Below are 71127 nucleotides of genomic sequence, written 5' to 3'. Positions count from 1 at the left end.
ATATAATTAAATTAAAATTTTAATTAATGTAATTTTTTTTTAAAAATAATTATCTACATTGATGAGACTGCAAAGGATCACATTAGAGAAAAAGGTGGAGAGATCTCATCCCTCTTATAAATAAATTCATTGTGTATCTGTAAATGTATGCTTAGCAAGAAACTAATATCATTATTTTATTCATTATTAATTATATTTTTCCTACAACTTATGACTAAAATGTCCTTGATACAGATGGCAAGCATTTCCAAACAATTTTATAAGAGCATCACAAAAACGTTGCCTTATATTTAATTTATATGGTTCCAAAGTCAGTGTAATACTAAATATTCACTTCTATTTTTTTTTGGTAATGTTGCTTTGTTTTTATTTTTATAATTAAGCTTGTACTAATTAAATAAAATATAATATGCTCTAAACAAAGTTGAATAGACTAATATATATATATAATAGGACAAAACTCCAATAATGAAGAAAAAAGATTCCATGGAACACATGGGATTAATCAGATACATAATTAATAATAGCAATGTATCAGCTGATTAATATATATAAGACAAAATAAATATTTTAATAATTCCTCTACTTCTTTTCCATCTATTTTATATAAATTAGTTGGTACAAGAAATATATGTAGTTTTTTCTAAATTAGCAATGTGTAACATTAGTTGGGATATTCAACGACTAAGTACAAAGCAAAAGCAATAGAAGATTATTAAGTGCTAATAATATATCGACATATAATTACTACAAACAAATGTATTTTTTAGTGATAACATTTTAGTCACTATATATGTTTTGTGTGACTAAATATCACTTTTAGTTACAACAAAAAATTACTTGCGACTAAAAATTCGTATTTTATTATAAGTTGTCGCTAATGTATTTTTAGTCACAACATATTATTTTTAGTGATAAATTTTGTTGTGACTAAAAATACATTTAGTGACAACAAATTATCATTTTTGTAATTAATATTTTTAGCCATGAACTTTTTAGTGATGACATAGGTAAGATAATTTTTTTTAGTCACAAATTTTTTACTTATAATCACAAATATTATTGTGAATAAAACTAAAATTTTGTGTAACGAGCATAAATAGTAATAATAGTTTAGTTAGATACATATAACAGAAATAATAACTAATAAACTTAAGGCAAAATCATGCATACAACATATATTATTATGAGAAATTGATGAAAATAATCTCTTTTTTTAAGTGGTTTTGCACTTTGATATACTTTTGATAATTTTTTGCAAAATGGTCTCTGTCTAAAATTCGACCAGTTGTCTAAATTTTTCGACCAACTGTCTAAATTATGAGAGACTATTTTGCAAAAAATTATTAAAACTAGGCTCGAGTGCAAAATAACTTTAAAAAATAAGTCATTTTGCCAAAAATCCTATTATTATTATTGTGAAATTTTATTCAAAGTTTCACATTCTAATCAATGACAGACCAGAACCACTAAATTTTTCCTTGATTATCTCGTTGACACGGTCTGCCATAGATGGAGTAAGATGGTTAACCCAATCACCCACTTGACCTTTTCTAAAGAAAAGTTTATTATCAAAGTTAGGCTTAAATTGGCCATGCTTATTCACATCCAAATCCTTGAGTTTACTAAAACTACACATCTCCAAAACTTGCTCAACAACTCCATCACTCTCTTCCTCTCGAGAGAAACGAAGCCCCACGAACTCTGCAACCCTTTTGGCCTGACCAACAGAGTCCTCTTTCAAGTCCTCATACTTCAAAAACAACACTTTCTCAGGCTTCTCCAAGCTCGCTTTCCAGTACCCCAAAACATGGTCCCAATAAGGCCCAAAGTTGATCTCTCCGCTGCAAAACATGTCCACAAAATCTCCAATAGTCAGCTCGTGCGAGTGACGAACCGGGTGACCGTTTGCATAGTGCCAGAAAGACACGATCACGTCGAGAGGGTTTCGGCAAACGTAGACTATACGAGGCTTAGAAGAACAATGGTTGGTAGAATGATCAGAAAGAGAGGCGTAGGGCATGTGTGTGGACACCAAACGAGGGCTCGGCATAGAACTCAGGTCATGGAACTTGGGATTGGAATAGATCGAGAACTCTAACGAAGGCACGAGGAGGTGAGGGTTGGCGGTGAGCAAGGGGTGTTGCTCGTACTGTTGGTTGCGGTTGAGAATGGAAAACAAAAGGGAGATGAGCCAAGTGGTGCCTGATTTGGGAAAGGAAGCCAGGATTATGTCTTGGTCTTTGGGTTTGAATTGGTTTTGGAAGGAGGTGATGTTGGGGATGATATTGGATGGGAACCAACAATTTTGGAACAAGCTTATACCATATTTGGACCAACCACTGGCTTTAGGTAGCTGAGATATGACCGATTCTAGTGAATATTCATCGTCGTCATTCTCATCGTTCCCTGTAGAAAAATATTGGGTGGCCAGCTCCTTCGCCATGTTTTTTTAGTGTGCAGTAGTGTTATACTGCAAGTAATTGAATATGGAAACAAATTAAGATCATATGTATTATTATATACGTACACATTTATCTATATATGAGATTGCCTTTGGAGAATCCAAAGCTATGAATTTTGGAAAAGATCAAGAATAAAAACATCTAATAATATACCTGCAGAAAGAAAGACACTTCTTTGCCGATGAAGTAGCTGATGTTTCAAAAAAATTCTGCAAAATTACATTATATAAGCAAAAGAGAATGCTAACGGGCACCACTGTTGCCCAACGCTACAAAGAGGTGTCATTAATCTAATATAGAGTTTCATAGATTTGAATTTAATAAGTATTACGAAGTATCACTAATCAACTATGAGTGTCACTTTATGTGGTATTGAACACCTTATAAAATGCCTAATAACAACACTCATCAGCTAAATGAAGTTTATGAAATGAATCACTAAAGAAGTATTTGAAGAAAATTAAAATGAAACTCGATTAATATACACATTTGCTAACTTCTATTTTTTATAATCATCCCTTAGATTTTTAATATTCCCAAAATGTCCTTATTTAAATATTTAATAAGATTATTATATTTATTTAATAATAATTTAAAATAAATTACAAAAATAATTTTAAATATTTTAATATTTTTTTTGTCTCTCTCTCCCCTCACACGAGCAGCCCCGGCAGTCCCCCCTCCGACCCCTGTAGTCCTCCTTTGACCATCTGCAGACAACACTCAATATAGTTATTTAAATATATATTTATGTTAATTTTTTATTTAAATATAATATAATACATAATATATGTATAAAATATTATTGAGATTAGATATGTATGATAATTTTTTTTATAGGAATTTTACTTTAAATACTATTAATACGGCTCTTAGTATTTTTGATATTTAAACAGTTTTTAAATCGAGCGAAAACACTAAAAAAAACCCACCAATAAAATTTAAGGTTGGCAAATTATTATATATATATATTTGGTAGCTTGTTCACATGAGAAAATAATATTTTTAAAACGTTGTCTCTGCAATTGGGAAACAGCGTACGAATTAACCTCTCTCATGATCATATATTTATATATACATTTGCTAACGTAAATCAGGCAAAATATATATATATATATTTTATTAAATTAGGTGGCTCCTTCACAATTTTGTCATATTGGGTCTGTTCAGATGCTTCATATACTAGGATATCAATAAAATAAACGTTTCTTGTAATCACTTTACATTAATTTGTTAATATAGATTAATTAATTAATAACAAATTGTATTACTCTATTTGTCTATATATATAAATATATATATATGGGTCAGGCAGAGAAAAATACACGAGGAGTGGGTGAGTGATGTGGAAATATTATATTTTTATAACACATTATTTTTAGACAAACTTGTGTCATTAGGAGCACGTTCATAAAATGTAGGGCGTTTTTTTGCTTGTATTGATCATATGATTATAATTTAAATTTAATTAAGGGTATTATTGGATTTTGCAAAATATCGTTCGGGTATCCTATGTTTGCAATAATTTTTATTTGATATTTTAAAATCATATATATTTAGTACTTTATATTTTGAAATCGTACATAATTAGTATCTTAAATTCAAATTTAATTAATAAAATTTAATTAATTTAATCAAACTACACTAATTACATGAGTTTCAAATTCAAATTTAATTACTTAATAATAATTACTGTTGACCCAGATTTTGGTCAACTGACACGGAGTCAGAATATGCTTGATGTGAATGAATGCGTTGAAAAGAATCAAATGACAAAAACAATAAGAACACGATATTTTATAGTGGTTCGGCCCCAGGATCTGGTAATGACCTACGTCCACTTAGATTGTTATTGATATGAGAATCAAAGGACTGATCAAATAACTAGGGTTCAATGAGTTTCACTAACCTCTGAAGAACAATACAATGTCTCAAGTAGAATTACTCTAGTATCAAATAATTCGAAAGCAAAAAGAAAAGAGTCTCTTCCTTGAGCTATCTCCCTCTATTTATAGGCTCAAGGGGGATTTACACAAGATTGTTACAGATATTCTCTCCTGAATAATCAGATACTCAGGAGATTGTGTGAGTTAATTTCGGGATTTACAAAGATCTTTATTGGAACACGATGCTATATGCAGAACCATCGACCAGACTGGTCGCAGGAAAGCTGGGTCCCCCCTGCTTATAATGTTCCTTCTGGTCGATACACTAGTAGAGTTCCTCCAGATGTCAGCCACGTATCCAGGGATCACTTGCCACGTCATCAATGCCAGTTTTTTGGATAACATTTGCCCCCCAAGTTTATTTATTACGAGCAATAAATAAACTTTTGAGCGAACGACCCTTCGGTGACCTCGCCATGCGTGTCAGAACCCTTCGTGTGTTCTTGGAAAAAGCAACCTACTCCTGTCTAATCATGACTTTTCGGTTCCCCAATAATAATTTGACCGCTATCTCGCTTCCCCATACTTCGAAAAAAGGGAAACTGATGATTACATCTTTTTAATGCCACAGACAAACTTATATAACATCTCTGAAGCTTTCCTTTTCTTTTTACACACGCCATTACTCACTCCAGAAACCCTAAAACCAGAGCTTTCGTCTTCTCCCAAAGACCATTCTTCCGCACTCTCAAGCTTCATCCCGAGAGCTCCTCAACTTCCGAAGACTCTTTATCATCCTCCACGATCTTCTTTCTGGTAAGTCTTTGAATCTTTATGTTTTGTATTTTTTTAATGCATGCTTCTGTTTGTCGACTGTTTGAGTTTATCTGCTTCTGGGTTGAGATGTTTGTTAATAGAGTGTCTTATAGGTGAAAAAGGTTACGAGTTAGTTTGATAGTTGGGATCGTACTTTTAGGACGTAAAATCGAAGTAAAGATTCGATTTTTAGGCCATTCGAAAAATAGGTTTTTCCCGCCCTAAGGGGAGTTGAAAAACTTTTTGCTTTCACCCTTTGATCCGTTTCTCAAACTGTTCGTGTGGAAAAACTTAGCTTTTTGTTAAAATGCTGCTGTATAAAAGTTTGACTTTTGTACTCGATCAGCGTTATTCTAAAAAGCCTTTTTAAATTCTCTGTCCCCATTCTTCTGTTTGCAGACTTTGATGCCAGATTTGTGGGGAGGTAAACGGCCCATCGACGACGATCTTCTCGCCCAGCTGTTCGAGGGCGAAGAACAACCGGCCGACCGAATTCACGAGATTCCCTTCTCACGATCTTCCTCCAGACCTCGTCCTTCTCCTCCTCAAATGGCACGCTCAAAATCCCAAGGCAAGAAAAGACCTGAATCCGACGATAATCCAAACCCTCATGCCCAGCCTGATTTGCAGGCTAGGGTTCCTTCGACTAGTGGCCGTGAAAATCCTGCTCCTGATCCTAACATCCAAACTAGAGCCCACCCTCGCCATCGGAATATGCCTGATGTCGAGTGGTATATCTCCCCGACCAGCCTAGTGACTCCTAGGATGCTTGCTAACTACCTTAGGAAGTATCCCCTCACAGGGGTTACTCTCAAAATTCCTGCTGCAGACCAAAGGGCGAACCTCCCCGGAGGTATATACAGTGCTTGGTCTCGGTACCACGTAGAGGCGGGGGCCGTCCTGCCTCTACATCCTTTTTATCAGGGGGTAGCTAATTATTTTGATGTTGCCCCCTTCCAGATTACTCCAAATGGATATAGAATGCTGGCCGCACTCTATATCCTGTACAAACTTAAAAAATGGCCAGAACCTACCCCCCATGAGGTCAATTATCTCTTTGACCTCAAGTCCAACCCTCAACAGTACGGGACAGGCTTCTTCCATCTTTGTCACTAGGAGACAAACCGATCGTTCCTGAGTGCCACCATGCATATATCCAACGTGGGGTAGTATAGCAAGGAGTACTTCCTTACTCCGGACATAACCAGCAACAACTTGGCCTTCGCTCGAGGAGGTAAGTGCTACTTTTACTGGTCAATACTTTTCATCAGCGAATTTCCCTTCATTTTCTTAAATTGTGTTTTGTCTTTCAGGTCCATGGTTACGTCCGACGCCAACACCAGACATGGTGTTGAGGTCCAATGCACTGGCCAGGATGACGGACGCAGAAAAAAGCGTCAAGTCCCTGGTCACTGATGATAATTTGAGGCTAGCTGGCCTCCTGGCTCCTCGCCATGAAACAAGAGGACCCGTGGTAGCCGATGCCACTGCCGAGGGGGTTCCCGAGCAGCAACCCCCTGCGTCCCATCCACGTAGGAGGCCGACGGGGGTTACAATCAGAGAGCCCACGGGCAATCCTTCCGCAGAAAGGCCTTCTGCTCCCCAAGGCAAGGGGAAACAGAAGGCAAAAGAGCCGGTTGTGGACTTGGGGGAATCCTCCGATGAGAACGGTAAAGTAAAGTTATTTCGCTTTTAAATAGCTTGCCAATTCCCTATCACTTGTTTGACGGGGAGGGCAACTTTACATATACTCCAAATCTAGGGCCAGAATTCTTCATGCCAGATAATGAATGTATGACTAATAGAGTCAATAGTGTAGCGACCAGTAGTTGTAGCTCGGGTATTAACTTTGTGACCTCTTTTCTGTTTTACCAAGAGTTTTTATCTACCTTTATCTTATCATTTGCATGTGTTTAATTGTATGCAGATATGGCTACTCCCAACGTTTTTGACTTATATCAGGCTGAGGAGGAAGTAGAAGTTCCTCTGGTTTGGCGGAAGTCGTCTAGGAGACACAACGGCGAAACAAGCCAGGGACCTGCCAAGAAGGGTCGAACAGAAGATCCTTCCAAGGACGTGCCAACGAGGCAAGCTTCTGCTCAGCCTTCGGCTCCTGCTGAAAAGGAAACTCCTCCTGCGATGACAACTCCTCAACCTGCGGCTGCCAAGGAACAGACTCAGCAGGACGAAGCCCTCGGGGCCAAATTCTCGAACCGCACTCTGCGAGCGACCAAGGATCGCCTTGCGCACATCGTGAAATACGACCGTTGCAAGGACATGATGGCTGAGGCGGAGACCATGGGGGTTGACCAGATTCTGAACAGGGCCCTAAATGAAATAGCCAGCGTAAGTGCTTCTTATCTCTTTGGCCTTAGTCTTTTATTCTTTGCAATAGGTTCTAATTTTATCTTCTGTCCCCAGGCTTTGCTGTCTGCAACTGCTACTCGTACCCGTACCCAAACCACCATCGAACAGGCTCGGGCTAAGGCTATCGAGAGGCACCAGGTGAAAGCAGCCGAGGAACTTTCGGCTGCAGAGGCCAGGCATGCAAAGGAGTTGGAGGCGATCCTTCAGCAGAGGGATGTTGCGGTGACAAAGCTATTGGAGGCTGAAGCTTCGAAGGCAGCTATAAGGAAGTAGAGGGAGGAGTATCAGGAGGCCAGCCGAGTCCAATTTCGAGAATGCAAGAGACTGGGCGAGGAGCTCAAGTCCAAGAACAAGGCTATCGCCACTCTTGAGAGCCAAGTGGAGCAGCTGAAGCTTGACAACTCCAAGAATCTGGAAAGGTATAAGAACGCGACGCTCCGGTGTTTTTACAACTTCTGGAAAAACAATCAGGGCGTCAACTTCGGCTATCTTTCAGAAGATGTCAGGACTGCTGAGCTGGCTCGCTGCACTGCTCAACTGGCTGAAGAGGAGGCAAGAGCAAGGACCCCTGCTTCTCCAAGCATTGCTGGCGCAGAGGAAGAAGGGGTCGTTGAAGATGCGCCCAACCAGAATGCTAATAAGGACTCTCCTGCTCCTAATGCCTCTTGAGCTTTTATCTTTATTTTTTTTTTCTTTCTTTTGATTACGTGACCCACGGGTCATGATGTAAAGACAATACCTTTTTTGAATTTGCTACATGGGCAGCAAACTTTTCCTTTTATTTGAACAGTTACATCCAAGTAGTGATGCTTGCGGTGTAAAAGATTGCTTTATAATGTTATAATATTTTCATCTACTATAACATCTGTCCGCATGACCGAACTTAGCATAGTACTTTGGATTGATCTAACAAAGTATAAACTTTGAAAAATACTCTAAGTACCTTAGCATGCTTTCACTCATTTTGTTCATGTATTTACATACCTCATGGTACGCTTTGCTATCGATGTGCCTTATATGCCCCCCAAGTGATCGAGGAGCTTTAGGTCCTTGGTCACTTGCCTTGACCATAACCTGTTCGAACATTTCTGCTCGGGTGGAAAAGTAATACTTGTAATACAACAAAACAACACACGTAATGAACAAATACTTGTAAATATAAATTTACAAAGGTTGGCAAGAATGACTGGCTGCGCACAGTCCCTTATAATCTCGTATTAAAAATGGACTAAACATGTCTTTACGAGTGATTCTAAAATAGAATCTTACATATACGAGCGATTAGCCATACAACGTGGCTAACCCTCTTTGCAAAACTTGTAAAAAGTAAAATTTAATACAAGCCAGTCCTTTAAGAAGGACTGCTCACTGATAATACTTGCGCAGGTGTTCTCTATTCCAATAACGTGGAATAAGATCTCCGTTTAGACGTGCAACTTTGTAGGTGCCCGGATGAAGGACTTCTTCAATCTGGTAAGGTCCTTCCCAATTAGGTCCGAGTACTCCAACAGTGGGGTCGCGGATGTTTAAGAAAACTCGTCGTAGTACCAAGTCATCGACGTTGAATTTTCTTTCTTTAACTTTGGAGTTAAAGTACCAGGCGACTTTTTGCTGGTACGCAGCAACTCGGAGCTAGGCCCTTTCCCGAATTTCGTCAATTGAGTCTAGGGATTCCATCATTAGTTGGCTGTTCTGGTCCTGGTCGTATGTTAGGCGTCGATGTGAGGGGGGATCCAATTCGACAGGTAACATAGCTTCATATCCGTAAGCTAGGGAAAATATGGTATGACCTGTCGCTGTTCGGTGAGATGTTCTATACGACCAAAGGACTTCAGGCAGCTGCTCCGGCCATGCTCCTTTAGCATCTTCAAGCCTCTTCTTCAGGGTGTTTTTAAGTGTTTTATTCACGGCTTCGACCTGCCCATTTGCTTGGGGATGCGCGACTGAAGAAAAGCTTTTAATAATTCCATGCCTTTCGCAGAAGTCGATGAATAAGTCGCTGTCAAATTGGGTTCCGTTGTCTGAAACGATCTTTCTAGGCAAGCCATACCGGCAAACAATGTTCTTGATGACAAAGTCAAAAACTTTCTTGGTCGTGATGGTAGCAAGTGGTTCAGCTTCGACCCACTTGGTAAAGTAGTCGACTGCCACAACGGCGTATTTTACTCCACCTTTCCCTGTGGGTAGGGACCCAATCAAATCTATCCCCCACACTGCAAAAGGCCACGGACTTTGCATCTGTTTTAATTCGTTTGGAGTTGTTCGTGGAATCTTGGAGAACCTTTGGCATTTATCGCATCTTCGTACAAACTCCATCGAATCCTCATTCATGGTTGGCCAGAAGTAGCCTTGCCTTAAAATTTTCTTTGCCAAACTTTGCCCCCCAGCGTGGTCCCCTCAGAAGCCTTCATGCACCTCTTTCATGAGTTCCTTAGCTTTTTCTGGTTTAATGCACCTGAGTAGCGGCATTGAATACCCTCTTCGGTACATAACACCATCGACCAGTATGTACCTAGCGGCCTGCCTTTGTAGATTTTTGGCTTTGTTTCTATCGTTTGGTAGCACACCATTCGTCAGATACTCCAAGTAAGGTGCCATCCATGTACCCTCCATTCGAATCTCCATATTGGTCTCGACTTCTTGTATGCTTGGCTCACTCAGTCTTTCTACTGGCACAATGTTCGAAGTGTCAGCATCCTTTGTGCTCGCGAGTTTTGCTAAGGCGTCTGCGTTCGAATTCTGATCCCGCGATATTTGCTGGAGGGTATACTCTGCGAACTGGGCTAGCAGGTCTTTTGTTTTATTCAAGTAGGCCACCATTTTTAAGCCTCGCGCTTGATATTCTCCTAGCACTTGATTCACCACCAGCTGTGAATCACTGTAAATATCAAGCGTCTTTATGCTCATGTCTTTCGCCATTCTCAACCCAGCGAGAAGTGCTTCATATTCGGCTTCATTGTTTGACGCGGTGAAGTCGAACCTAATAGCGCAGTGAAATCGATGCCCTTCCGGAATTATCAATATCACTCCTACTCCTGCGTGTGATTCGTTGGACGACCCATCCGTGAATAACTTCCACGAAGGAGCTTTCTCTTGAGGCTCAGGCGCATTCGGCGATTCGCACTGCTCCCTATCTGGGAGTTCGGTGAACTCTGCAATAAGATCGGCCAAGACTTGTCCTTTTACTGCTGCTCGCGGTGAATAAGTTATATCGAACTGCCCTAGTTTGACTGCCCATTTTAATAATCGTCCAGCCGCTTCTGGTTTTTGGAGGACTTGCCGAAGGGGCTGATCCGTTAAAACTGTGATAGGATGGGCTTGAAAGTAAGGGCGCAACTTCCTAGAGGCCAGGATTAAGCAATATGCTAACCTTTTAATGGGCGGATATCCCCGATCAGCCTTTTGCTTACATAGTAGATCGCTTTATGTATGCCTTATTCTTCTCGTACTAGCATCGCGCTCGCAGCAACTTCTGTAATCGCCAGGTAAATAAACAAAGTTTCTCCTTCGATTGGCTTCGATAAGATGGGAGGCTGTGCCATATGAGCTTTCAAGGCCTGAAAAGCTTGCTCGCAGTCTCCCCTCCATTCAAACTTCTTATTTCCCCTAAGTAGATTGAAGAAAGGGACGCATTTGTCTGTTGACTTAGAAATAAATCTACTTAGGGTTGCGATTCTCCCGGTTAGACTTTGTACATCTTTGATCCTTTCCGGCGATTTCATGTCGATCAGGGCTTTTATCTTGTCGGGGTTGGCCTCGATCCCTTTTGAATTTACAATGAACCCCAAGAACTTCCCCGATCCAACTCCGATGGAACATTTGAGGGGATTTAACTTCATCTGGTATTTGTTCAATACGTCGAAGCACTCTTGTAAATCCTTCACTTGTCCTTCTGCCTTTCTAGACTTTACCAGCATGTCGTCCACGTATACCTCCATGTTTACTCCGATGAGCTCCTTAAACATGTGGTTGACTAGCCGTTGGTAAGTCGCACCTGCGTTTTTCAGCCCGAAGGGCATTACTTTATAATAGTATAAGCCCGTATCGGTCCGAAAGCTGGTGTGATCCTCATCAGGGGGTGCATACTAATCTGGTTGTAGCCCGAATATGCATCCATGAACGAGAGGATCTCGTGTCTTGCAGTAGCATCGACCAGCTGGTCAATTCTTGGGAGTGGGAAGCAGTCTTTTGGGCAGGCTTTATTGAGGTCTGTGAAATCCACGCAGGTTCGCCATTTGCCGTTAGGCTTGGGAACCAGCACTGGATTGGAGACCCACGATGGATAAAACGCCACCCTGATGAACCCATTCTCCTTCAACCTTTCAACTTCTTCTTTTAAGGCTCTCGATCGATCCTTATCGAGCAGCCTTCTCTTTTGTTGCACGGGCGAAAAAGTCTTGTCTATATTTAGGACATGGCTGATAACTGCAGGGTCTATCACAGCCATGTCTTTGTGTGACTAGGCAAAACCCTCCTGGTTCTTCCGCAAAAATTCCACCAGTGCATTTTTTTTTTAAAAAAAATTGCTTTTTAGGGCATGCAAAGCGAGTCCTAAAAAATTACTTAAAGACACTCAACGGGATGTTTTAGGACTACCGTTGCGAGTCCTAAAAAATCACTTAAAGGCACTCAACCAGATTTTTTAGGACTCGCATTGCGAGTCCTAAAAAATCACTTAAAGGCACTCAATCAAATTTTTTAGGACTCGCATTGCGAGTCCTAAAAATCTTTTAAAGACACTCAACCAGACTTTTTAGGATTCGCGTCGCGAGTCCTAAAAAATCTATTAAAGGTAGGGGTGGCAATTCGTGTAAACGTGTCAGATTCGTGTCGACACGATTATGACACGACACGATTAAGGTAAACACGAACACGACACGATTATTAAACGTGTCAAAAATACGAACACGAACACGACACGATTATTAAACGGGTCAACACGACACGAACACGATAACACGATTATGACACGATTATGACACGATTAATCATAATTATACGAAAAAAATCAGAAAACCTATGTAAAATATTCGTGTTATCGTGTCTGACACGATTATGACACGACACAATTATTAAATGGGTCGACACGATTATAACATGACACGATTAAGGTAAACACGAACACGACACGATTATTAAACGTGTCAAAAACTCAAACACGAACACGATTATTAAACGTGTCGTGTTCGTGTTTACCTTAATCGTGTCGTGTCGTGTCGTGTCATCGTGTCGTGACCCAAATTGCCACCCCTAATTAAAGGCACTCAACCAGATTTTTTAGGACTCTCTTTGCGAGTCCTAAAAAACCTTAGTTTTTAAGGCTCTCAAATAGAGGACTCGCGCCCCGTGAATCCTAAAAACTTTTTTAGGACTTGTAATGCTAGTCCCAAAAAATCTTTTTTGTAGTAGTGTAACAAACCAAGTTGACATAACTAACCAATTCAAACACTCAAGACTTTTATGCATATATAATTCTCAGGAAAAACAATCATGCAATTTAAACTTTAATCTAGATTTTCAGTCTTAACCACTTCACAATTCACTGCAATTTCTCAACATCAAAGATCATTTACTCATAACTTGCAAATAAGATAATTGAACCACTTTATGCACATCAAATTCTCACCAACTAACCACAAACTCATGTATTCCATATGCTTGCATTGCTTACTATTGTCCATTAATATAGACAAATGCACAAATAAGATTCAATAGGACTTTATGAGAGTTGTAATAGAAGGCTTAGGTATAGGTAAATAAGGAGACAATTTTAGGCTTAATCATAACACAAGCATTCCACTAAACAAGCTTTCCCAACAATTTCACACCACTCATCCCTTGTTACCCCTTTTTCTGTGCCATGATTGAGAATATACATATATATTTTCTTTTCAATAAACTCCCCCAAACTTTGATTTTTTCAATACATAATTATTTGGGAGCATAATCACTTTTCATTTTCTTTTCTCTTTTTTTTTTTTTATCTTTCTAAATCAAAAGTAATTTCCTGAATAACATATAATACCAGCATCTCCTTACACATTCACTCCCCTCATATAATGATTTTCATGCTCATGGTATGGGTCAAAAAGAGTAAATGGTATTTCATTTTACAGTTAGGCTCAAAAGAGTGTGTTAATCAAGAAAATGGTTATAAGGCTCGAAAGGGTTGACTAAGGATAAACTTTAATAAGGTTAGCTTGAAAGGCACAACTAGTCCAAAAATTGGCTATATCATTTTCCTAAATGTGCACTGTTTCAAATTTCATCTCAAATAGTAAGCAAGCAGGTTTTAGAATTTTTCAAACTTTTCAATCCACAATCCAAATTTGACATGCATAAAATAACTCAAGTATAACATTTGCAATGTATGAACAATAGATCTCTGATGTCAACAAATCACAGTGAAAAACAAAGTAATCTAACCAAGCACACAGATTAATTTAGAAGCACAACAATTTTTCCTTTGGATTATACTACAAAACAGTCAATCAGATTAAAATGGCCATTATTGTCAACTTAATTTATACTCTAAAACATGACTCCAAACGAACAACGGATTAAAATTAAAAACAAACAAACAAACCAAAAATGCAACAAAGAAAACCAGAAATAAATCTCTCCCCCAAACTTAAAAACCGAACATTGTCCCCAATGTGAAGTGAAGAGTAAGGAAAGAAGACTTACCTCAAAAAGCACGCCACGTCAGTATGGCGGAGGTGGAGGGGGCTTGAGTTCGGGATGGCGGAGGTGGTGGCCACCCCTTGCATCCTTGAGAGCCATCGTGTCATACGAGGAGAATTCCCTTCTACTATTAAGAATATTGAAATTATCCCCAATGTCATCGAAACCTTCAAACTTGCCACACAATAATCTTTTCATACGACGTCGAACTGTTCGAAATCGTTCTTTGATCTTCTTCTTCTTTTTACCAATTGATTCTTGACAATCATTCACCACATCAACTCGACAACATGTAGGAATTTCAGTTGCTGCAAAGACATTAAAACTTATTTCCTCATTTTGGACTCGCAACTTAACTCCCCCTTTTGTACATCGATTAAAGCTCGTCCTGTGGCTAAGAATGGCCTTCCAAGAATGATTGGGACGTTGGCATCCTCCTCCATATCAAGTACAATAAAATCTGCTGGGAAGATGAACTTGTCCACTTTTACCAAAACATCTTCAATAATACCCCGAGGATGTGCTATTGATCTGTTTGCCAACTGAAGAGTCACTGTTGTAGGTCTTGCTTCCCCAAGCTTCAATCTTCTGAACACAGAAAGCGGCATTAGATTAATGCTCGCCCCCAAATCACATAGAGCATTCATGCTCTCAAAATTCCCAATAGTGCAAGGTATTGTGAAACTCCCAGGATCTCTCAGTTTCTGAGGAAGCTTCCTTTGCAGAATGGTGCTGCACTCTTCAGTGAGTGCCACCGTCTCATAATCCTCCATCTTCCTCTTCTTGGACAATATTTCCTTCATAAACTTCACATAACTTGGCATTTGTTCAAGTGCCTCGGCAAAAGGTATGTTAATGTGAAGTTTTCAAAAAATATCTAGAAACTTCGAAAATTGTTTGTCAAGTGTCTTCTTTTGAAGTCGCTGAGGATATGGAATCTTGATGTGGTGCTCATAACTCACTGGTGACTGATTCTTCTCAAGGTTTTCAATAACCTCTTCTTCTACCTTACCCTCATTCTCAACTTCAACTTTTGGTGCAGGTATAGACTTCTTGACTGGTTCTTCCAACTTCTTCCCACTCCTCAAAGAGATCGCATTGCACTGCTCTTTAGGATTCACCTCTGTATTACTTGGCAAATTTCCCTGCGGCCTACTTTGTAACATATTTGCCAATTGACCAACTTGCATTTCAAGATTCCTGATGGAAGAGCGAGTTTCTGTCATAAACTGTGTTTGAGTGTTGGTGAGAGTCAATAATGCAGCTTGCAATTCATTAGGCCTTTTCAGGTGGAGCTTGATTCATTGACTGTTGAGGCCTAGGCTGTTGTGATGAAGAGCCTTGATGCATTGATGGCTGAGGCATATTATTCTAAAATTGCCCCTGAAACTGAGGTTGTTGGCCTTGATTATTCTTCCAAGAAAAATTGGGATGATTTCGCCACCCAGGATTGTAAGTATTGGAGAATGGATTATTAAGTGGCCTTTGAAAGTTTCCCACCGCTTGAACCTGAGCTTGATCCATTGGAGTGTTACTATTAATACTGGTAGGACACTGATCAAAAGAATGAGGACCACCACAGATTTCACACCTGGCTGCCATTTGAACCGCATTAGCAGATACAGTGCTCTGTTGTAACTGTTTTGTCAAGGAGGCTACTTGTGCTGTTAGAGCAGTGATTGCATCCAGCTCATGCACCCCAGCTACCTTTCTAACTCCTGATGATCTTTCCTCATACCACTGATGATTGTTTGTGGCCATGTCCTCCAGCAGCTCATAAGCACCAGTTGCACTCTTGCTCATAAAAGTACCACCCGCTGCAGCATCAATAATGGTTCTGGTTGTAGGACATAAACCATTGTAAAAATTATGTACTAGCATCCACTGTTCAATGCCATGATGAGGGCATCTTCTCAAGAGTTTCTTGAACCGTTCCCAAGCTTCATACAATGACTCTCCGTCATTCTGGCAAAAATTATTGATCTCTCCCCTCAATTTAGCAGCTTTGGATGGAGGGAAGAATTTTGACAGAAACTTCTGAGCTAGATCTTGCCAGGTGACAATAGAGTTTGGTTGCAGCGAGTTCAGCCAACTTTTAGCTCTGTCCCTCAGAGAGAATGGGAAAAGCCTCAGTTTAATTGCGTCATCACTCACCCCATTATATCTAAAAGTTCCACACAGCTCCAAAAAATTAGACAAATGGGTGTGAGGATCTTCAGAAGGCAACCCATTAAATTGAACAGAGGATTGCACCATTTGTAGAATAGCTGGCTTGATTTCAAAATTGTTAGCCTCTACATCTGGTGGGCGTATGCTATTTTGTACTCCCGTCAGAGTGGGCAGTACATAATCTCTCAGGCTCCTCTCAGCATTGTTCTAAGCCTACCCCCTTGTACAATTCCAGGAATTAAAGCATTCCTGCCATCCCCTTCATTTTGCGCCATCTTCACAGATTTCTGGGCCTTCCTCTTGTTCTTTTTGTTTTGCTTGCAAGACTTTTCAATCTCAGGATTCAAAGGAACAAGTTTGTCTGCTCCCCTTCTGCTACGCATATAACACAGTTCACCTGAGATAGATAAATTAAGCAACTAAACAGATCAGAAACAAGAGAAATTAAAATCAAATTAGAATAAAAATTAATTAGACTGATATTGATAATTATTTTTAGTCCCTGGCAACGGCGCCAAAAACTTGTTGCGATATTTTTGCTATGCAAGTGTACACAGTCGCAATTCGTAATAAAATGGTAAAAACCAAGTATCGTCCTCAAGGACGGATTTATCAATTACCAATCAACCAATCTTTTTAATTCTATTTGTTTGAAATCTCTGAAATTGTTCAATCAAATAGAATTAAAAAGATTGGTTGATTGGTAATTGATAAATCAGTCCTTGAGGACGATACTTGGTTTTTACCATTTTATTACGAATTGCAACTGTGTGCACTTGCATAGCAAAAATATCGCAACATGTATATTGCACATTATTTATATATAGGATATATATATATATCATCTTTTCTTAAGATATATCATCTTAAAATGTTATTCTTACAAATTATCTTCACATTAAAATGTATATATATATATATATATCTATGAGCCAAAATAAAATAAAAATTCCATATTGCTCTACTTGTTTTACTTTCTCCGTTTCATTATAACAATTTCTATTTAAAATGATAAATAACAAATAAAACTTTAAATAATATATATTTAAACTAACGAGCACGTGCCTAATTCCATTGTCATGTGTCGTATGTAATAATTGACTTTGAATAATAATAATAAAATCGATATAGTAAAGATTTTGGATTGGTCAATAATTGTCTATAAATATTAAATAATGCCAATTAAAAAACAATTAAAAAAACTTTATGAGCTGTTCGGCAACAATTAAAAAAAAACAATTTTTTGTTTATTTAATTATAAATCTAGAAACAATATAAGAAATATTGTTAGGTAAGATATATCTTTTTTCCATTTTCTTAAATTTTAATAAAATTTTAAAAAAAACAATTGAAAACAACTTTTCTTTACTTGCAATTTCTTTTTAATTACTTTTTCCTCTGATCAACCCCATTAAAATTTCTTTTTAATCAAAGTTTATTCTTTTATTTTATCAACAAAAAAATGTTTGTGAACATAGATTTTTTTCTAAAAAAAAAACATAAATGAAATAAGTATTTTTATTTTTATAATTATAAAAACAAAAACAAAAATGAAAATATACCTATATAAATATATTTCCTCGTGAGAATATAATCTTTAGAAAATGTTATCACGCCATTGAGAAACAACCAAGAACCTCTCCTCTCCTGATTGTTATTTTGCAAACGTAAATTAGTGGAAGAAACAAGTAGTATTATTTTATTATAATGTATGATATTATATTAATTTTTATTGAATAATATATAAAATATAGTAATATATTTAGTATTAACTTTGATTAAAATATTTAATATCAAATATAATATTATATAAAAATATATTATACAATATGATATACACACCCTTAATGTAGTGGAAAACATTATGTTTATCTAAAAAACAGCGGTTGATGATGTGACAAGAATTTTCGACACGTGGCCGACACATAGCAGAGATACTGCTCGCCTATCGACCCGAAATATTTCTACATGCGGAGATCAAGTTTTATATACGACCAGTTTGGTCGTATACTCCGTTTATTTATGTAAAGATCTGTACAGTTGTAATAATATCCATGAATATCTCTTCATTATGACTTTGGTATCTGTTTATTAAGAAAAGATATGACCGATTAATTCATGTAATCCTCCTTGAGCCTATAAATATACAAGATATAGCTCAAGGGAGGGGGCTTTTTGATCTTTCTTAATTGCATTACTATTATCTACCGCTTGTATTGTTTTCTTCTTCTAAGGTCTGTGAGACTCAGGAACCCTAGTTCTTTGATCACACATTTGAAGCTCAATATTAATAATAGTATCAAGTAGACGTAAGTCATTACCAATCACTGGGGTCTAACTACTATAATTCTTTATGTTCTTTATTTCTCATTAGATTGTTTTTTCAAGCTCTGTATTATTTTTCTGTCGTTTTCTTGACTCCGTGTCATTGACCCAAACGAAGGTCAACACATACCAAATTAATTTGGATAAAGTTATGTCATTAGGAGCTTGTTCATGAAATTTATGAAGTTTCTTTCTTGTACTAATATATATATATAATTAAATTTAACTTTTAATTAATGTAATTTTAAAAAAATATATATCTGCATTGAGACTTCAAAGGATTACATTAGAAAAAGGTGGAGAGATCTCATCCCTCTTATAAATAAATTCATTGTGTATCTGTAAAAGTATGCTCAGCAAGAAACTGTTACTGTGAATATCATTATTAATTATATTTTTTCTACAACTTATGACTAAAATGTCCTTGATACAGATGGCAAGCATTTCCAAACAATTTTATAAGAGCATCACAACAACGTTGCCTTGTATCTACGTGGTTCCAAAGTCAACATAATACTAAATATTCAATTATATATATATATTTTTTTTTTGTAACTTTGCTTTTTTTTTTTTCTTACTTAAGTTTGTACTAATTAAATAAAATATAATATTTAACATTTTTCTTAAAAATGGACATTGCCTCGAGATACTCGTAACAAAGTTGAATAGACTAATATATATATATATATATATATATAAATGACAATTTTTTGTTACATGAGTTTCCCTTTAAATCTTACTAGTAGGGTTTTTAGTATTTTCAACTCGTGAATAGTTTTCAGTGTGATTTTTTTTATGACCGTGTATATTATATTTGTTTAGAGTATTCTGCAAATTTTCAGAAAATTCTGAATAGTTTACAGTACCAAAAACTAAGTTCAAACATGTTATTGCACACGTGAGTAATTTTTTTATGCGTGTGGAAAACAATATATTTAAACCTAATTTTCGGTACTATAAATTATTTAGAATTTTCTAAAAATTTATAAAATACTCTAAATAGCTACAATATACATAATCATAAAATAAAATTGCGCCGAAAAGTACTTACAGATTACGAGAATACTGAAAGCCACTTATAAGCTTAAAGTGAAAGCCATTTAAAAAAAATTGTCCAATATATATTATAAGACAAAACTCCAATAACGATGAAAAAAATTCCATGGAGACACATGGGATTAATCAGATACATAATTAATAATAGCAATGTATCAGCTGATTAATATATATAAGACAAAATAAATATTTTAATAACTCCTCTACTTCTTCTTTTCCATCTATTTTATATAAATTACTTGGTACAATAAATATATATATATAGTTTACTAAATTAGCAATGTGTAATATTAGTTGGGATATTCAACGACCAAGTACAAAGCAAAAGCAATAGAAGATTATTAAGTGCTAATAATATATATAATCGACATATAATTACTACAAACAAATGTAGTTTTAGTGATAATTTTTTAGTCACTTTTTGTGTGACTAAATGTCATTTTAATCACAATAAAAAATTACTTGTAACTAAAAAGTCGTACTTAATCACAAGTTATCGCTAATGTAGTTTTAGTTACAACGTATTATTTGTAGTGATAAATTTTATTGTGACTAAAAATATATTTAGTAACAACAAATTGAAATTTTTGTAATTAATACTTTTAGTTATGGTGACATAAGTAAGATAATTTTTTTTAGTCACAAATTTTTTACTTGTAATCACAAATTTTATTGTGACTAAAACTAAGATTTTTTATAGTGTATGTTTTAATAAAATTACGTACAGAGCATGTATAGTAATAACAGTTTAGTTAGATACATATAACAGAAATAATAACTAATAAACTTAAGGCAAAATCATGCATACAACATATATTATTATGAGAAATTGGTGAAAATAGCCTCTCTTTTTTTTAAGTAGTTTTGCATTTGGACTTACTTTTGATAATTTTTTGCAAAATGACATGTCTAAAATTCGACCAGTGATCTAAATTTTTCGACCACCTGTCTAAATTTTCAACTAGCTGTCTAAATTATGAGAGGTCATTTTGTAAAAAATTATTAAAATTAGGCTAAAGTGCAAAATAAGACCATTTTACCAAGAAGGCCTATTATTATTGTGAAATTTTATTCAAATCTTTACATTCTAATCAATGACAGACCAGAACCACTAAATTTTTCCTTGATTATCTCGTTCACACAGTCTGCCATAGATGGAGTAAGATGGTTAACCCAATCACCCACTTGACCTTTTCTAAAGAAAAGTTTATTATCAAAGTTAGGCTTAAACTGGCCATGCTTATTCACATCCAAATCCTTGAGTTTACCAAAACTACACATCTCCAAAATTTGCTCAACAACTCCATCACTCTCTTCCTCTCGAGAGAAAGGAACCCCTACGAACTCTGCAACCCTTTTGGCTTGACCAACTCCGTCCTCTTTCAAGTCCTCATACTTCAAAAACAACACTTCCTCAGGCCTCTCCAAGCTCGCTTTCCAGTACCCCAAAACATGGTCCCAATAAGGCCCAAAGTTGATCTCTCCGCTGCAAAACATGTCCACAAAATCTCCAACAGTCAGCTCGTGCGAGTGACGGGCCGGGTGACCCTTTGCATAGTGCCAGAAAGACACGATCACGTCGAGAGGGTTTCGGCTAACGTAGACTATGCGAGGCTTAGAAGAACAATGGTTGGTAGAATGATCAGAAAGAGAGGCGTAGGGCATGTGTGTGGACACCAAACGAGGGCTCGGCATAGAGCTCAGGTCATGGAACTTGGGATTGGAATAGATCGAGAACTCTAACGAAGGCACGAGCAGGTGAGGGTTGGTGGTGAGCAAGGGGTGTTGCTCGTAGTGTTGGTTGCGGTTGAGAATGGAAAACAAAAGGGAGATGAGCCAAGTGGTGCCTGATTTGGGAAAGGAAGCCAGGATTGTGTCTTGGTCTTTGGGTTTGAATTGGTTTTGGAAGGAGATGATGTTGGGGATGATACTGGATGGGAACCAACAATTTTGGTACAAGCTTATACCATATTTGGACCCACCACTGGCTTTAGGTAGCAGAGATATGACAGATTCTAGTGAATTTTCATCGTGGTCATTCTCATTATCGTTCCCAGTGGAAAAATATTGGGTGGCCAGCTCCTTCGCCATGTTTTTTTAGTGTGTAGTAGTGTTATACTGCAAGTACTTATTCAATATGGAAACAAATTAAGATCATATATATATATATATATTATATATCTTGGAGAATCCAAAGCTATGATGAATTTTGGAAAAGATCAAGAATAAAAACTACATCTAATAATATACCTGCCTGCACAAAGACACTTACTTCTTCGCCGATGAACTGAGCTGATGTTTCAAAAAAAAATCTGCAAAATTACATTATATAGGCGAAAGAGAATGGTAGGGGTTATCATTGCGTGTCGTTTTATACATTTCAATTTAATAAGTATTATTAGGTATCATTCACTAATAATAGAGTATGTGTTATTAAATACATTAACGTGCTAAATAACAATACTGGTAAACGAAAGAGAATTATAAGGGTTATCATTGCGTATTGTATCGTTATTAGTGCAATCCAATATCGGATGTTATACATTTGAATTTAATAAGTATTATCAGGTATTACTAGCCAACCGTAGAATATTATCTTATATGATGTTGGACACCTTATAATGTGCCAAATAACAACACTCGTAAGCAAAAACGAAAATTTTGAAATGAATCACTAACGCGTATTTAAAGAAATTTAAAATGAAACTCGATTAATATATGCATTTGTTACCCTCTATTTTGTATAACGATCACTTAAAATTTTAATATTCCCAAAATACTCCTATTTAAATATTTAATCAGATTATTATATTTATTTAATAATAATTTAAAATGAATTATAAAAATAATTTTAAAATATTTTAATTTTTTTTTTCTGTCTCTCTCCCACCTCGCAGCCCCCTTTGACCATGTCACTGACAAACCCCAATATAACTATGTAAATATATATTTATAGAAAATTTATATTCAATATTATTGATATTGGAAAATAATATTTTTTAAAGGTTATCTCTGCCAGTTGGGAAACAACGTAGGATTAATAAAATAAATATACATTTGCTATAATATTGCTATTTTATATAAAAGGTTTTTTTTTTTTTTTTAAACTTTGTGTTTTGTCTCATTATTTGATTAGATCCTGTATTTTGACAAATTATTTTTTGGACCCTATGTTTTATAAAATAGTTCAAATAAGTCCATAAACCTGATTTTGATAAACAAAAAATTGAATATAACAACACAGTTCTTAGGCAGAATGACTGTATTTTTGTTAGTTTGATGATTTATTTGTGATTTTAGTTTAAAAAACTTTGATCAAAATCGAGTTTAAGGGTCTATTTGAACTATTTTAGAAAATATAAGTCCAAAAAATAATTTGTCAAAATACTCCAAACAAATAATAAGGCAAAACACACTATCTAAAAAAAACATAAACCATTTTATTAGGTAGCTCCTTCACAATTTTGTCATATTGCGTTTGTTCACATGCTTCATAGTAGGATATCAATAAAATAAACGTTTCTTGTCATTTTATTAATTTGTTAATGTAGATTAATTAATTAATTGATATATATATATATATATCTCTTCTTATTATATATAATAAGTGGGTAGATAACAAAAATTATTGGTTTTAATAGTTTTTTATTTTTTAATGTTAACTTTAACGGAATATTTTTATATTTAACGGTAGTTTATAAATACTCAAACTTAAATAAAATAAAATAAAATAAATAATTAAAAAATTAAAAAAAGATATTTTTGAGATATTTTACAATGATAATTATTTTAAAATAATAAATAATTAAACAAATTAAAATAGATATTTTTCAGATATTTTACAATGATAATTATTTTAAAATAATAAATAATTAAACAAATTAAAATATGATATTTTTGAAATATTTTACAATAATAATTAAGTAAAAATAATAAAATCATACGTTTTATAACTTAAATAAAATTTAATTAAACTTAAACTCACTATTCTAATATCATATTAAACATATAATATAATCTACTGTCAATTAGCAACAAATTATTTTAAAAAAAAAACTAGTAAGAAACTTAAATTTAAAATCTACGTATAATATTTATTATTGCATTAAACATATAATATATAATATCTTGTTGTCACTCCCAAATTAAAAAAAAAACAGAACAAACATAAACTTAAATAAAAATAAATAAATTATTTAATTAAAATATAATATTTATTTCAAAATTGATATAACATTAATATAAATTTAATCAAAATAATTAATAAATTTTATAAATAAAACTAAAGAAATGTGCATATTGCACATTGTATCTAGTATATTTATATATATATATATATTTATAGGGGAATTCTCCTATAGAGGTTTCGCTTTAAGCCCTACCGATGGGGCTCTCAGTGTTCTCGACCCGTGAATAGTTTTCGGCGCAATTTTTTTCATGACCATGTATATTGTAGCTATTTAGAGCATCCTGCAAATTTTCAGAAATTTCCAAATAGTTTACAGTATCGAAAACTAGTTTCAAACATGTTGCACGCGTGACTATTTTTTTTTTTGCGCGTGGAAAACAATATGTTTGAACCTATAGTTTTCGGTACTGTAAACTATTCGGAATTTTCTGAAATTTTGCAGGATGCTCTAAATAGCTACAATACACACGATTATAAAAAAAAAAAAAGCACGCCGAAAACTATTCACAAGTCGAGAAACGCTGAGAGCTCCACCGGTAAAACTTAAAGTGGAGCTTTATAAAAAAAATTGGCATATATATATATATATATCAAACAAATTGTATTAATCTATTTGTCTATATATGGGTCACGCAGAGAAAAATACACGAGGAGTGGGTGAGTGATGAGGAAATATTATATTTTTATAACACATGTTTTTTATTATATATATTGGGGGAAAAAATATCCAATTTAGACAAACTTGTGTCATTAGGAACACGTTCATAAAATGAATGACGTTTTTTTTTTTTTTTTGGGTACGTGAGTCAATTGTATTGCTAAATAAACCAAAATGTACAAAGCTGTGATAAAACAGCTACACCAAGGGACTAATTACATCACAACCATCAAAAGAGTATAAAAAAACAACTCAGAGATTCAACAGCCTAGCTACAGTCAAAATCCTTATGAAACTAGACCCACTCCTTTTCAATCACTCCTATAGTCCACTTAATCCTTTGGATCAAAAAATGGACAGACCAAACCATATCTTCCCAAACTGCAATATTACGAACTCTCCAAATATGGTAGATGAGACTAGACAGAATAGACCAATACACAAATTTCTTGAATCGACTGAACTTACACCTTTTTATCCATTTGAATATACCTTCAACTGTACAGAATCTGGTCCTGATTTTCAGCCAACTCAATAGAATTTGAACACAATGGTCACTGAAGAAACAGTTAAAGAAAAGATGAGAATGAGTTTCCACCTCAACTCCACAGATGCTACAGCCCGGGTCAATGTTTATTCCATGCTCCCTCAAACGGTCCTTGGTCTTCAATCTCCTGAGTAAATACAACCAGATGAAAATTCTATGCTTAGGAACACTTAATCGTTCCAAAGATCATTATAAGCAAATCTGGAATGAGAGTTGTCCACAAGAGCTTTATATATGTGAGCTATGGAATAATAATTATTCTCAAACCTTTGCCTGTTAATGACGCCTTTGATTTTCTCTTTAATCTTCACTATCTGACGCCAATACCAACTGCTGTCTATGGGAGCAGTATACTCCCACCAATCTTGATTTTGAATATAAACCGAATGCACCCATTTCACCCAAAGATTCTCCTTGTTCATTGAAATATGCCACACATGTTTTCCAATAGCTGCATAATTCCAATAAACAATGATCATTAATCCCAAACCTCCCTCAGACTTCCTCTTACAAACATTATTCCAAGAGACTAAACCAGGGCCACTGAAATCAGCTGAGCCATGCCAGAGGAAATTTCTACAAATATCATTTATTCAGTCAAGAATAGCCTTAGGGAGAATCATAATCTGTGCCCAGTACAAGTGGATGGCTACTAAAACAGAATTGATAAGTGTAAGCCTTCCAGCAAAAGATAAGTGTCTCGTGCTCCAAATCCGAATCCTATGAACCATCCTGTCAACCAAAACAGAACACTCATTTGAACTAATTCTCCTCGGGTAGATCGGCACACCAAGGTAGCGAAAAGGCAGCTGACTTTTAATAAAACCCGAGACCAAGAGGATACGCCTCACTTCATCATCTTTCACACCATGGCAATAAATCTCAAATTTATTCACATTAGCTTGTAATCTAGACGTGACAGAAAACCTTTTAAAACCTTGCAAGAGAAGCACAATAGACTTATAATCACCTCTACAAAACAAAATAATATCATCAGCAAAACAGAGGTGATTCAAATTAAGTTCCTTGCATCTGTAATGAAATTGAAAATCAGGCTTGCAAGCAGTCTTGGCTAAGAGTCTAGATAGGTACTCCATACAAATGAAAAACATAAGCGGAGATAAAGGATCCTCTTGCCTTAGACCTCTTTTAGCCTCAAAAAAACCATGTAATGAGCCATCTAACAACAAGGAAAAACGAGGAGTACGGACACAAATCATAATCAGGTTAACAAAATTCCTAGGGAAATTTAGTCCTAAAAGCATCTCTTCTAAAAAATCCCACTCTATTGTATCATAAGCTTTCTTCAGATCCAGTTTGATCATACAGCTGGGTTTAACGCTCTTTCTCCTATAATGCCTCACAATATCTTGACAAATCATGATATTATGAGCGATAAATCTCCCATGAATAAAGCCCCCTTGATTTTGAGCTATAAGATCCGGTAAAATAGTTCTAAGCCTCTCACAAATAAGCTTTGTGGCTGCTTTGTACAGTACATTACAGCAAGAGATTGGTCTAAAGTCACTAACATTTGCTAGGCAATTAGTTTTCGGAATAAGTGTAATTGAAGTATTATTTACATCTTTGAGCATTTGACCAGAATGGAGAAATGATAGAACAGCCTTGCAAACGTCCCCTCCAATAATATCCCAGTTAGTTTTATAGAAACCACTTCCATAGCCATCCGGTCCCGGAGCCTTTTGATTAGGAAGGGAGAAAATAGTCTGTTTAACTGCTTCAGGAGAATATTCTTGGAGAAGAAAATGATATTGCTCCTGAGTAATTATAGGTCCCATACCCAGAACAGATTTTAGCACCTTACTCTGAAAACAATTTTGAGAGCCTAAGAGATTTTTATAAAAGGATAGGAAAGCCTCATTAACCCCCTCTTTAGAATCCACCCAATTCCCATGCATGTCCTTGATGGAATAAATAGTATTATGAACTCTTCTTTGTTTCAGACATTGATGGAAAAACTTAGTGTTCCCATCACCCTCCTTGATCTAGGCTACTTTAGCTTTTTGGTGCAAAAATGCCCTGTATATGTCCTGGCATTTCCTGTACTGAGCACAGACATTTAACTCTTCCTCCATTTTCGAAACATTTAAGGGGTTTTGTTGAAGAGCCTTCTGGACCTCATGCATGTGATTCATCGCAATCAAAACTTTGCCGTGAATATCCCCAAAATGATTTTTGTTAAGATCCTTAAGTCTTCCTTTCAAGAATTTCAGTTTCTGGACAACTTGAAACATTGGGGTACCCAAAAGCTCTTTAGCCCAAGAGCTTGAAATTATTTCTTGATATCTAGGGGCCGTACTCCACATGTCAAAATAACGGAAAGGCTTTTTACCTCCTTTTACCTCCGGATAAACTGACAGAAGGGTTGGACTATGGTCAAAAATTCCCTCTGGCCAGAATACTACTTCAGCATTCAGAAAAAGAGCATTCCATTGCAGATTAGATAAAACTTTGTCCAATTTAGCATAAACTCTTTCATCTCCATATTGTTTGTTATTCCAAGTGTAAAAATTACCTGAATATTTGACATTCCTAAGTTCACAAAAATCCAAGCATTCTTTAAAATCTTGACAGCCAGGTTTGTGACCCTTCACTGAGTATCTGTCCTCCCCCATTAAAGTTGCATTAAAATCTCCCAAGATAATCCAAGGACCAGATAAGTTCCTTTTAAAACTTCTCAAGGTATCCCATAAGTTCTTCCTCTCACTAGACTTATTAAGAGCATAGATAAAAGTAGCATGAAACCCACTCTCCCTCTTTGGTTGAATAAAACAGTGAATACACTGATCCGAACTCACTAACACATTAACATCAAAAACCTCCTGATTCCAAGCTAATATAATCCGGCCTTTAGGATGCCAAGCTAGATTACTTGTGAAACACCAACCCTGCTGAAACAGCTTCAAATAAATCTTCCCCCATTCTAGATTCTTTTATTTTAGTCTCAAGCAAACAAACCAAACCAATTCTTTTGTTATATATAAAATTTTGAACCTCTTGTTGCTTCTGCAACTTATTGATACCTCTCACATTCCAAGTTAGAATTCTATCCATTGATAGCTGGAGGTACTCCCCCTCCCATTATATTATTACTCATTTCACACAGAATCTGACCAAACCTTAACTCCTCTGTAGCATCCCCAAGAACTCCAAAAGCATTAACCATATTGACTATAGGCTCCTTCGTGTTTACAAATTTCCTAGCTGCAGGAACCACCTGAATCCTTTCTTATCATTGCTCTGTTCCTTTATGTTGGTAACATTAGAGCTCCCCAGTGCCGAGGTCTTTGAAATTTCCTGTCCAGATTTGTTCCCCTTATTCTGTTCTTCAACCACCTGAGAGGAAATCTTGGGTTTCCACACTGCTGTCACTTGAGTCATATTCTGTTGATTCTTGCGGCAATTGGTATCCTCATCCCCATGCCTTTGCAAACTGAACAACAAGTAGGCTTCCATTCATATATGACATCCAAACGAGTAACTTCAGATTTTTCATTTAGAAAACTAATGGTTGAGGGAAAATCCTGTGACACATTTACCTCCACCATCACTCTAGCGAATTGCAAACGATCTCTATTCTTTGTAGCTGTATCTTCTTTGATAGGCTTTCCAATCTGCCCAACTATCTTGTAAAGAGATCTACCCCAGATGTATGACGTTTTTTGCTTGTACTGTTCATATGATTATATTTTAAATTTAATTAAGGGTATTCTCGGTTTTTGTAAAATTTTGTTTTTTATCCTGTATTTACAATAATGCTTATTTGGTATTTAAAAATCATGCATATTTGATATTTTATATTTTGAAATCATACATAATTAATATCTTAAATTCAAATTTAATTAATAAAATTTTATCAGTTTAATCAAACTGCACTAATTACATGAGTTTCATGTTCAAATTTAATTACTTAATAATAATTACATATATATAACTGATGTCAGTTTAGTTATATTGATAAAATTATATTTATCAAATTTGAGTATATGATACCAAATATGTTTAATTTTAAAATACAGAGTACCATATATATGAGCATTATTGAAAAGAAAAAAAAGTATCGAAATGATACTTTGCAAAAACACAAGATAGCAAATGAGTAAATTTTCTTTAATTAATGTATATTAATACTCATTGAGTTGCAAACGAACACTAATATCATGTTTACTAACTCGTGATCATAATCGGAATAAATGAATGAACAAATGAATGAGAATAAAAGAAAAAAGAATGAGAATCATTAATAAACTAAACTGTCCGGAAATGGAATCATAATTATTTTATCTTATTTATATAATCAATAAGGGTTTACACATTTTTGGACCCTGTGTATTTTATGATTACTTGTTTGGACTTTATATTTTGTAAAATAATTCAAATAGACTCATAAACTCAATTTTGATAAAGAAAAAATTGAATTTAACAACACAATTTTTAAGCATAATAATTTTATTTTTGTTCTTAATTATTAATTTGGTGAATTATTTGTGATTTTAGTTGAATTTTTTTTTTACCAAAATCAGGTTTAGGGTTCTATTTGAACAATTTTACAAAACATAGGGTCTAAAAAATAATTTATCATAATATAAGTCCAAACAGTAAATGAAACAAAACACAAGATAAAAAATAATATAAACCTAGGTTGAAAAAGTAACTAGAATGCTTTAGTTTGACTTTTTTGCCCATTATTGAAAACAATTTTTTAATAGTTTTTTCTATTTACTAGAACAATTAAATTATAAAAATAAATAAAATTTTCATAAATAATTATATATTTATGAATGATATATATTTGAAAATCAATCATACTTACAAAAATTGAATATAAATACGTGTAACACACGTTATGTTATTTTTTTCTTTGTTAAGAATAGTATATATATATATACGCGAGAATTCTCCTATAGAGATTTCACTTTAAGTTCTATCGGTAGGGCTTTTAGTATTCTCAACTCGTGAACAGTTTTCGGTGCGATTTTTTTATGACCGTATATATTGTAGTTATTTAGAGCATCCTGCAAATTTTCAAAAAATTCTGAATAGTTTACAGGACCGAAAACTAAGTTCAAACATATTATTGTATGCGTGACTAATTTTTTTTTTTTTATGCGCGTGGAAAACAACATGTTTGAACTTAGTTTTTGGTACTGTAAACTATTCGGAATTTTCTGAAAATTTGCAGAACGCTCTAAATATTTACAATATACACAGTCATAAAAAAAAATCGCTCCGAAAACTGTTCACGAGTTGAGAAATACTAAGAGCCTTACCGATAAGGCTTAAAGTGAAGTCCTTATAAAAGAATTGTCCTATATATATACATATGATTGACTAAAAGTTCAAATTTTGTAAAAATTCTATATGATGGAATAATGCAAAATAGACATGTTGAAATTATTATTTTTAACTAATAAAAATATTCAACTAATTCTATTTTGACTATATTGTTTTTCTATAAATACCTTAATGATTATCATCATTTACTAATTATAAAGAAACTTAAGGCACGTTATTACCTCTTTTTCTTTCACGTGTCTAAAATTCTAACCATAAAATTTATCTACCATTTGGATATATATATATATATATATATCCCTCTATAAATATAAGAACCATATCATTTTTGGACTAATTAATTAACAAGGAAAGCCTCTCTGAATTTTTTCATCATCATCATCATCACCAATATATAATCTTTAAATAATGAGGTCTCTAAAAATGTCTATAATAGTTTTGTTAGTGGGACAAATGTTCATGATGATCGCTGCTGCTGGGCCGGATCAGTACTATGTTTTTGTGGCATGAATGACTTCCTCAAGGTCCACAACGCTATTCGAGCAAAGGTGGGTGTTGGCCCAATGGACTGGAACAACACCCTAGGGACTTACGCAGAGAACTACGCGGACTCATTGATAAAAACAAATTGTGAGATGGTGCCCTCCAGAGGGCCTTACGGCGAGAACTTGGCCAAAGGTAAGAGCTCGCAGACTAGCGAGCAGGCCATGATGCATTGGGCCTCCGAGAAGGCCAATTATGACTACGCCTCCAACTCCTGCACGAGAAACGGCGGTTGCGACCATTACACTCAGATGGTGTGGCGCAACTCCATTCACCTCGGTTGTGCCATCGTCAAGTGCATCACTGATTCGGTCGATTTAAGCGTCGTCGTTTGTAGCTATGGTCCCCCAGGGAATAAAGTAGGGCAACGACCCTATTAATACATGGGTAGATAACCATTTGATATCATGTGTTTTTACAAAGTATCATTTTGAGACCTTCTGTTTTCAATAATGCTCATATGGTACCCTCTATTTTAAAATTGTACATATTTGGTACCCTAAACTCAAATTTAATTAATAAAATTTTACTAATTTAATCAAACTGTTGTCAATTATGTAAATTCCATATTTAAATTTAATTACTTAATTACATATAACTGATGACAATTTGATCATATTGACAAAATTTTATCTATCAAATTTGAGTCTAGGGTATCAAATATATATAATTTTAAAATACAAGGTACCATATGAGCATTATTGAAAACAGAAGGTACCAAAATGATACTTTGTAAAAACATAAGGTACCAAATGAATAAATTCCCTTAATATATTAGATACTTACATTTAAGTTACTATATATCTATAACAAATTTGAGCTCTTAATTTTCTGGCTATAAATATTATCATCAAGTTTTGTAACAATAAACTATCACTTCACCTTTAATAATATCAGCTTCACAGTTTTTCATTACCTATATGACTATATATATATATATTTATATATTTAATGGTTTTTTGTTTTAGTTTTTTAATTGTTATATATTTATATATATATATTCTGATATACTTCAATTATATATCCACATATTTGAGCTTTGGTGATGGTGGTGTTAGCACCATATTGCTCATTTCACTTAATTAGTATAATTACACATATTATAAATGTGGAATTCTTCCCTATAAATCCAAGATTTGGTCAAATAGCAAAATATTAATTATTTATTTAATTAATTATTATGTATTACAAAATAGGTTACTTTTCTTTTTATTTTTGGAAACAAATAACACCAAACACGCTATATTTGTCATTGTATTTTTGACGCACCACATAAAAATTGGAGGTTTTTTCATAAATAAGTTTTTTTTACATTTTTACAGGCCATAATTTTTCAAAATTACTTCCGATTTTCAAATCTTTTTTAATTACAAAAACATGTGGTGTCAAGAAATTAAGTAACAAAAAAGCAACTAGACATCAACACACCATTTACTAAAACGTATAAAAAATTAAACTCTAAATATACCTTAGGACAACTAACATATGCCCAAAATCAACTTGAAAAAAATTACCAAAAACACATTATTTTTTAATATATATATAAACTTAGGTTTACCCAAAATAAACTAAAATATACCTAATATATACCGAAATTAAACAAAAAAAATATAGTCAACTAGGTAACCCAAAATATACAACCGCACAAAATATACATATAGTTTAATTAAACTTAAATTGAAAAATAACCCAACATATACTTAATATAAACTAAAACTATACCAAAAGTTGAAAGAAACTTAAATTAAATTAACAAAAGATATATATACCCAATTAGAAATCAACTAAGCACATCAACTCAAATACCTAAGAAAAATTAGACATCAACCCAAAATAAATAAATAAAAAATATATCCAATATATACTTAAAATAAACAAAATATATATATACTCAATTAGAATTCGACAAAACATCAACCAAAAATAAACAAAAATATATCCATAAGAAAAATTAAACATATATCCAAAATACACTAATAAATTACTAAAATCAATTAGAAAAAATATTACCAAAGCAATGCAAAACAAAAAATAAAATATTTACTATATATACACCCTAAATATACTAAATAGATATTTAAAATATAATACTTTTATATAGGTGGGACTTAATGGTCAATGTTAAGTCGACAAAAAATATTAATTATTAATATCTTTATTATATATATTTGTTGTGAAAATATTTTTAAAATAGAGATATATTATATAATCTATATTTTAAAAGAATATATTTTTATTCCTTTCTAATTATGTTATTTTTTTTATTAAAAAAAACACAAAATTGAAACATGCTAAACTAAACTTTTAAGTGAGAGATCATTAATTGGTATCATAGCTAGCAAAGAAATCTTCCTTAGCCACCAACTTAAAATAAAAGTAGACAAATTAATAAACAAAGAAATCCAGCTCATCTTCAAGGCTTTGCTAGCTGTCACTTGGTGAGAGACTCTGAATAGCTTTCAGTGATTAATCCAAATTTATGAGTTTGTAACTATTTTTTCTATTTTTTTTCCTTTTAAAATAGATGAATATGAGTTTTGCAAAATCTGAATTATTTTTATTTTATTTTTAAATATTCTAACTCACGTCAATTTATTCCCATCAATGTTATTACTCAATCATAGGGATGATTTATATTTATTGGAGCGACTACAACACATTTTTTTTTTACAACATCGGTGCATTATTATTCTATTTTGGCACCTGAATGATTATAATCATAAATTTTTTTATATGATGGTGTACATTATAGCTATCTAGAACATCCTACAAATTTTCAAGAAATTCTGAATAAATTATGATACCGAAACAGGGTCTAAACTATATGCTGTACGCGTGTCTGTTTTTTTGTGTACCCGTGTAAAATTTAACAATTTGAACTTTGTTTTCGACTTCGTAAACTATTCAGAATTTCTTGAAAATTTGCAGACTATTCTAAATACCTACAATGTACATCGTCATATAAAAAAAATTGGGATTATATCTATCCAGGTGTCGAAATAGAAAAAGAATGCACCGGTGTTGCAAAAAAAAAATGCGTTGTAGTCGTTCCCTATATTTATATATTATAAATATAAATTCAACATAAAGTATTATTTTTTTTGTTAGATTTAATACTTTTTTTTTATTATTTATAACAACCTTGGTTTAAAGTTTCCTAAATAAAGTAAATATATTAAAAATAAAAGGTAATAAATAAGATATTTTACTTATTTGGTACCCTATGTTGAGGGGACTCACACAAGATTTCAAGAAGATCAGTGCAGGAATTTGGGTCAGATCCGAACCTATTTCCTATGAGAAGCTTTATGAAAAACTGGCAAATCATGAAATAATGTTCCTTTAACATGAAGACGCCAAAAAGAATCCAAACTTCTTCACCACTCAATATGCATAGAGAAACAACACCAATAATCAAAACAATGGTGGCATAAGTTCAACAATTCACACAAAAAATTATCAACCTAATCAATTCAACAAACAATTTCATCAAGGAGTCAAATACATGATGCATAGCCATAACAACTCATACCAAAGGCAACCAAAACAAAGAACAATGGCCATTACCAGTATCATTATTGGTAATGGCTCGACTTCTCTATCATCTTGTAAATACAACATTCAACTAAATAATGTTTTGTGTGCTCCGAGCAACTCTTCTTAGTCTCTCAATTATGCAAACATAATAATACCTCTATCGAATTTCTTATACTTATTTTTTGGCATGATGATGTGTCAAAGAATAACAATTATTGGGATCTCATACCTAGTCTCTCTATTCACTTCAAAAAAAAGATGATCAGAACTTAATTATAGCAATCCTGTTCTCACAAAGTAAGCTACCAAACACTAACAATAAGAGTCTGGTCTCCTAATGACACTCTTTTATTCTTGGTAACTCATAGAAGGTTGTAATGTGTTATAACAGGCAAGTCTAATGTACGTGTTCGCTTATATCAAGTCATCATGCGATAACAGAGAAGTCTGGACATCCACTCATGTTCTTTTATCACTTCATCTCTAATAATATCAGTTTCACTGTCTTTTATTACTTATATGACCATGTAGATACCTATATGTTTAATTTTTTTTTGTTTTATTTATTTATTTTTGTATATTTCTTCTTTTATACATAAATATTTCATTTACTTTAATTATTCACATTTGAGTTAGTGAGAGCATTGATGATGGTGAATTATTAGGAGGATTAGGTGTGGACGAGTTCCACAATGTAAGCCACCATCAATTGACTAGTAAGTACAACCATTACTAGTTGCCAATTTTAATCCAAGATTATTTGGTCAAATCCTTAAAGATTAGCAAAATATTTTACATTTAATCAATTATTATATTTCAAAATGGGTCATTTTCCTTTCTATTTCCGGGAAAAAAATAACACCAAAGCACACTTTATATTCTTGGTATTTTGGACTAATCTGTTCTTTGTTTTCTATTTTTTCGGGGAACTTTGAATGCCATTGATGAATCAAATTTATGAGTTTGTGAATTTTTTCACCATAATTTTTTTTTGCTTTTGATGAATCTATATCTAGCTTCTAAAAATGGTTAAATATGGGTTTTGCAAATCTTAATTATTTTTTATTTTGTTTTTAGATGAAAATGAGTCTATTGGCACTGACGCATGATCTATATTATTGGATTCAAGTCAACAAAATATAAACCCTTTAGAATTTTTTTAATAATGAATTAAATAAAGGAACAATTATATATAATATTATATACAAATTAAGGTGAATCCAAAGGAATTCAAATCTGGTCCCCACCTATAAATACACAACATATATTTTGTATGACTAAATGTCATTTTTAGTAATAACAAAAAATTCTTTGTGACTAAAAAGTATATTTATTTACAAGTTGTCATTAATATAGTTTTATTCACTAATATATTTTGTATAACTAAATACTACTAAAAATAATAAATTGTAACTATTTTTAAAAATACATTTAGCGACAACAAATTGTGATTTTTTTTAATAATATTTTTAGCCACAGATTTTTTAATGATGATATAGATAAGATAATTTTTCTTTTAGTTCTAAATTTGATTGTGATTAAAACTAAGATTTTTTTGTAGTGCCAACTTGTGCTAACAAATAGTGATTTACAACCGTATACATAATTGTATAATAGCTCACTAATTACTCTAAATAATGAAATCTATAGAATCTTCTTATGGTTTCTTAGAATGGTCTTTTTCTTTTCTGGTCTTTCTATGTATATATCTGATGATCTTGGACATGACTATAGAACAAATTAACAAACCGCAAAGAAAAGTATACTCTATATAACATCAAAATCATGAAGACGAGTAGGACATTCAACTCCTACTAAACTCCATAAATGTACATTATTATACCTTGGTATGACGTCTATCCACCAGCCTCAATATTAATTAATATTAGTGAGGCAGGGACAGTTGGAAGTAATTATTCGGTGAGAACTTAATATTGTACATGTACCGACCTTAATTCCCGAGAAGGAGAGTCACTGGTGCCCAACACTACAAGGAGGTGGCGTATATTTATTGGTGCAATCTAATATTGGGTTCTACACATTTGAATTTAATAAATATTATGAGATATTGCTAATCAACCATAGAGTATCACCTCATGTGGTGTGACACAAGATCACATGTCAAATTACCGTGTCTCATAATGTGTCTAACTACTATAATACTTGACACATTTACTTAATTTTCCTTTCATTGAAAAACTGTTAACTACTTTAGTCAAAATTAAATAATGTGTCAATTAAATAATGTGTCAGTAATGCTTTAGTATTCTTAATTCCTTGTCTACCCCCAACGACACTACTATAAATAACTATGAACTCACATACAATTTTATTACAATATCACAACATACACAGAAGAAAGCAGTGCGTACCTAACCAAAACTTTCTGCTGCCTTAGAATAATAATGGGGTTCCATTATTTCACATACATCCTAGCTTTTCTCACTGTAAGTTGTTATTTTCGAAACCAATATATATATATATATATAACCAAAACTTATATTTGTTATGTTCTTCTCTCTATTTTTACGAACTGATCATATATATATATATATGTATATATACACAGTTGGTGTTTGCAGCAAGCCATGCTTTGCAGTCTCCCGAGCTATATTGGAAGTCTGTCTTGCCAAACACGGCAATGCCAAAAGCTGTCACTGATCTTCTACAATCAGGTTGGTCCTTTAGAATTTTACTCAAAATATTTCTCATATATATATTCATAAGATTTGTTCATCAAAATTAACTTAACATCATTATGATCAAGTAACAGATAGGGTCCTAAGTGTTAGAATTTACAATAAAATGAAAGGTTTAGACAAGGGTCAGTAGTGGCTATTTTTGCTCACCAAAATATTTGAACAGATCTGATCTTGACAATAGAAGGGAAGTTTAAGCCCTTACTTACCATGTATAGAGTATTCTGACAAGAATTACGAGACTCCATCTAAAAACCAATCACGTGTTCTTATTAATAGTTCAACGTTCTTACACTTATTTAATGTGAAAGTGATGATATCATGAATTGAAACTTTGTTGATGTGTGATATGATTTTGCAGACATAATGGAAGAGAAGAGTACCTCTGTGAATGTTGGAAAGGGAGGAGTTAATGTCAACACCGGGAAAGGGACGAAGCCAGGGAGCAGTGGTACTCACGTGAGTGTTGGAAAAGGCACAGGTGTTGGGGTCAGCACAGGCAAGGGAACCAACGTCGGTGTTGGCAAAGGAGGAGTTTCCGTAAGCACAGGAAAAAAGGGCAAGCCACCTGTTTATGTTTCCGTAGGCAAAGGAAAATCTCCATTTGTCTATAATTATGCAGCCACTGAGACTCAACTTCATGACAATCCCAACGTTGCTCTCTTCTTCTTGGAGAAGGACATTCAGCCCGGCACTGAAATGAACTTGAACTTCATCAAGAGCTCCAACCAAGCAACTTTCTTGCCCCGCAAAGTAGCTCAATCAATCCCCTTCTCATCTAAACAAGTGCCTGAGATTTTGACCAAACTCTCAGTGAAACCGCAGTCGGTGGAGGCTGAGATGGTGAAGGAGACAATCAAAGAGTGCGAAGAGCCCAGCACTAAAGGTGAAGACAAGTACTGCGCCACTTCGCTAGAGTCAATGATCGACTTCACCACTTCGAAGCTTGGGAAAAATGTACAAGCAGTTTCTACAGAAGTGGAAAAAGAAAGTGGGAAAATGGAGAAGTACACGATAACACAAGTAGAAAAGAAGAAGAGAAACTCAGCAGGAGGAAGTGGTGGCAAAACCGTTGTGTGCCACAAGCAAAACTATCCATTTGCAGTGTTCTATTGCCACGCTTCGCAAGCCACCGAGGCTTATATGGTGAGCTTAGAAGGTTCTGATGGGACCAAAGCTAAGGCAGTAGCTGCCTGCCATAAAGACACCTCGGAATGGAACCCAAAGCACTTGGCCTTTCAAGTCCTTAAGGTTAAACCAGGAACTGTTCCAGTCTGCCATTTCCTTCCTGAGGATCATATAGTCTGGATTCAAAACTAGAAATCTTTTATATAAACGAATATATATACATATATATATATAAATATATGTGTGTGTAGTTTTAGCTACCCTTTTAATCTTGACTTTCAGAGATAATAAGTATACATGCATGTGAATCATGTATTAGTGCGTATGAAGTCTTTTATGTTTTCAGTTATATGTACTATACATGTTATTTTCTGTGTATATTCAGTGAAAGATCATCATGTGTGTGGTTCCATTGAGATACTTCTCTTTTATTCAGTGGTCTAGATTTTTACGGTGCTCTTCTCCACTTAGAGCATATCCTACTACGGATTATATATTAATTTTTTATTAAAAATAGATAATCACAATATTTTTCCTATTTTTTTTAAACAATGAGCAACTTTACCGAACCAACTTTGTTTGGCAATCTTTGTTAAAAAGCCACCAAAAATTCAAATAGGAATCCACTTGTCAGTCAACTCCCACGGGAGATGCTCTTATAAATTATAGAAGAATTAATTTGATGTTAACATTGCAGCCACGTTCTAAAATTGGTTACCCATATCTGATGATGTCTTATTAAGAATGTTATTGTGCACGTAACTTAAAGTGTTCAACACCATATAAAATACGGCGAATAATAATGAGTGTAATTTATAGTTATGATATATTATATATGGTGCGGTCCCTAGCAACATTCATACTAATAAGTTGGAGATTAATGTCATGACACGTGCTAGCACTACAAAAAATATAAAAATTTTAGCACTGACAAAATTTATGGCTAGATCCCAAATTTTTGTCGCTAAAGGATTTAGCAACGATAATATTGTCTCTAAAAGTTACTTTCTAACAACAAAGCCAAATTTGTCGTCACTAGTTCTTCTACGGTGAATCATTAATGCTGCTAGGCAATTTAATAAGTTGTTGGATGTTGTTCGACATCTAAAAATTTAAAACAACCTCAAGCATGGGCCAATGTTATAATATCCCATTTACAAAAATAAATGATTGCATAGGCTAGACCACCAAATTGTTACAAAAAATAAAAGGGTTTATATCTTTTTAGTCCTTGAAATCTTTCCTCATTACCTGTTTAAACCCTGTGTTTTGACAAATTATTTTTTGGACTTTGTATTTTGTAAAATGGTTCAAATAGGCCATTAAACCTGATTTTGATGAATAAAAAATTGAATATAACAACACAGTTCTTAGGCAGAATAACTGTATTTTTGTTCTGAGTTGTCAGTTTGATGAATTATTTGTGATTTTAGTTCAAAAAACTTTGATCAAAATCGGGTTTAAGGGTCTTTTTGAACTATTTTAGAAAACATAGGGTCCAAAAAGTAATTTGTGAAAATACAGGGTCCAAACAGGTAATGAGACAAAACACAGGGTCTAAAAATATATAAACCCAAAATAAAAATAAAAATCGTAAGGTGTTAACTAATTGAATAAATAGTATTTTTGTCCTCTTAATTTTTGACACTATCAGATTGTACTCCTAAAATATACCGTCTATTATAATTTTCTCCTTAACTATTGACATTATTAGATCATGTCCCCTCTTACGATTTACATAAAATAATTAGCATTTTTGTTTCAAAACTTTCACAACTACCAAATTATGCTTCATTTATTTATAAAGTTGGTGGATACGAGGATAAGATGAATAATAACAAATGATACTACAAGTTTGTTTCTGAACTTTGATTTTTTTGTGGTATTTTGTAATAGCTTGATTTGTTCATGATTTTTTTTTTGGTTAAAAACTTCCTTACATATGTTGAATTAATCAAAGTTGACGAGTCCATTGGTTTTACTCACTAATGATCAAGTGTTCTCTAACTCAGGCATCATCATCATCAACTCCATCACTGATAGCAAATCTTATCACTTCATATTTAATGTGCATATAAAAACAATATTACTCTACATATATAGAATAATATAATAATAACAACAATAATAATATATGTATACTGTTTTATAGTCGAATATATTTGTATGTATACATAACAATGATAATGACAATAATATATGTACGTATATATGATGGAGGAAAGTGTTTTGTTTTATATGTATACGATTAATTATATATATGTATATATATTATTAATCTAAATATATCCCTAAAAGTAATTAAAAAAATTAATACTAAAGTTTTTTTATTAAGTATATGACATATTTAATTTAATAAAATTACAAAAATATGAGAAAAAAACCTATATAAATATTAACAAATAAAATATACCATATAAAACTTAAGAAAAAAATTACCAAATTTATCGAAGTTTAAAAAAAAAAATCTCATATTTCATGTAATTTCTACTTCTTTTTATGAAAATATTAGTTAAAATAATTTTATTTTGAATTCTTAAAATAATAAATATATATTTATAAACATTCGTAAGTGTCATTTAAGATTTTTCAAACTTTTTTATTTATTTTATTTGGAATCTTATGCTTTTTTGGTTGTGACATCTAATAGCAAAAATCACTTTTAATCGATTCAAAGTTGGAATATTATTATTATTTTGTTTCCCAGCTACTCCACAACTTGAGACATATTTATTGCAAGTTGTACGGATGCAAAGATTAAAATACAACTCATGTGATGATATTAAATTATCTTTAATTAACATATTTATAGAGTAATTATTATGTACCAACCTATAAGGTTGTCATATTGACTTAAAAAAGTTATTACTTTAATTAAAAAAATAAAAACCAATGCAAAATTTTAGGATATAAAAATGACAGAAAAATATCTTCATAAATGAATGACAATTGCACCTTTTTCTTAATAGAAAGTGAATTCCTTTACTTTAGTGAAATTGAATTACATATGAAAAATTATTGGTACAGAATAAAATCAAACATAGAAATGACATTTCATGATTGGTTAGCGATACTTTATAATATTTATTAAATTCAAATAAATGAGATTCGATATTTGATTGTACTAATAGCGGTATGTCAGATTTTTACGGTGTTAGGCACCAATAATGCAAAATTTTCTATAGTTTATTATATGACAATGTTTGTTATGATGGCCAAACTTAATGGATAGAATAATTTTAAATAGTACAATATTTGGTACACTTTAGGATTTAGAACAATTTTATAGGCGCACACAATTTTTGTCCCAATCTCTAGGGACTATTGGTTATATTTAATCCCACGCCACTTCTGGTTTAATGTATTATATATTTTTAATGTTATATATATATATATATTGGTGAAAAGTTAAATAATATTTTTTTAGTATTAAAACATGAATATGAGTTATTTTAAAATATTTATTCCTTTTAATATAATTTATTTTTATTTGAACAACTTTTAAAAGCCAACTATATAATAAAACCAGTTGTATCTTGACAAATTCAAGAGGCTTTAATTGCAGTTTCATTTTCTCTCCTCATAACTATCATTATTAATTTATTTATAATATCATGGAGTCGTGCACAACTTGAAAACAAGAGAGAAAGAAAAAACATTAACTCTTCTTTATCTTCGAAAGAGAAAAAATGAATGAATTAAATCACTAGGAAATATTGTATCTAGGATTTTGCTTTTTGCTCTTTCCTTTTTAACAAAACTCCGATATGAAAAAATAATGGAATGAAGGAAGTAGAGGTATACCCTAAAGGAAATTTGATGCTTTATCAATCATAGTATACCCTAATTAAAAAATATGCCAAGATCATTAAACATCACAAAAAATATGTCATTTTATAAAAATATGCCAAGATCATTAAACATCACAAAAATATGTCATTTTATAAAAATATGCCAAGATCATTAAACATCACCCTTTCTCTCTTAATCTCTGAAGCTCTCTACCACGATGGCAACATTACATTCCCACGACGATAGAGCACCGCCACCATTAACACCGTCCTCGCCATTGATGCCGCCATCTCCCATCACTATTGAAGCATCCTATCAAAGCACCAATCAATATATATATATATATATTAATGATTCAAAATTAAATAAAAAACTTAAACCCCAAAGAATATGCACTTTTTTTTTGCAGCACTAAGGGTCAGTTTTGGTACGATTGTGCTGTGGGGAAAATCAGTTGTAGCTGTGCTGTAGAGAAAAGCAATTGTAGCTGTGCTGTAGGAAAAAGTTGCTTAGTGTTTGATAAATTATAAATTTTAAAGTGCTGTGAGTTTGAAAAGTTGTATCAAGATGTCATATTTATTTTATTTTATTTAAACAAATTTACATGTTTAAATGAAACATGTTTTTGATAAGAGACTAATAAAGTGATCATAAACAAAAATATTATATTATATAATTGTTTACCGAGTTTTTCGGAAACCTTAATAATAGAATATTAGAGAGCTTAGAAGAAAGGATTTATGGACTTGCAAGCAAGATTTTTACGTGGTTGGGGCGTTAATGAGCCTTAGTCCACGAGACAGTTGTATTAGAGCTTAGAAAATCTATAACAATTGAGTTTTCTACAAATTTCAGCAGAATAACTGTTTACCAGCCAGGGATCCCCCCTCCTCAATGCCTTTCTACCTGTATTTATAGGTTTACGGGTGCACTGGATTTGGGTTGGGCTGACCCGGGCCCAATAAGGGTCTAATACCATTTACTTCTCTAATGGAAGCCCAATACAAAAGATGAATACATAGAAAATACACTAATTTGAGCCCACTGGGCCAGCCCAAACCACATCTGTCATCCGACAAATTGGAGCTTTGGTTTGGGCATCTCGGATTACAAGGCAGATTCAGGAGATAAGATCGGTCAGAGTAGTGGTGGCGTAGGTCTGAACCAACGGCGTACAATCCTGAGGTAGCCTTTTCTGCAGGTGAAGCGTGGGGACCCACGCTACGCTTCATGGGACGAAGTGAGGGTCACGGACGCTTTACCTTGCCAACCTCGGACAACCGACCCAGGTTCGTTTACCCACGTCTCCCTCCGTTCGTCAAGGTCCCGTACCGTTTACCAGGGGCCCTGATCATTTACCAGGAGCCCGGACCCTTTACCAGGAGCACGAAACGTTTACTAGGTGCTCGGATTATTCCACAAGGATCCCGAACCGTTTACCAAGCTCCGGGATCATCCACTGCGATCCCGACTGTCATCCGGAAGCCACGCTCATACCATCTCCTGTATGACATTCCCGGACGACACTCCTCAGATGCCCTTTGGGCCTCATCTAAACTTGGGCTGCCAACGTCTATTTTACTTTTTGCCAAACGGGCTCGGTTTGGGCCCAAAATCATTCGGGCAGCCTGCGGCCTTGAAGCATGGACCCGGGCGCTCGGAAGGAAACGGGGATAACAATAATATAATATAATATAATGTAGCTAAGATTCGAATTATAATGATGATAGTATTATAATCTTGTTCATAATATAATAATATAATAAATGTGTAAAACTTAAATTATCTCAAAACTCTCATTTTTATGTCTTTAATTTTTTTTTTCTTAAAGCATAAAATTGATATGTTTTTGATAAATTATAATTTAAAAATACTATGAGATACAAAAATAATGTTATAGTGTATAATAAACTCTATATTAAATTGGTTTGTTGGTTTAAACTTACTAAAATAAAATAATATTCAATAAATATAAATTATAAAAATATTTTTATTTTGAGTAATATATAATAAATAAGTTTATTGCAAAGTTTTTTCAGAAAGCTATTTTTTTTTTAAAAGCTAAAAGTTGAGTTTTGTCAGCTTTAACTACTAGATGTAGCTTTTGCATAAATTATCCAATAAGTTGTTTTCTGACTATTTACCAAATACTATTATTGCACAACTTTTTCAGAAAGCATCTTTTAGTTTTTTTGAAAGCTGTCACAAACGAGGCCTAAAAATATTTACTTAAAACACTAATTTACAAGTTTCGAACATATATTTAATGATTTATTAGTTTTGCTTGTATTTTTTTTTAAGATCTAAAACTTTGAAAATATGTTGAATTTTGAACAAGATTATGCTGTTGCAACGCTGTTTGCGATGCATTTGTTATGCTTTAGCGATGGTATCATGAAAATTTGTTTTTAGGAAAAAAAAATGCTTAAGCTAGTTTTGCGATAGTGCCATGAAAACTTGATTTTTTTTTTTTGCCAAAAATGTTGGTAAATCGATACTTAATGATGGTTTTGTGATGGTTTGCGATGAAATTTGATAAAATTTCAGTTATTTAAGTCTCAAACTTTATTATTTCCCAAAAAACAAAGATTTTCAAAATTTGTGACTCTACACACTTTAAATTTAAGGTTCTATACATTCTAATTGTGTAAATCTCAAAAAATAAATACCAAAATTAAAAAAAAAATCAAATCGACATTCTAGTGAAAAGTTATGCCCCATCAATTTATTATTATTTTTTTAAATCAAATTTCCTTGTATACCATTGCAAATCATCACAAAACCATCGTTAAATATCAATTTACCATTGTTTATGCCAAAAACAATTATCAAGTTTTCAAGGCACCATCATAAAACCATTGCAAACTCATCGTTTTTTTTTTTGTCTGAAGATAAGTTTTCATGATACCATCACAAAAGCATTGCAAGAACATCATTTTGTTCAAAATTATGCATATTATCAAAGTTTCACATTTAGAAAAAAAAATGGGATCAAAACCAATAAATCATTCATAGATGTGTTCGAAACATTTAAATAAGTATTTTTCAATGAAAATTCTTGGGAGTTTAAATTCTCAATTAGATTTTGAATCATTAAAACATAAAAAAAAATATATAGATTGGTGCTTTGATGGGAGGCAGTGCCGTCAATAGCAAGGACAATGTTAATGGATGTGGCAGCGTGAAGGTAGTGCTTTGCTATTGTGGGGAGCAGCTAGTGGTGGTGTTACCGTGGGAGAGAGAGAGAGAGAGACACAGAGCTGTGTGGGGTTTAATGATTGAGTAATGATACTGCTTTTTTAAAACAGTGGGTCCAGGTTAGATAATTGTGATTGGTTGAAACCGTGACCAACTATCTAAAAAACAGTGCTACATCACTATATGTAATATTTGTGTGCATATTTTAAGTGCACGTATAATTACCCTTTGTAATTAGGTATACCAAGATGCATAAATCATCAAATTTCCATTACTAAATTGATAGAGAAATGAGGAACTATATGTTCACTCCATATTTCTTATCAATTGAAATAGGTATATATTTATTATTGCACCCCATATTTTCTATATTAGGAATTATTTGTAGACAATCTTACAAAAAACAAATATAAAATAAAATTATGTATCTTATTTATATTTTAAAATTAAAGTTTTTCAAATAAGTTTGAATAATTTTTGATAAAATAAATAATCATAAATTTTTAGTTTTCCAGGAAATACTCAATAAAAAATATACACTATTCATTCTTTTAGATTAAATCGATCATAACTACTATCCACATTTCACGACATTATGCACCATAATTAGGAACTTAAAAAAAGACATGTGATTCCATAGAAAAATATATATTTTACGATTATATATAATTTTTTTTGATAATTTCTATTGTTGAATAAATCTCACATGTAAATTTACAAAATAAGTAATTAAAAATATAATAAACTTATTCTTATATTATATGATTTTATTTTAATAAAGAAATTATTATTATATTATTTTAATGATGAATTTAATTTTAAATGACTAGTGAAAAAATTAAGAATTATTATATACTCACTAAATCTAAAGTTTTATAAATAGAATAATTAAATATGAAAAATGGTATATTTTAGATTTTTTTTCCAGCAGCATATTTTAGATATTTTATTTAAAGATAAATATGTAATAAAAATATTTTTCCTGAAAATAGAAAGTGGAAAGGAAAGAGTATAAAAGAGTTTCATAGAGAAAGAAAAAAATGAAAAAGAATAATTTTTACATGTTATTCGTCTAAGAAGTTGAATTAGCTGAAATCCCATTTCGCACCTAACCCAATTGTCAAAGTTTGAATCTTTTTCAACCCCACAAATGCAATTTCTTCTTTTCTCATTTTCCCACTTTCGATTTTCAAACCCCAATTGGGGAAAATGCTCCTTTTTCAATTTCTTTTCTCATTGACGGAGAAATTTCAGACACCCTTTTGAGTTTTACAAGTGGGTATAAATTTTCTCGGCTTGATTAACAAGTTCCTTCTCTCTCTTTTTCTGCTGTCAAGGTTTACTTTGGTGTATTTAATTGATTTAAAAGTAAGTTAAAACATTTGGAAGTAAAGGACAATTCTTGCTTTCTTTTTTATATATTATTATCAGCAATGGTGTGATTTTGTTGATAAGAGATATTAGTTGCAGAGAGAGAGAGAGAGAGAGAGAGAGAGATGGTGGTGAGAAAAGTGGGTAAGTATGAGATTGGGAGGACGATCGGTGAGGGGACTTTTGCTAAGGTTAAGTTTGCACAGAATACTGAGACGGGTGAGAGTGTCGCCATGAAAGTTCTGGATCGAAGTACCATCATCAAACACAAGATGGTCGACCAGGTTTTGAACTCTTTCCCAATTATTCTCTTATTTTCAATTCGTATTATAATATAATGTATATTTATATAAATATATATATACACATTATAAGCAGCTAAGGACTACTCCCCTTAAGTACTGATACTGTCGTGGTTTTTCTTTTTTCAACTTTTCTCTGATTAGGGGTTATTGTTGTTTGGTCTCTGATTTTGGTTTTGGTCTTGCTTTTGTTTTAGAGGTTATTCATTTCGATGAATCATATCCTTGAGCTTTATTATCGGATGTTAGTGTTGTTTGCTCAAATTAGTGTCTTAAGCTCCTGGAAAATCCTGTTTTAATTCGCTAAGATTTTGCATACAACTAAAAATATCTTTCCTGGAATGGAAGGAGGTACCTTTGACAACACATTTGGGGACTTTTGAGATAGCCATAATGCTAAATTGAGTTGGAATCATTTTAATGGCTTCATTTTTTTATTAAGATGAACAATTTGAATTCTTTTGGCTCCCTGTTTCGGCAACTCGAGAGCACATAATTATTAGTCTAATTGTCTCCATGTTATGGAACTTAAAAAGTCTTTCTAACATTGTAAACAGAGATTTTTAAATAAATTCTAAAAAAAACCATGACCAAGGAAGAGTAAGTTTTCTTTCTTTTTTTATAATGCTCCATTCTTGTTATGCAGATTAAGAGGGAGATATCAGTAATGAAGCTCGTCAGGCATCCTCATGTTGTTCGTTTATTCGAGGCATGTAATATGTTATACATTTCATACTCTTCTAAGAACTTTTTAGTTGTCATCCTAATGTTCCATGATGTCAAAGTGTTTCCTTAACAAGCATTGGTTGGTCATCTTTTCTGATATGTAGTTATTGTTCTATGCAGGTTTTGGCAAGCCGAACTAAGATTTATATTATCTTGGAGTACGTTACAGGTGGTGAACTGTTTGATAAAATAGTAAGTAGTTTAATTTTATTTTCAACTGCTGCACCAGATGAGCAGTAGTTTGATTATACTTGAGAAATCTCTGTTGTTAAAATTGAAGTCCTTGAATATGTAGGCTCAGCTAGGACGTCTTAGTGAAGCTGAATCTAGGAGATACTTTCAACAACTTATTGATGGTGTTGATTATTGCCACAGTAAAGGGGTTTATCACAGGGACCTAAAGGTGATCGTCGACTGGCATCTAAATGCTATTATGGGATTTTATTTCTCTTCCTTACATCAAATTCTTACTGTTATTTATTTTTCCCTACAGCCTGAAAATCTTTTACTTGATTCTCAAGGAAATTTGAAGATTTCAGATTTCGGTTTAAGTGCTTTGCCCGAACAAGTAAGATTCTTTGAACTGTAGTTCTTTTGTCAATTTGTTTTAAACATTGTGGTTGTGAAGAAGATGATATGAATCTTAAATTTTCTTGTTGATGTTTGTCTATCTACAGGGTGTTAGTCTCCTTCGAACAACCTGCGGTACTCCAAATTATGTAGCACCTGAAGTATACATCAAAGGAGCTTGCTTCTCAGCTAAATTTGACTACTGAAAGTGAAAGATATGCTGTTCACTTTTATGCTCTCATTGTGTCAATCTTTCCTTTTGATACTATAGGTACTCGGTCACAAGGGATATGATGGTGCTGTAGCAGATGTTTGGTCATGTGGAGTCATCCTTTATGTTCTGATGGCAGGATACCTTCCATTTGATGAGCTTGATCTCACCACTCTTTACAGTAAGGCATGATTTTATTCATGCAACAACTTTATCATTATTGTGCCTACTTAGTTTTCTTATTTTAGTATGATTGCAAGTAAAAATCTAATTTTGTTAACTATTTATGCAGATTGAGAGGTCAGAGTTTTCATGCCCAACATGGTTTCCGGTTGGGGCAAAATCCTTGATATATAAAATTTTAGACCCAAATCCTGTTACTGTAAGCATAAAAAAGCATTTAGTTTGATTTATTTACTCAATTTCGTTAAAGATATGCTGATTGATGTTAATTCATTATGCTATATGAAAAGATGTGTAATGAAAATGGATTGGGATTTCTTCAGTTTGGTTGTTTGTTATTGATGTTCGCAATATGTGCGCAGCGTATCACGATTCAACAGATCAGAGATGATGAGTGGTTTAAGAAGAATTATGTTCCTGTTAGACCTTTTGAATATGAAGATGTAAACCTGGATGATGTGAATACTTTTTTTGATGATCCTCCTGAGGTTGGTAAACGCTTTCAGATGCCGCCGCATCTCTTCCATCTTTTTTCAATTCAACTACCACCATTTTCCAAGTTCCATCTTTATACCTTTTAGATTTCATCTCCTGAAATACATCTCATAGTCCATCTTATCCTGAATATCCAATTTCATTAATTGAAGTTTAGGGATTTTTAAGTAAGAGTTACTTCTGTCATTTCTGTGCTTAACATGACATCTATTTTTTTTTTCTGCTTGATAATGATTGTGTTGTGACTTTTCAACTCTCTCTCTCACTCTCTCCCCCCTCATCACTTCAGGAATGAGTTGCTCTTTTTCTATCAGCTTCAATCTTCTAAATAAGTATTTGACTTTGACAATAGTTCTTCTGTTGCAGCATCTAAAACACTACTTTTCTTGTTTTCCATTTTCATTTTTCTTTCCCTTAGATTTTTATGTTATCATGTTTAATACAAAAGGGTGTAGAGCAGCTTGTTTAAAAATTACATATACAAAGATGTAAACAAAATTTGAGTTCTGTTCTTGAGTGAATACTTACTTCTTGATGATGTGTTTGATCTGTGGATATTTCATGAACTTATATTTTGCTCTCTTTCCTTAATTTTGTTATGTATGGGAAATGTAGGAAGAAATGGCAACTGAGCAATGTCGAAATGAGGACATGGGTCCTTTGATTCTCAATGCATTCGACTTAATAATTTTATCTCAAGGATTAAACCTTGCAACACTGTTTGATCGTGGCCAGGTAGGATTTGTTTCAGATTCCTTGTTTTGGTCATTTTCGCTTGCGTTATATCATGGATTTTTCGAACCTTCAGCTCGAAATATTTGCACTTTTAATTTGTTTCAGTTTTATTTTCTCCATTTCAGGAATCTATGAGGTATCAAACACGCTTTGTTTCACAAAAGCCAGCAAAGGTTGTTTTATCCAGCATGGAAGTTGTTGCACAATCAATGGGTTTCAAGACTCACATTCGAAATTTTAAGGTAAGCCTTCCTGTTCCACTTCTGGGTTTTTATTTCAATAAATCACACTGTTCATCAATTTTTTCAGCATGGTTATTATCAGTTTATTAACTAGGGTCATTTACAATATTTCTCTTCTACATTTTATAAGATGAAAACTCATCATTGTCTGTATATTTAGATGTTCTTAAGTGCAGTTGGTGAAAGTTTGTCTTTTTCTTTTTTCGCCAAATGAAAATTGCACAAAACTAGAACAGAGCTACCATAGACAGGGGTAACTCCCTGATATTCACCACACCATCATCTTAGAACAATGCGACCATTGGCGATGGCGTCTGCTTGGCCATTCAAGGCCCTTGGAATGTTTTTTTTTGCCTTGTAATTAACAATTTGATCATTCGCAGATGAGAGTGGAAGGTTCAACAACAGATAAGAATTCTCAGTTCTCTGTTATACTGGAAGTAAGCAACTGAACTAAATTTATGTTACTGTATAGGCACCTCCAGTTTGATTATACTGATTTTTTCTTTTCTTTTCTTTTGTCAAAAAGATATTTGAAGTTGCTCCCTCATTTTTTATGGTGGACATTCAGAAAGCAGCCGGAGATGCTAGTGAGTATCTCAAGGTCAGTTTTCAATTTTTATTTGTAATTGCCTGATTTGACATTGGTAACTTGCAACAGTTTGTTATCTCTTTCATTATTATTTTCGGACGGTAAAAGATGATTCGATAATGCCCTGCAGTTTTACAAGAGCTTTTGTGGCAATCTTGACGATATCATCTGGAAACCACCTAACGAATCAAGCAAATCAAGGTTCTCTAAAAGCAAAAGTAAGAGGCGATGATTTTGTTACTCGAAAAATTGTTTACTAAAGTAAAAGTTGTGTGTTTATTATACCTTCAATGATGCTGTCAAAGTAAGGTGGTTCCAAACCCATCATGAGCTCTCTGTTCTGATGAGAATCCTAAGAAGAGAGGCCTAGCAAGAAAGTATTAGTTGAACATCATATGTTTTCCTTTTTGTATTAGTTTTGTGTAAAATTTTGTTCATCTTATTACTCCATTAATGTCATTACACTTTGTAAGAGTTTGTAAAAGAATACAAGTGGTGTTTATCAGGTTGAAGAAATTTTATAGCAGTTGAAACTTATTCTAAGATGTCTACTTTGCTTCTCATTTTTCTCCTATGGTTTCTATGGCAGAGTAGTCACTTCATGTGTTCCTCTTTTCTTTTGCAAAATTAAACCCATTTATTATTTGTACAGAAAACTAGGAGTATATTATTGAAAGAGAGACCCAATTATGGCATAAACAAGAACAAAAGCCATAAATTGACATAAACAAGAACAAAAGCCATAAATATCAATATTGGTTTCATAAGCCCTCTCTCCACAGTTTACTTTATGTGTGTTTTCATTCACAATGGTGTAAAATGGAAGAACACTAAAAATCAGAGCATTTTTTTACCAACAAAAAAGCAAGTATACAAAATCATAGATGCCAACAGATTACAATTTTTTTTTTTATGAGTAAACAGACCTGATGTTTGGTTCTCCTTGTCAAAGGATACCACAGAAGACTACCAAAAATCACCACATGAGCATTTTCCATTGACAATTTTGTGAAGGCTCCTGCTATCTCTAATGGCTATTTCCCTACCTGTAAGTACTGAAACAGTCTTAATAAAATTATGACAGTCTCTGCACATTATGAAGTTCTTGATCACTCTTATTGGTGCAAAACTTGGTGTGTTCAATAACCCAAATGCAAGGGCTAACTTCTCACTATGATAAGTGGTAGAAGAGGATGATGATTCCTCCACTTCTTCCTCCTCTGCTACCTCCAAATCTTTTAGTGATTCATATCCCATACTCTTAGCTTGGTCAATCAAATTCACCAAAAAATTGTGGAAATCTTCACTATGATGATGAGACTCATCTGCTTTAAATGAGTAAACTTTGTCTTTAATACTTATCCAACTCCAATCCTTTATTTTTCCAATTTTCTCTTCTTTCATCATTTTCTTCACCTTAGAAACATCTTTCCATCTTTTCTCAGTGCAGTACATGTTCAACAACAAGCCATAAGTCTCGGTATCTTTCGGTTTAAGCTTTAGTAATTGTTCAGCAGCATAAAATCCCAGTTCCGAATTTCCATGACTTCTGCACCCCGCAACCAAGGTTGACCATATAAACTCACTGGGTTCAAAATCCATCTTCTTGATGAAATTAAAAGCTTCATCTAATCGTCCCAACCTCACAAACATGGCAATAAGGCAGGCGTAATGGTCCATCACTGGCTTAATTTTGTATTGCTTTTGCATCATCTCAAAGTAACCGAGAGCTTCTTCAACCATTCCTGCATGACTACAAGCTGATAGAACACCGACGAAAGTGATCTGGTTCGGCCTAACTCCTGTGAGTATCATATCCTCGAACAGCTGCAATGCTTGCTGAGTCCTACCGTGGTGTGCCAAACTCGTAATCATTGAAGTCCATGATATCAATGTTCTTATGGACATCTCCACAAAAGCTTTACTTGCTTTCTCAATGCTTCCACATTTGTTATACATACTAATGAGTGCAGTTCCAACAACTACATCTGAGAGAAATCCAGATTTAATTGTCTGAGCATGAACCTGTTCCCCTTGTTCTAAGGCCACCAAACTTCCGCATAGGGTTAAGACACTAGAGAAGGTGAACAGATCAGGTTTCATGCCCGAGCGGTTCAGTTTCGAGAAAAGGTAAAGGGCCTGGTTTCCACTTTGATATGCTGAAAGACTATCACCTTCATGTTCAATCATTTGGGCATGGCCAGAAATCATTAAGTTCCAAGTAACCAAACTGTTGACCTTCATTCCATCGAACAGCCTTTTGGCCTCTTGAATTCTACCAGTTTTTAGGTATAAATACATGATGGAATTTTTAACTCGCAAATTTGATTCAAATCCAAGCTTGATGCTTAATGAGTGAACCTGGCTTCCTATACCAAAAGACAGCATAACACAACACAGGCTCAAGACACTAGTAAGAGTAAACTCATTAGGCTGAATGTCCTCAGAAAGCATCTTTATGAAATATTCCAAACCCCCTGCAGCATCACCATTGTCACTAAAAGCAGATATAATGGCAGTCCATGAGATGACATTCTTTTCTCTAATATTCTCAAACACTTTAACAGCCGAACTCAAGTGCCCAGATTTTGCATATAAACTACAAAGGGAGTTGCCAATACTAGTGTCAAAGTCAATATGGTACTTGATCATGTAACCATGGAGTTGCTCACCCATATTGATCGACTGCAACGAAGAACAAGCATTTATAACAATCCCTAGAGTATAATTCGTCGGATAAGTGCCTGCTTCCAACATTTCTCGAAACACCTGGATGGCAAGGTGTGGCTCGAAATTGTTAACATAACCAGTCATCAGGGTTGTCCATGCCACAACATTTCTTCTAGGCAAATTTTCAAACAGTTTACGAGCATTTCCCATGTTCCCGCATTTAACATAAACATTAACAAGGAACGTCGAGACAAACACATCTTCAAGAATTCCCGTTTTTATGATCTGGGCATGCACCATTTCTGCATCTGAAACCGAATTCTTCTCAATGCATTCTCGCAAAAGGTCCACATAGTAAGATGACTCAGAAGAAGCATCTTCTCTTATGGCAGAAAGTGCTTCTCGGAAGTCGGTAGAGATGGAGTCCGATGACACCCTTTTCTGCTGAGAAGATACACTTTGTGTCAGCTGAGATAGATAGAAGAAGAAGAAGAAGATAAAACTCGAAAAAAATTTCGAATAACAGATGATGAAAATTCAAAGTTTAGCTAAAGCTGTTACCTTTTCCTTTTGGGTCGGAAAAAGAACTGAGTGTGTTCTAAGCTCGGAGGATTCGAGCTTGGGATTGGGAGTACCGCCATTGACTGCTGCTGCTGCTGTAGCAGCAACTGAAGAAGGCAAGGAAGCCATGAAACGACGTTGGGGGATGTCGTTTAAGTCATCTCTGCAGAATCGTTGGCCTAACTCAGCAGCTTTATCCACTTCTACTTCTGCTTCTACTTCTATCTATATCCATCTTCAGAGCCTGGGAAACCACACGTGTCTCTCTCAATTTTTTTTTGGGCTGAAAACCACACGTGTCTTATTTATTTAATTATTTTAAAAAAACTACACCCCTCAAATAAAAGATATTACTATTTTCTTTGTTATTTGTTTGTGTTCATTCAGTGTTTTTGTTTCAACAATTCAATGCTATAAGTTTGCTTAGGGTTTTCTTTGTTGAATAATTTTGTTCTATCACTCTTTTTCTTCGAAGACTTTGGCTAGCTTTTGTCAATTTTGGTACAATAGTTTCCCTTGTTTAGGATGGTTCAAGGTCGTGGATCTTTTTGATTTGATGGTATTTTCGATTCAATAATAAAGTACAGTAATTTGATTGTAATATCTTTAAAATCAGACTCATTGTTGTATGTACCAAAAATCTCGATTGTAATCTCGGGCATTACACCATTGATAATGATCTCATTAGGAACATTATTACTACCACTATTACTGTTTGGTGACACCAAAAGCACTGGACCATATGACCTCATTATTCTAGAGTAACTAATGTTAATTATAATGTTTTCAAACAAAATCATCGATTTATAAATGAGTAATTGGTGAGAATCACCCTCTTTTCTAATGCATTTTGCACAATAGTCTAGTTTCACAATATTTGAGCTAAATATTTTTTTTTTATAAAAGGGTGTAGTTTTACTAAGTTACCCCTCTCTTTTAGGTTTAAGAAATTATATTATTTACGCCGCGCAAATCTGACACACCTTCCCGTCCATCTACAACTCTGGCACAATTATTCTACAAAACATCAATTTCTATAGTAAGTTTATATAGCTTTACTTTTTAAATGAAATATAATATAATTTTTGTATATTAAATATATAATATGATTATTCTCACAAACATGTAAGCTATCATATCTATTCATATTTAGGAGTGCTAAAGAAATTTTTTATTGCACTCTATTTAATACCCTCCTTTATCATATTTTTTTATTGCACTATAATTATATACATGTTACATAACTCATTCATATTAAGATGGTTGCATATATAGATTTATTATTACCATGGACTATTTAGTTTTGCATAGATAGGTACGTGCATATATGTGTTTGTTATGTATATCGTGGGATGCACAAACTAATAATAATAATGTATATTATTATGAGTGTTAATTACTTTCGTATGCATAATAGTAACAAAATATAAAATCTTTTGGTATATTTTTTAGGTATTGCCAAAGGCTTGGTAAAGTAGAAAACGAACAAAACAAACATTTGGACACCATAGAAACTAGACATGTGTAGATTGAAATTTAAATTTCCAATTAATGACGGGTAGATCTATAGGACATACACAAATGCAATTCCAAGAAATTCATCTGCTCCATGAATGGAGCAAAATGTGGAGTAAATGATTCGTGCGACGGTAGCGGAGGCAGGCAGGTTGTTGTATGCTCGACATTTGTTGCCCTGGTGTATATCCCAAGTTTAGCAAGCAAAGATTGCAGCCATACAATCTCATTAGTATACTTGGATTCTTTGTAATAGACATTTTGTTTTTTTTAAAGCACCAATTAAGAAGAGTACCATTGAATAAACACACAGTAACATGTAAGTAGACTTCTTATTATCGATTGAACCTGCTCAATCTGTATCTGTAAAACATTTAGGTTTGAAGCACATGCAACTTATATACATTTTGACATCTTCAAATAAGGCTCCACTAGTAAGAGACAACTTAATTTGTCTATTTGGCTTTTGTAAGGTAGAAACCTAAAGCATTTCCAAATGCCTAAAATCCCAAAAAATAGTTGAGAGAATCAAGAATTTTGAGTTCAATTAGAAGGGGTAGCTTTGTAATAAACTTGTGTAGTTGAGTTGAATGGCTAACAAGAAAGTTATATAGAATAGGTTCTCTCTTTTACCATCATGCCACTACCACCTATTAGGGGTGCACACGGGTCGGGTTTCGAGTTCATCGGGTTCGGGTTTTACGGGTTTCGGGTTGAGAAAAATGGTACCGAAACCGATTCGAAATTTTTGGGTTTTTTCGAGTTTCGGGTTTGATTCAGGTTGGGCTGTGCCATTTGTGTTTTGGGCTGAAAAGCCAAATTTTGCAAAAATACCATTTTGTTTTACATTTTTTTTTCAAAAATACCATTTTTTCGAATTTCGGGTTTGAACCCGAACCCGAGTTTTAACAAACTTCAAACCCGAACCCGACCCGACTTTTTTCGGGTTCGGGTCGGATTTAACCCGAATCCGACGGGTTTTCCCAAAAAACGGGTTTTCGAGTTGTGGGTCGGGCGAGTTTTGCGGGTCAAATGTTCACCCCTACCACCTATAGTTTATGTATATTTGTTGTTAGTATAGTCATCTCACAAAAAAAAACAAAAAAAATTGTAACAATTGTAAAAGGAATAAAAGGAGCTAAATTTTATTTATTTTTAATAAAAATTATACTAATATATATATACATAATTGAGGGCCAATATGTATTTATACATATATTTATACTAACTTTTTTGTTAAAATATACAATGTACAAAAATGTAAAAAAAAAAAATTACATAACTTAATAGACTCATATCCAAATAAATAAAGAATTTATATCTTTTTGAACCTTGTATTTTGTCCCATTATTTATTTAGACTTGTATTTTGAAAATTTACTTTTTAAACCCTATGTTTTGTAAAATGATTCAAATAGAACCCTAAACTCGATTTTAGTCAAAATTTTCTCAACTGAAATCACAAATAATTTACTAAACTAACCATTCATAACAAAAATAAAATCATTCTGCTTAAAAACTATGTTGTTATATTCAATTTTTTCTTTATCAAAATTAAATTTAGATGTGTATTTAAACAATTTTACAAAATATATAATTCAAAAATGCATTTTTTTTAAAAACAGCATCCAATTATAAAAAACACATGTGATAAACCCATAAATAAATATAAAGTTATTATCTTTATTAGAAAAAAATTGCCACATGCATGTGACTTGTTGTACTAGTGATTATTTGTGCTTGAGACTCAGAAAAGAATCTTACAATAAGTCACATCAATGTCTTGCATTTTGTAAGAACAAAAAAATAATAACAAACAACATTAACATTATTTAATATTATAAAAAAAACATTAACATGATTTTAATAATTGGGCAATGGTTGTCCTCCAAATAATACTTTAATAATAAGACAAAAAAAAAAAAAAACCGAAATTTCCTTTTACTTATTCTCCTCTTTCCTTACCTTTTGCTTTCCTTTCTTTACCAAATATATAATACCAAGCAACTTCCATCAATGTCTTCCTCTTCCTCTTCCTCCGCCAACCCAAATGGACTCAGTCTCCGCGGCTCTATCAACCTCACCATAACCATTCCCATTCCCTTTCCCTTTCCCAAATCAACACCCAAAAGACTCCTCAGAATCAAACTCTGCATCCCCAATGGCTGCATTTGCTTTGCTCTTGTCAGATTTCTTGGTCTCCTTCATGTGGGTCTGGTCAGGGGTTCTCATTAAGATCTTTGTTTACAATTTTTTGGATTTAGGCCATGCACCCATTGGAGAGGTCATCAAATGCTCTCTCTCCATTCTCAACATGTTCTTCTTTGCCTTCTTGGCTAAGCTCACCAAAGGCGGGGCTTATAATCCTCTTACTGTCTTGTCTTCTGCTATTTCTGGGGATTTCGGTCGTTTTCTCTTCACCGTTGGGGCCAGAATCCCTACTCAGGTATTTTCTTTCATGGGTTTCGCTTCTTTATTCTTTTTTTTATGTTGTTTATGGTTGAAATGAGATTTGGGAATGGAGTTATTTGGGTTTTGAATTTTTAGGCTTTTGTTAAAGATGGAAACTTGATTACTTGATTATCTTGGCAGCTTTAATGTTTCTCTGCATATCTGGGATTTGTTATATTTGATTAGCTTATTATTTTGGTTTGTTTTTCGTTTATTGGATACTGAAACTTGATTATGGAATTAGTTTGCTCTAAAGATTAAGCTTTTCCCAATTTTTGTGGACTTGTATTAGTATTTTAATCTCGTTGAAATTATGATTTGCTATAATTTGATTGATTGCCCCTTCTTTGTGTATATATTTACTAGAACAGGTTGAAAGTAGTAAATTTAAAGCATATTTATAGATGAGAGAGAGATTTAGATGCGGTTAGTTTCTACAAGATATGAACTACTAATAACAAAGCCGAAACTTTGTCAAACAATAGAGAATAATTTGTTTTCAAATGGGAATAGACTATGACAATCCTGTACTATATGATGGGATTTCAATCTGTTTTAGATTTTAATTGCAACTTTTAAAATTCTCATTGAACCATAGAACAGGAATCTATATTCTAATGACATAAATTGGTAACAACACATGTTTTATAAATCATGATTAGGTTGTTTCTCGAATAAAATTTCCCAGTGACAATGAAGATTTGCTGCTTGTGCTTGGGAATCGAGATCACTATACAAGGAATGATTTAAGATAATAGAATCAAGTGTTCACAGCTCGGGTTGAGCATATAGACAATTAGGAGAACCAGCTGTTCTTAAGCAAGTTGTTTTCTTAAATAAAAATTCATAACATGGGCAAGTAATTACATCTTATGACTTAACCAGCACTAGGAATTAGTTGAAAGAAAGCAACAGGGTCACTTCAGATTCTAAGATTCGAATGCCTTATTGGTTGCAACATGTTAGTGATATCGTTCTGTCTTCTACTGACCACTGGATTCTATATGCCATGGTGGAGATGGCTGTGGATCTGCGAAATAGTCAAAACTATTTCGATGGTCAGAGTAGAACTATATATCACTTGTGCTTTCTTTGAGAAGTGAGATGTGACGGTGATGGCACCAGGAGTGTGGAGAGGCCGGAGAGCTGACCATAGTGCCCTTTCTGAATTTATTCTTTCCAACCTTTTTTTTTTTTACATTGTTAACTGATCTGTCAAAACCTCGACTTACTGAGATGTTTCCTTCGAACCCATGTAAGCTTTTTAGTTCATCTCATTGATTGTTATTGATTCTTTTAAGTATTCTGTTAAAATCATTATTGTTTTTCTTGCCCTTGTACTGCTGTACTGACCAAAATGAGACTAACTATTTTTTATGTTGTTGAATTTTTTTTTTTTAGATGTTCTTAAATTATCTATTTATATACTTTTTGCTTACATGAAACTTCTGTTCTTCTCATTGAGTTTGCAGCATTTAATTACTGACCTGCAATAACTTTTAATTGTTGGGAAAATAAATCAGGGACACTGAATATTCATTGGACTTGATATTTTGTTGCATTTGCTTATTATCTTTTGAACTTATCCATTCTCTGAAACTAACTAGAGTTGCTAAATATGATTGAGTTTGAGTTCTATTCTTTGTTTATTTTATTACCATAATAGAATGAAAAAGAAGAAAAAATACACAATGATTGAACGGTTCCTTACTTTTCATGTTTTCTATATATTTTATTCATTTATAATTTGTCTTCCTTTTCCTATTCAGATTGTTGGATCTATTACTGGGGTTAGGTTCATAATTGCAACATTTCCTGAAATAGGTCTTGGGCCACGTTTGAACGTTGATATCCACCGAGGCGCACTAACAGAAGGCCTCCTTACTTTTGCAATAGTCACTATTTCTCTGGGACTTGCAAGAAAAATCCCAGGTAGTTTCTTCATGAAGACATGGATCTCAAGTGTCTCCAAGTTGGCTCTTCATATACTCGGCTCTGATCTGACCGGTGGTTGCATGAATCCGGCCTCTGTAATTACCTACACTCTAGCTTTGTTGCTTGCATTTTAACCAAAAACATCTATGTTGAATGAGTTTGCTTGACTTTACATAGGTGCTCGGTTGGGCCTATGCTCGCGGTGATCATATAACCAAGGAGCATATTCTCGTCTACTGGCTTGCCCCAGTCGAGGCGACTCTACTCGCTGTATGGACATTCAAGTTGGTGTTTCCACAGAAAGAGGAGAAAGCTGTCAGCAAGACTAAATCAGAATGAGCAAATTAAGTCCCACTAAGTAAGTTTCCACTAGACAAATTTGGTCAACTAATCTTAAGCCATAGAGGGATGATGAACTTAGCTCTTCTTTCAAATGTATATAAAGCTAGTTGTACTACTTGGTACTTGTGTTTAATTCTTCATCTTGTACAAATCTCAATCTTCATTGGTTTTCAGGCAAGTCTAGCTTCTTAGGTTCCACAAATTCAGGCCATGAATATGTCCCTTTTGTATTTTATGGTTTTCTAAGTAATTAATTGTTTTGTTTTTTAATTTTCCATATTAAACAATTGCTTTTGTTACTCTCAAATAAAAAAAATAATGTTTCTCTGAATTAAAACATTATATATTAACTATAATCCAATTCTTATTCTTCTCCAATATTTCCAATCCATAATTGATACTTTATTTAAGGGGAAAAGAAATGTTACTTCACTATTTAAGTTGAGTTATCGATTTTATAATCCTTTAAATTTAATCCTTAATTTTTCTATTTTAATAATTTATCCCCAAGGTTTGATATTAATTTGTTGACCCAAATGACCAATTTGTTAACCAGTGATTTTTATTTTTAATCACATTTAATTAGACGAGAGGAAGTGGGGGATTTTTTTTTGTATATATATATATTAAAAGTTTTTTTAAAACAATTTGTTCAAAACAGAGATGTTAATATTTATAAAAAAAAATTTACATATTAAGAAAATCATTACTAATTATTATCATTTCATAATAACTACTATCAAATAAATAAATAATAAACATATAAAAAATTTATAGGAGTAAAATAAAAATTGTATAACTAAATCACTCTAATTCTCCTTTGTCAAGTGAAAGAAAAGAAAGAATTAACTTTTCTCGTTCCAAACTTAATTACCGAACAACATGAAGTATTGTTGCTCGACTAATAAAATGTGCACCCAAAATATACACTGAAATATTACACATAAAGATGTGACACTTCTTTGATAATGGGTCTTAATTTTGATAAATATAATTCGCTAAACTAAATTGACACGTTACTGAGTGCATATTTTAGATGGATATATCATTACTCATTACGGCTCTCCTCTCCATTGTTTGTTTTCCTAACCCTTTTGCATAGCCTAAGTGGACACAACACAACTGTGTCCAATTAATACATAAATATATTAAAAGGAAAAAAAAAACTTTACTTTTATCTTTGCCTCCAAATATGTGTATATATGTCTTCAGATTTGGAAAATGAAGGATTAAATGCTGTAATTTTAAAAAAAAAAAATCACTTTAAAATGTTTTGCTGAATTTTCCTAAAAAATGAGTCAACCAGAGAAAGTTGTCAAACTTGTCACTGCTGGTAAACACCAAACAAGGTTCTCGTGTTATATTATATTACTTATTTTAAAAGTACGTATATGCCAATATGTTATTAAAAGAAAAAAAACTATAGATGACCGTTTAAGACCAAAACAGGTCAGTAAATATTGTCTTGTTTAAGCATAAGAAAAATACGTTTCATTCACACACACACATATATATGCATAGCAGAGGAAGAGAAGTAGTGATAAACAATTGAGGTTTAAGTTGAATTGATCTAATAAATGGATATTGATGAGAGTAGAGAAGCATTGCTGGTGAAGAAGGAAGAAGAAGAAGAAGAAGAAGAAGAAGAAGAAGAAGAAAAAAGGGTTTACTATGAAGAAAGCTGCCCAGGTTGCATTGTTGAAAAATTGAAGAAATCCAATTCTGCAGTTCCTTTCAAACATTTGTTCTGTGTTTTTCTTCTTGCCCTTGCCGGAGGTTTTTAATCTTTTCATGTTCTCTTTACTTGTAAAATGACCTTATTTAGTGTCCAAAGACCACAGTTTAACTACTTTTTCTAGTGACATATATGCCTCTTTTGTTGCTGAATTGTTTTTTGCAGCTTTGCCAATAACATCTATGTTCCCTTTCCTATATTTTATGGTGAGTATGTTTGATTTTTGGTGAAACTTCTAACATATATAATGCTTGAATATCAATATATATAGGGGAATTCTCCTATAAGACAAGTCTTTACTGGTGTAACTTTCAGTATTCCCGACTAGAGCTTAAAGTGAAGTCCTTATAGGAGAATTCCCTGTGTATATATGTGTGATCATTTGAATTTGATATTTTCAGATAAGAGATTTCGGTATTGCAAAAAGAGAGGAAAATATCGGTTATTATGCTGGATTTGTAGGTGAGCCTATTATAGCAAAGGTTAATTATTGTTAATTGTCTTGTATTTAAAGATGATTATCATTCTTAATATATAATTATGATGTGTTTTATTATTTTCTTGAAGGGTCTGCATTCTTGTTAGGAAGAGGTCTGACTTCTATTCTTTGGGGAATGATAGCTGATCGATATGGTCGTAAACCAGTCATGCTTTTTGGCACAGTTGCAGTGTTAGTATTACTTCTACCACCTAATAATTATCTATATATATAATGATGTTATTAACATATATAATTATAATGTCACCAGGGTGATTTTCAACACATTTTTTGGACTTAGTACAAACTATTGGATGGCAATTTCAACAAGGTTTCTCCTTGGAAGTATGTGTGGAATACTTGGACCAATGAGGGTACATTACACATACATTTTCTTTTGTTGCAGTATCAATTTTCATGTTTACTCACAGCTTGTATTTTTCATATTCTTTTGGTAGAATCACTTCATAATTAAAAAGCTAATCTTCTGACATAGAAATGTAAGTCAAAACAGGTAGTGTTGTGGACAATGAAAGCAGTAACAAAGAGTGAATTTTTTCACAATAATGTGATACTTTTTCTAATCTATTTGGTTACAAATTATGGTTTTATCACACAAGTTTGATACATGTGGCTGAGTCTTATGACCGTGTATATTGTAGTTGTTTAGAGCATTCTGTAAATTTTCAGTAAATTTCGAATAGTTTACAGTATCGAAAACCATGTTCAAACATGTTGCTTTCCACACGCATAAAAAAAATTAGTCACATGTACAACAACATATTTGAACCTAGTTTTCGGTACTGTAAACTATTCAGAATTTTCTCAAAATCGCGTTGATGCTCTAAATAGCTACAATATACACGGTCATAAAAAATCGCGCTAAAAACTGTTCAAAGGTCAAGAACACGAGAGCCCCACCAGTAGGGCTTAAAGTGAAGTCTCTATAAGAAAATTGTTCTATATATATATCTATATATGAATAACCATGGTATTTTTTTTAGGCATATGTAGCAGAAATTTGCCGAAAAGAATATCAAGCTTTGGGAATATCAACAGTAAGAATATACAATATCCCTTATTGTTTGCTTGAATTAATTCCCACAGGACTAAGTGTTGTGAACTTTTGATATAATCATTAAGAGAAAGAGTAAATTTTCAGATTACCACATCTTGGGGGATTGGATTAGTAATTGGTCCAGCTCTTGGAGGTTTACTTGCACAGGTACTAATCTTCTTATTTTGAATAATACTAGTAATTTTTTAAACAAAAATCAATTAGATGTTGATGAGGTAGAGAATTGAAACCAAAGTTTAGAGTATAAAACCTCAAAATTCATTATATAACAATGTACAATATTTTTTTAATGATGAGATTGAATGAATTATATAGCCTGCAGAGAAATTCCCAGAAATATTTTCTAAAGAATCTCTGTTTGGGAGGTAAGAATTAATGGCTTTTCCAATACATTTTTTATTTTTCATTGTCTCCTTTGACTTTTTAAGACTATCCTTACTTCTAATTTGTGGTTATATATAACAATGAATGACAGGTTTCCATACTTTCTACCTTGTTTGTTCATATCAATATTTGCTTTGGTTGCAACTTTTTTGTGCCAATGGTTGCCGGTATGTTAAAATATTCATTAATAGTACTTAGAAATTATCCAACTTAAATTTCTTGTCAATGTAATTGTATATTCACTAGAAATTTTGAGGCTTCATATAATGATTTTCATGTTCATTGTTATGGGTGATTACAGGAAACACTTCACTTTCATACCAAAAATGATGAAGAGAATGAGAAATTTTTTGGTCCACTAGATGCCAATTCAAATGGATCTGATCCAAAAGAAAACTTGGAAGAACATGAGAAAAAATGTGCTCCTAAAGAGCAGAGTCTTTACAAGAATTGGCCTCTAATGTCATCTATTATGCTGTATTGTGTTTTTCAACTTCATGACATGGCTTATGTAGAGGTAATCAATTAATTCAATAAAATTCTTGCATTGATTTGATCAAATTAATAAGCATCTTACTTCTTCTTGGACATTCTCTATTTTAGATTTTTCCATTATGGGCTGTCAGTCCTAAGAAGTTTGGAGGACTAAGCTATTCAAGTGATGACATTGGTGAAATTCTTGCCCTTGCAGGTACACCACTAAATAACATTTAATCCATTACATAAGTGATATGTTATTTTTAAGTGCACTACCTTTTGTATTGTTGAGAAGTTTTTTACCTCTTCGACTCACTAAAAATAATGTTTAGATGGCCAATCTCGGTGGGCCACCCGAGCCCACCGAGACAGGGTGCCATAAGTTGTTTAGGTTTCTGCTATCTTAGCGGTCATATTATAGTACCTCTATCTCGGTAGACTCCTATCTATCTGCCGAAATATGAGAGTATAGAGGTTCTATGTCGACTGTCAAAAGAGTAAGAATGTCTTTTGTATTGTATAAACTCTTTTTATTTTATCTATTTTTATTTTGAGAGGAAGGTCTTGCAACATCTAACATGTATTCAGGGTCGGCCTTGAATAGGATTGGGCCCTAGGAAATATTAAAGATTAGGGGCCTTTTTTTGTTTGAAGTTTCTAAACGTTTATAGTATGTTTCCAAAGAATTTTTAAAAAAAATAGGCCATTGGGCTAAGGGGGCCCGAGGCGTGGGCCTAGCCCGCCTTAGCTCAGGGCCGACCCTGCATGTGTCAAGCAACATAATTACCAGGTTCTCCATCACATGTACAATTGCATATGATTCTCCTTAAGAAACTAACATTACTTCTATTATTTTCTAGGATTTGTTATGCTTCTCTTTCAGATATTTTTGTACCCTCCCATTGAGAGGAGTTTTGGACCTGTACACTTGGCTAGAATTGGAGCAGTATGTCTCTAACTTTCTTCATCTCTATATATCCACTTTTTGCTCTCATGCTTTGTTATGAAATTTATTCTAATTTCTTTGATTTCTTGCTAAGGTCATCACAATAGTTTTGCTATCAACTTACCCTTTTATAGCAAAACTGTCTGGACTCACACTCACACTATTGATTGATCTTGCAGTTGTGCTAAAGAATTTAGTATCAGTAAGTGTGTTTCCATACAAATAAATAGTTTCAATTCATATAAACTTATGCATTTTGACTAGTTTTCTCTCAAGGCAATGTATTATTATTGTCTATGCCTTGTTTAAATTGTTCCAAAAAGTTTGAAATCATGCAATGTAAAATTATTAGGTCTGCATCACTACAGGATTGTATCTACTGCAAAACCAAGCTGTGGTAATTAATTCTTCTCTCTAATTACTTTGCTATATGAATATAACGTTGGACGCCATAACACGTGAAAACGTAATTACTTTATTGATACAAAAGTAATTACACAAAAACTTGATTACAATTCTTGACCACACACACTAAACACTGTAGCTTACACTCGTTGGAACACTTTTAGATGCACTTTGTGTACTCACTCTTTGACACCCTTCCAAGGGACCTAAGGTCCCTATTTATACTACTCAACTTTAATATGCTAGAGAACTCTAGAAACTTCTTGATAGTGGGCTTGGCCCAAAGACTAGAAAAATCTAGCAAATCACCTTTCTTCTAAACACTACAACCTTCTAGAATGTTCTATGACTTTTATACTTTTATGAAACTTAATTATATAATTCTAGATAATTCTATAGTATTAGTAATGATAGAAATTTCTAGAACAGTCTAGAAGTGTAGAGGTGGTGGTGACTTTTCATATAACACTTCAAATTCTGTATTAGCAACCTTTGTTTTTGTGAAAATGATTTTTTTTTTTTACCAATAATGTTTGAAGAGTCAAAGCCAAAGAGGAGCTGCAAATGGCATATCCCTGGCTGCAATGTCTCTATTCAAAGCGGCCGGTCCAGCCGGTGGAGGCGCCATGTAAGTTTAAGACACCATACGTTACCCACCACTATTTGATGTGACATATTACGAGTGGTTCAATTTAAAATCGAGTTGCACTTATTATAATTTATAAAATTAAAACAATTAAATTTAAATATTTATGCTATCCTATAACATCAAGTAGTGTTGAGTATAATAGGATCCCTTATAATAATGCTCCATTAAATTTGTTTATTTATTTTTGTGTGAACTTTGAACTGTTCATGATTCTTAATAATTTTGCAAATAGACAAAGGAGATTTGAGAGAAAATCAAAAGGGAAGCTAGGTTTTCATTATATCAAAAAGATGAAAATAAGAGTACAAGAGCAACAAAATATATAGCCAAAATAATGAGAGGCTAAAAGACTAAACTACCCTTACATATTAATAAAACTTGTATTATTAACAATTCTCAACATGCATATAACTTATTATCTACCATTTACATTTCTTGGTTATTTAAATTGTATAGTAGGCACATATTTGATATTTGATAACACATAAGAAAAATTGTACTGTGCAAGTATTCTATGATTTACTATCTTTTAATCTGTTCTTTTTTGGTCAGATTTGCTTGGGCACAGAATAATCAAAATGCCTCATTATTTCTCCCTGGTACGGGATCTAAATCTCATTATTATGACAATTTTTTTTTCTTTTTTTCCAAAATCTTTATCTTCTTGTTTATAAACTAACCATATTATTTATTATTAGAAGTTCTATAGAGCCCACAAATCTCCACATTATACACAATCTCCTAATTTAAAGATGAAATTGGAACATTAATGTTTTTTAAATAACATCACATGATCTTCCCTTGAAGACTTTTTTTCAAACATATCTTCATACTCATCAATGCAGTTGCTCAAGCCTCATCTCCACATTAATAGTCTTTTAATAATTTGAAGAAGAATTCATAACATTAAATGCTCTATAAGAAGAAATCAAATATTAATATAATGGGTGGTAACCATATTGATATCTTGTGTTTATATTTTTGTAAAGTATTATTTTGGTATCTTGTGTTTATAATAATGCACATTTAATACTCTGTATTTTGAAATCGTACATATTAGGTACCATAAATTCAAATTTAACTAATAAAATTTTATCAATTTAATCAAAGTGCTCTCAATTATATGAGCTTCAAATTTAATTACTTAATTACATATAATTTATGGTAGTTTGATCATATTGATAAAATTTTATTTATCAAATCTGAGTTTAGGGTACCAAAATAGATATGATTTTAAAATGAGTGTTACTCCACATGAGGTGACACTCCACGATTGGTTAGCGATATTCCGTAATACTTCTTAAATTTAAATAAGTGAGATCTGATATTGGATTACACCAATAGCAATATGTCACATCATTATGGTGTTGGACAACAGTGATGTCCCTTAATAATTTTCTTTTAAAATACAGGTACTATACACGCATTATTGAAAAAAATGGTACTAAAATAATAATTTACAAAAAATCAAAATATTAAATAAGTAAATTCTCTAATATATATCATACTAATTTTTTTTAGATGAAAGAGATCTTATAATTTTAGATTAGTTTTTTTATTTAAAAAAAATAAAAAATAGACATAGTTTTCGTAATAGAGAATAGTGAGGAATATAAGAAGAGAACAAAAGGTTCACGAAACAAATCTGTAAAATTAAAAGGTTACAAAGTAATAGTAATAATAATAATAATAATTAATTGTAGTCAATAAAGAAAATGAAGATAAGACTAATATATCCAACCACTCTTCATTTTATTACTTATAAAATATATTTAGGGTTTTTATTAACTCGATGCATATGCTTCTTTAACCTCATTTGTACTTGAAAAATAATATATAAACTTATATTTATATAAAAGATATATAATAATATCAATCATGTGGCTCCATGATATCATCATGTTAATTAGTTCTTTATTGTTCTGGTTGACTTCATTATTCTCAAGAAGATATTCATTTAATTAAGTACATGAAGAGATATGGCATTGGTGACTAGGGGCAGCTGCCCTTATAAATTTAAATGTTATTTCTTTTTTACATTTTTTTATCAGAAAAAAAAAAGAATTTTGTATGCGTTAATTTTTTGAGTAATGATATGTACACCCAAAATATACATGACCGAAACATTGCATAAAATGAAGTAGTAATTTAAATTAGTCAATCACATTTATAAAAATTGAGATTTACTGTTTTAAAAAACAGTACCATCATTTATATACTTTAATCCTTATTTATACAAATTTATAGTTTTTATAAATACATATTATTTGTATATTAATATTATAGTTCTTAAAGTTTCATTTATATAATTTTTGTTGACTCTATATTTCTTATCAATTTAAATTAATTAATGATAAAGATGTTTAAATTTGTTGCAGGTGATCATATGGTTTTCTTCATTTTAAATGTTATTGAGTTTATAGCACTCATAATGACCTTCAAGCCTTTTCTAGCCTTGACTACTCATGCCAATATTTAATACTTTACTCAATACTTCTTATTATTTTATTTTATTTTATTTTTATTATATTGAATAAGAAGCAAATGTAGAACACATGAACATTGGAGTTGGATTTTTTTTACTTTTCAAACAAATAATTAAAATCATTTTTTCCCATATATATCTAAATTTGTTAATAAAAATTGAATTAGTCGATTAACATTTAACATATGGTAATAAGTCGTGACAACACCAAAGAAATTTAAAAAGCAAAAAAATAAAAAAGAAAAAATCAGAATAATCTTTTTAAAAGTAAAAAAGGAATAAAAGCACCTCAATCAAGTCTTTTTTAAAGGGTCCAAAAAGGTTTCTTGTGGAAAAAACTTGTCTAGATTTTAAACTAATTATTCTTCTTCTTAATTTTAAATTTTAATCCATATGACAAAAAGTGAAACTCCATTAATTATTATTTAAGTTGTGATTATTTATTATAATCACAATAAATTTTGATAATTTTGTAGTCCTTAATTTTTCCTTATTGATATATAATTTAGCTTCAAATTAAATTTGATATTATTTTATTGACCGAAATAAACAAATAATTGACAACACCTTTGTTAATTATCACATGTGGATCCCTAAAAGACATAGGAAGAAAAACAATAAACTCAAAAAATATGAATAAACACAAAATCTGTGTCACATAAATACTTAACGAACAATTAACGGTAGGTACTAACTATATTACTAAAATTATAAATTTATGTATTATTACTGAAAAAAAAAATTCAAGTATTGAAGCGTAACTTTTGAAAAAATTGAACTATTATCCCCGCTAATATCTCTTTAATTTTTAATATAATAATTATATTTTACTCATTACATATATTTAAAATAATAATTTTGTACTAATACACATCTTCTATTATTCAATATAATCATTTGATAAATTTTCAACCAGTCAGCTTTTTGCTTACAATAACTTTTTCCTCACTTTTTTTAAAAAAAAATAAAATCTTCTCTCCCATTTTCAAAAAATCCCAACACTAAAAAAGTAATTTCCCTCAATTATTTTTCCCCTTTTCCCTACTAAAATCCATTACTCCAAAAAGAAGACTTTTAATTTAAGGTTTTCTTCTCGTGATTTATATTCAGGAAAAAGAAACAGGTCATCATATTTTGTCTTCTTTAAGCATGAGAAATTCGTTTCATTTTCTCACACACATAAATATATATATATATATACATAAATATTATATATATATATGTGTGTGTGTGTGGAGGAGTATGAATGTAATAAGTTGAGTTTGGTTTGGGACTTGGGTTAGGAAAGAGCTATAGTTAGTTAGGCAATACAAGTACAAACTAGTATTTTATTATATATAGTCCTATATATATATAATAAATATAAGGTAATTATATATATATATAATATGGATGATGAGAATAGAGAAGTGCTGCTGGTGAGGCATGAAGAAGAAGAAGAAGAAGAAGAAAGGGTTTACTATGATGATGAAAGCTGCCCAGGTTGTGTTCTTGACAAAATCAAGCAATCCAATTCTGCTGTCCCTTTCAACTATTTGTTCTTTGTTTTTCTTCTTGCCCTTGCTGCAGGTATATATATATATATATATACATATATACAAGCTTTTTTTAATAATGTAATAAAATGGCTTCCCTAGCTACCCTTTTCAAAAAGCTTCACCTTTGACATGTCTTCTTTTTTTTTTTTTTGCAGCTTTGCCAATATCATCTTTGTTTCCTTTTCTCTATTTCATGGTGAGTATATATATATACATATATATATATATATGTGATCTATATTATTATTAATTGATGTTTAATTTCAGATAAGGGATTTTGGTATAGCAAAAAAGGATGAAGATATTGGTTATTATGCTGGTGCTGTAGGATGTGCATTCATGTTTGGGAGATTTTTGACTTCTATTTTCTGGGGAATGATAGCTGATCGATATGGTCGAAAACCAGTCATGATTTTTGGCACAATTTCAGTGTTAGTACTTGTCAAAAACCACCTACCCTAATTCATTACTAATTACCTATACATATACATGGTTATTCTTATGAATTGCTCACTATAATGATATGAAAACTAGGGTAATTTTCAACACACTTTTTGGACTTAGCACAAACTTTTGGATGGCACTCTCAACTAGGTTTCTTCTTGGAAGCTTGTGTGGGATACTTGGACCAATGAGGGTACATATATATATATATATAAACATTCTTCTTTTTTTTT

General features: G+C 32.8%; 9 protein-coding genes and 1 non-coding gene across 12 annotated transcripts in view; 7 read left to right on the top strand and 3 right to left on the bottom strand.

Annotated features, from left to right (window-relative positions):
• Positions 1 to 1438: 1438 nt before the first annotated feature.
• LOC133825881 (cytosolic sulfotransferase 15-like) lies at positions 1439 to 2506 on the bottom strand. Its single transcript, XM_062258774.1, has one exon. It carries the CDS (start codon positions 2444 to 2446, stop codon positions 1439 to 1441), a length of 1008 nt encoding a protein of 335 aa, XP_062114758.1. The 5' UTR covers positions 2447 to 2506.
• Positions 2507 to 16109: 13603 nt separating this feature from the next.
• Positions 16110 to 16216, top strand: LOC133827853 (small nucleolar RNA R71). Its single transcript, XR_009890503.1, has one exon. It is a non-coding gene; the product is annotated as a small nucleolar RNA R71 (small nucleolar RNA).
• A 4571-nt stretch (positions 16217 to 20787) lies between these two features.
• Positions 20788 to 21891, bottom strand: LOC133824884 (cytosolic sulfotransferase 5-like). Its single transcript, XM_062257899.1, has one exon. It carries the CDS (start codon positions 21857 to 21859, stop codon positions 20849 to 20851), a length of 1011 nt encoding a protein of 336 aa, XP_062113883.1. The 5' UTR covers positions 21860 to 21891; the 3' UTR covers positions 20788 to 20848.
• A 9093-nt stretch (positions 21892 to 30984) lies between these two features.
• Positions 30985 to 31401, top strand: LOC133825880 (pathogenesis-related protein 1-like). The gene has a single exon (XM_062258773.1). The coding sequence runs from the start codon at positions 30985 to 30987 to the stop codon at positions 31399 to 31401; it is 417 nt and encodes a 138-aa protein (XP_062114757.1).
• A 5448-nt stretch (positions 31402 to 36849) lies between these two features.
• LOC133824883 (BURP domain protein RD22) lies at positions 36850 to 38801 on the top strand. Its single transcript, XM_062257898.1, has 3 exons — positions 36850 to 37005; positions 37128 to 37233; positions 37619 to 38801. Exons 1-3 carry the CDS (start codon positions 36964 to 36966, stop codon positions 38575 to 38577), a joined length of 1107 nt encoding a protein of 368 aa, XP_062113882.1. The 5' UTR covers positions 36850 to 36963; the 3' UTR covers positions 38578 to 38801.
• A 7632-nt stretch (positions 38802 to 46433) lies between these two features.
• On the top strand, positions 46434 to 51347 carry LOC133824882 (CBL-interacting serine/threonine-protein kinase 8-like). Its single transcript, XM_062257897.1, has 14 exons — positions 46434 to 47030; positions 47695 to 47757; positions 47895 to 47966; positions 48070 to 48177; positions 48268 to 48342; positions 48452 to 48505; positions 48616 to 48741; positions 48848 to 48937; positions 49101 to 49226; positions 49849 to 49968; positions 50094 to 50210; positions 50594 to 50650; positions 50740 to 50814; positions 50933 to 51347. Exons 1-14 carry the CDS (start codon positions 46872 to 46874, stop codon positions 51032 to 51034), a joined length of 1344 nt encoding a protein of 447 aa, XP_062113881.1. The 5' UTR covers positions 46434 to 46871; the 3' UTR covers positions 51035 to 51347.
• Positions 51348 to 51557: 210 nt separating this feature from the next.
• LOC133824881 (putative pentatricopeptide repeat-containing protein At5g52630) lies at positions 51558 to 54239 on the bottom strand. Of its 3 annotated transcripts, none has more exons than XM_062257894.1 (2): positions 54034 to 54239; positions 51558 to 53940 (listed from the first exon to the last, which is right to left on the bottom strand). In XM_062257894.1, the coding sequence occupies exons 1-2, from the start codon at positions 54160 to 54162 to the stop codon at positions 51769 to 51771; spliced, it is 2301 nt and encodes a 766-aa protein (XP_062113878.1). In that variant the 5' UTR covers positions 54163 to 54239; the 3' UTR covers positions 51558 to 51768. The 3 variants fall into 3 exon arrangements, with proteins under 3 accessions (XP_062113878.1, XP_062113879.1, XP_062113880.1); XM_062257895.1 differs by having other exon boundaries at positions 51558 to 53916; XM_062257896.1 differs by having other exon boundaries at positions 51558 to 53913.
• A 3309-nt stretch (positions 54240 to 57548) lies between these two features.
• LOC133824880 (probable aquaporin SIP2-1) lies at positions 57549 to 60545 on the top strand. The gene is made up of 3 exons (XM_062257893.1): positions 57549 to 57993; positions 59768 to 60028; positions 60111 to 60545. The coding sequence occupies exons 1-3, from the start codon at positions 57709 to 57711 to the stop codon at positions 60270 to 60272; spliced, it is 708 nt and encodes a 235-aa protein (XP_062113877.1). The 5' UTR covers positions 57549 to 57708; the 3' UTR covers positions 60273 to 60545.
• A 1307-nt stretch (positions 60546 to 61852) lies between these two features.
• LOC133825879 (protein ZINC INDUCED FACILITATOR-LIKE 1-like) lies at positions 61853 to 67332 on the top strand. The gene is made up of 15 exons (XM_062258772.1): positions 61853 to 61885; positions 62412 to 62472; positions 62578 to 62680; positions 62760 to 62862; positions 63493 to 63546; positions 63651 to 63713; positions 63882 to 63931; positions 64042 to 64117; positions 64252 to 64467; positions 64554 to 64641; positions 65288 to 65373; positions 65468 to 65575; positions 65726 to 65770; positions 66318 to 66406; positions 66980 to 67332. The coding sequence occupies exons 1-15, from the start codon at positions 61853 to 61855 to the stop codon at positions 67104 to 67106; spliced, it is 1302 nt and encodes a 433-aa protein (XP_062114756.1). The 3' UTR covers positions 67107 to 67332.
• A 2713-nt stretch (positions 67333 to 70045) lies between these two features.
• Positions 70046 to 71127, top strand: part of LOC133824878 (protein ZINC INDUCED FACILITATOR-LIKE 1-like) — an 8862-nt gene continuing 7780 nt past the window's right edge. Inside the window, exons 1-4 of the mRNA XM_062257890.1 lie at positions 70046 to 70481; positions 70606 to 70646; positions 70718 to 70881; positions 70985 to 71087. Coding sequence (XP_062113874.1) covers positions 70301 to 70481; positions 70606 to 70646; positions 70718 to 70881; positions 70985 to 71087 — 489 coding nt within the window. The 5' untranslated portion in view covers positions 70046 to 70300. The remainder of the gene's footprint in view (positions 70482 to 70605; positions 70647 to 70717; positions 70882 to 70984; positions 71088 to 71127) is intronic.

This window comes from Humulus lupulus, chromosome 3 (genome assembly GCF_963169125.1).
Source record: "Humulus lupulus chromosome 3, drHumLupu1.1, whole genome shotgun sequence".
NCBI classification, from domain to species: domain Eukaryota; kingdom Viridiplantae; phylum Streptophyta; class Magnoliopsida; order Rosales; family Cannabaceae; genus Humulus; species Humulus lupulus.
The sequence above is the reverse complement of the archived record's forward strand: the minus strand, read 5'-3'. Positions and strand labels throughout refer to the sequence as shown.

What these genes read in the sequence shown, in the direction of transcription:
- LOC133825881 (XM_062258774.1), bottom strand. Translation starts at nt 2,446, where the DNA reads ATGGCGAAGGAGCTGGCCACCCAATATTTTTCTACAGGGAACGATGAG.
- LOC133824884 (XM_062257899.1), bottom strand. Translation starts at nt 21,859, where the DNA reads ATGGCGAAGGAGCTGGCCACCCAATATTTTTCCACTGGGAACGATAAT.
- LOC133825880 (XM_062258773.1), top strand. Translation starts at nt 30,985, where the DNA reads ATGAATGACTTCCTCAAGGTCCACAACGCTATTCGAGCAAAGGTGGGT.
- LOC133824883 (XM_062257898.1), top strand. Translation starts at nt 36,964, where the DNA reads ATGGGGTTCCATTATTTCACATACATCCTAGCTTTTCTCACT. An exon ending in ACATCCTAGCTTTTCTCACT is followed by an intron (nt 37,006 to 37,127) that starts GTAAGTTGTTAT and finishes ATATATACACAG; the next exon opens with TTGGTGTTTGCAGCAAGCCA. An exon ending in CACTGATCTTCTACAATCAG is followed by an intron (nt 37,234 to 37,618) that starts GTTGGTCCTTTA and finishes ATGATTTTGCAG; the next exon opens with ACATAATGGAAGAGAAGAGT.
- LOC133824882 (XM_062257897.1), top strand. Translation starts at nt 46,872, where the DNA reads ATGGTGGTGAGAAAAGTGGGTAAGTATGAGATTGGGAGGACGATCGGT. An exon ending in AGTTCTCTGTTATACTGGAA is followed by an intron (nt 50,651 to 50,739) that starts GTAAGCAACTGA and finishes TTTGTCAAAAAG; the next exon opens with ATATTTGAAGTTGCTCCCTC. An exon ending in ATGCTAGTGAGTATCTCAAG is followed by an intron (nt 50,815 to 50,932) that starts GTCAGTTTTCAA and finishes AATGCCCTGCAG; the next exon opens with TTTTACAAGAGCTTTTGTGG.
- LOC133824881 (XM_062257894.1), bottom strand. Translation starts at nt 54,162, where the DNA reads ATGGCTTCCTTGCCTTCTTCAGTTGCTGCTACAGCAGCAGCAGCAGTC. An exon ending in TTCCGACCCAAAAGGAAAAG is followed by an intron (nt 53,941 to 54,033) that starts GTAACAGCTTTA and finishes TATCTATCTCAG; the next exon opens with CTGACACAAAGTGTATCTTC.
- LOC133824880 (XM_062257893.1), top strand. Translation starts at nt 57,709, where the DNA reads ATGGCTGCATTTGCTTTGCTCTTGTCAGATTTCTTGGTCTCCTTCATG. An exon ending in GGGCCAGAATCCCTACTCAG is followed by an intron (nt 57,994 to 59,767) that starts GTATTTTCTTTC and finishes TTTCCTATTCAG; the next exon opens with ATTGTTGGATCTATTACTGG. An exon ending in GTTGCATGAATCCGGCCTCT is followed by an intron (nt 60,029 to 60,110) that starts GTAATTACCTAC and finishes GACTTTACATAG; the next exon opens with GTGCTCGGTTGGGCCTATGC.
- LOC133825879 (XM_062258772.1), top strand. Translation starts at nt 61,853, where the DNA reads ATGGATATTGATGAGAGTAGAGAAGCATTGCTG. An exon ending in TTTTGTGCCAATGGTTGCCG is followed by an intron (nt 64,118 to 64,251) that starts GTATGTTAAAAT and finishes GGGTGATTACAG; the next exon opens with GAAACACTTCACTTTCATAC. An exon ending in TACTGCAAAACCAAGCTGTG is followed by an intron (nt 65,771 to 66,317) that starts GTAATTAATTCT and finishes TAATGTTTGAAG; the next exon opens with AGTCAAAGCCAAAGAGGAGC.